Source organism: Marmota monax, unplaced genomic scaffold (genome assembly GCF_021218885.2).
Source record: "Marmota monax isolate L192 unplaced genomic scaffold, Marmota_monax_Labrador192_F-V1.1 WCK01_AAM20220418_F8-fsc00108, whole genome shotgun sequence".
NCBI classification, from domain to species: domain Eukaryota; kingdom Metazoa; phylum Chordata; class Mammalia; order Rodentia; family Sciuridae; genus Marmota; species Marmota monax.
Window position 1 is genome coordinate 918,558 of NW_026694593.1, and position 60,948 is coordinate 979,505.

The following is a 60,948-nucleotide window of genomic DNA, read 5'->3' on the forward strand; positions in this document are numbered from 1 at the left end:
AATTTCCAGAAACGACCTATTGCTTTTATTGTATAAATTTCAAATTGATGGTGGGATTTCTAAAATAGAAACATTCATTTTTTAAAATATTTCAGTAATGATTTTAGAAGTGAAGAAGACTATTTTGTTGTTTGCTTTTATTATGTTGTTCAGGCTGGGGCTTCTTGTTTGTTTTTGCAGTGCTGGGGATCAAACCCAGGGCCTTGCACATGGAAAGCGCACACACTACCACTGAACCCTTATCCCAACTCTTCTTCATTTAACAGGATATTTTCTAAGTTCTCTTTACTCTGGCATCTTATGAAGTATTTATTATTTTTTTTAGAAAAGTTTATGATGGGGGCCTGGTGTTGTGGCTTAGTGGTAGAGCTCTCGCCTAGCATGGGCAAGGCCCTGGGTTCAATCCTCAGCACCACATATAAATAAATAAATAAAATAGGAGTATTCTGTCCAACTACAACTAAAAAATAAATATTTTTTAAAAAGAGAGAGAAAAAAATATATGATGGGAGGCTGGGGATATAGCTCAGTTGGTAGAGTACTCGCCTCTCATGCACAAGGCCCTGGGTTCAATCCCTAGCACCAAAAAAAAAAAAAAAATGTATGATGGATAGCTAGGAATTAGAATAAAGCATTCAAACATTTGAGTATGTACATACTCTTTTTTTTTTTTTTGGTACTGGAGATTGAACCCAGGGGTGTTTAACCATTGAGCCACATCCCCACCCCACCCCCTTTTCTTTTTTTTAATACTTATTTTTTAGGTATACATGGACACAATACAATGCCTTTTTTATTTTTATGTGGTGCTAAGGATCGAACCCAGGTCCCACCCGTGCTAGGTAAGCGCTCTACCGCTGAGCCACAATCCCAGCCCCCCCACCCCTTTTTATTAATATATTTTGAGACAGGTTCTCACCTAGTTGCTGAGGGTGGCTTTGAACGCATGATTCTCCAGCCTCAGCCTCCCAAGCTGCTGGGATTATAGGCATGGTGTTCCATCACACCCAGCAATGCATACTCTTTGGAGTATACATGTGAACTTGAGCACATCTGTGTATATATTAAATTTATTGTCAGCAGCTATTATACAACGTTTATCAAATGCTTTTTTTTTTAATACAAATACTTAACATGCTATGTTTAAACTTTTTTAAAAGCTCGTTTTGTTTTTTTCTATATGTAGATCATTTGGTGTGTTTATTAATTAGAAGGTTTAGTTTTCTTATTTTGAGACAGTGTCTCACTAAGTTGCCTAGGGCCTTGCCAAATTTCTGAGGCTGGCCTTATTTTGCAATCCTTGTGCCTCAGCCTTCTGAGCCACTGGGATTATAGGGAAACACCATTACACTTGGCAGGATGCTTTTGTTTGTTTTGGGTTACTGGGGATTTAACTCAGGGGCACTTTACTGCTGACACCACATCCCAGCCCTTTTTATGTTATTTTGAGACAGGGTCTCACTAAGTTGCATAGGGCCTCGTGAAGTTGCTGAGGCTGGCTTTCAACTCATGATCCTCCTTCCTCAGCCTCCCGAGTTTCTGGGATTACAGGTGTGCACCACCACACCCCGCTTACACGACGTGCAAAGTTTCAAAAAGTATTAACAATCAAATGGCATTTCTTTTGGGAGACTCTGTTTTTGGAAAAAAGAAACCTTTTTAGGGGCTGGGATTGTGGCTCAGCGGTAGAGCGCTTGCCTGGCATGGACAGGACCCGGGTTCCATCCTCAGCACCACATAAAAAAAAAAATAAAGGCATTGTGTTGTGTCCATCTATACCTAAAAAATAAATATTAAAAAAAAAGAAACCTTTCTAGAAGCATAATGAAGTTGTCTTGATCCTCTGGTACTTTCTAAAACATTACTGTGGTGCTTTTGTCCTTTTTTCAGCTGGAGAAATGCTGTCTGTGGCTGAGCACTTCCTAGAGCAGCAGATGCACCCAACAGTGGTGATCAGTGCTTACCGCAAGGCGCTGGATGATATGATCAGCACTCTAAAGAAAATCAGGTATGGGAGAATGGGCCAGAAATGGGTACTAGGAAGTAGGGGAGGCCTAGAAGACTGATCTATTCTTAGATATAAAAGAAGGCCAAACCCATCTTACGTAAACACGCTGGGTGTACCCTGGTATTATTTTGTAATAAAGAGAAATGAGGGCAGCAAAAAGAAAAAGGGTAAGGGGAGTAAAAGTTTATTCAAAAAGACAAATAGAGGGCTGGGGAGTGGCTCAAGCGGTAGCGCGCTCGCCTGGCATGCGTGAACAGGCTTACTTTCCAAGTTTTTTTGTTTTGTTTTGGTTTTGGTTTGGTACTGGGGATTGAACGCAGGGGTGCTGTACCACTGAGCTAAATCTCCAGCCCCTTTTTATGTTTTATTTTGAAACAGGGTCTTGCTAAATTACTGAGAGAGCCTCACTGAGTTGCTGAGGCTATCAGCACCCTCCTGTTGCAGCCTCCAAAGTCGCTGGGATTACAGGCATGTGCCATGGTACCTGGCTGGTGTTAAAAATGTCCTACTATCATGTCTCATTGTAGCTAATTCAGTACCCAGAAAGTGCTATGAGAATGCTGCCAGAAGTTTTCCATTAAAATGCAAAGGGCCAAGACTGAAAATCCTGATTGAATCTAGTAATTGGGGAACTTGCTATTAGTTTATATTTGCTTAGTGCTAATGTGGTAATGTGGCAATAAAGGGGATATAAAAATGCATTACTTCTAACTAGGGAACTTTAGATAATTTGTGGCACAACATGGAGTCACAAAGAGCATGGTAAGAATAGAAAGATTTTTTTTTGAGAAGCACATTGTGCACACCTGTAATCCTAGCCACTCTAGAGGCTGAGATAGGAGAATCACAAAAATAAAATGGTGCTCTACTCTTCTGTATCTGGTTGAGTCATTAGGTGCTTAAGTAGTAATTTTGTGAATTTTGTGTTAAATCGTCCCTGCTGTTAAACAAAAAGTTAGCATTAATATCTGTCTAGCATACTTTCAAAGAATTAGGTGTATGCTTTAGTTATTTTTATGAGCTTTGTAATATTTTGTTGAGTATGTGGCGCCTGAATTCTTGGAAGCTTTTGTGTTGTTTTTTTGTTTAGTTTTTGATGATGTTGTGGTTTTGGGTGGTAGAGATCAAACTCAAAGCTGTTCACATGCTGCTGAGCAAATATTCTTTAACACTGAGCTGTACTCACAGCTGCAGAAACTTTTTTAATAAGCAACATCTACCCATCTAGAATACCTTACTATTAGCCAGACATGGTGGCACATGACTATAATCCTGACAACTCTGGATGCTGAACCAGAAGGATTGCCAGGTTCAAGGCTAGCTTCAGCAACTTAGCAAAACTCTTATCCTGAAAAATAAATAAAAAGGGCTGAGCATGTAGCATAATTAATAACTATTTCATAATTGCATATTGTACACCTTATACTAGCATGACGGGAATTTTAGCAGCATGTGAAAATTTGGACAAGTTTGTTATCCAGGAGCTCTTAGAGCTTTATTTTATTTTATTGTTCTAAGTAGTCTGGCCATGTACAAATTTATAATCCTGTCAAAGGAAACCAGATTAATACCTAAAAATGGTAAATACAATGTGGCATAGCATGAATTAAGGTCGTAGATAGAATATAATTCAGCATTCAAAGTTGTAAAACTGAGAGCCCCTCATCCTGCCTTTTGGCCCTCTTTTTTAGACTCTGAAGTACATGAAGAACTACTTTAAATGTCTAAGTTGCCTGGCTTTCTTTTCTCCAGTATTCCTGTTGACATCAATAACCGTGACATGATGCTGAACATCATCAACAGTTCCATTACCACCAAAGCAATTAGTCGGTGGTCCTCTTTGGCTTGCAACATTGCCCTGGATGCTGTCAAGACTGTACAGTTTGAGGAAAATGGTCGGAAGGAGATTGACATCAAGAAATATGCAAGAGTGGAAAAGGTGAACTCTTTTAGTGTGTGCTTTGAGAATAATTATTTTCTAGCATGAATAATCCCACTTCTAAAGGAAATAGTTAAATTAAAGCAAGATATCTTTAGTTAGTACTAGGAAGAACTTGAAGCCTGGAAAACAAAAACCTAATTCCTGAAGTAATTTTGTTACCTTCACTGCTATTCTTTCACAAGGTTTATAAGAATAGCAAAGAGCAAAGTTTATAAGGATACGGAAGGACTTATTGGAATCTCCATGTTTCTGCATTTGGATATGTATCAGTCACTTGGCCAGAATATAAACTTTACAAGGTCTCTATAGTATAATGTTAAGAAGCCTTAGAAAGCTTTCTACCATTTCTATTAAATTTAAGATTTTAAAAATAATATCTTATGGCCAGTAGATGGAGCTCAAGCCTAGAATTATGTGGGAATATCTTTAAAGAAGTAGAAGAGAACAGATTTGTCAAGTCACTGACATTCTGTGAATCTCAGCCAACCTTCAGATTTGAATATCATGGTTCAAAATTGGTATGCTTCCTAGAGAGGAAAAAATATGTTTGCTGCCATATTTTGTTTCTAAGCATCATGGAAGAAAGTTATGTTAGGAATTTGAAGTAGGAGCCATTTAGGAAAGAGGAATATCTGGGAATGAAGTTGAGAAATTGTCCCCTTTGGGTTGTAGATTAAAGTGGGTCGTCTTTTGCTTAGATACCTGGGGGCATCATTGAAGACTCATGTGTATTACGTGGAGTTATGATTAACAAAGATGTGACCCATCCACGAATGCGGCGTTATATCAAGAACCCTCGTATTGTGCTGCTGGATTCTTCTCTGGAATACAAGAAAGGAGAAAGTCAGGTGAGTTTTGGCCCTATTCCTTAAAGTGGAATCTGCTAATATGGATAAGGGAAATAAAAAGAGTGTTTTTTACATGACTACTCTGCCAATTACTTTCCTTTGTATGTGTTGTCATTGAGTCTTACAGCAGTCCTTAAATATCGTTGGTGTTAATAACGCCATTTTATAGATGAGATACCTGAGGTTTAGTGGGGATGCTGACCCTCCTACATATATTAAAATAGGGTCAAAACAGAGCTGGGCGTGGTGGCACATGCCTGTAATCCCAGTGGCTCAGGAGGTTGGGGCAGAAGGATCCCAGGTTGAAAGCCAGTCTCAGCAATTTAGTGAGACTTTATTCTAAATAAAATGTAGAAATGGCTGGGGATATGGCTCAGTGGTTAAGCACTAATGGTTCCTTGGTGATATATATATATATATTTGGATCACACATACGCTTAAGTAATTTGCCTTCATCCTTGCTTGACCCTAGCATCTTTTTTGGTACAGTCCTATTATTTGGCCTTTGAAACCCAATTGACTAGTTAGGTTAGTTGCCTGGGGAAGACTAGTATTGGCCAAATCAAGATTTGATCCCAGTTCTACTTAGCTTCAGTTTTTTTTTTGTTGTTGTTGTTGTTGCTTGTTGTTTTGTTTTTTGGTACTGGGGATTGAACTCAGGGGCACTTGACTGCTGAGCCACGTCCCCGGCCCTATTTTGTATTTTATTTAGAGACAGGGTCTCACTGAATTGCTTAGGGCCTCGCTGTTGCTGAGGCCGGCTTTGAACTCGCGATTCTCCTGCCTCAGCCTCCTGAGCCACTGGGATTACAGGCATGTGCCACTTGGCTTCAGTTTTATATAACCATGCCACCTTCGGTAATACATTAGAAGGATATGGAATAGGAGTTAATTTGGCTTTGAAGTGCTGAAGGAGAATTTTTCAGAGGGCAGAAAAGGCTTGCTGGGTTCTAAAAGTGTTTGAATCTTATTAAACAAAGATTGAGAGTAAGAATCAACTTACTTGGGCTGGGGATGTGGCTCAAGTGGTAGCGCGCTCGCCTGGCATGCGTGCGGCCCGGGTTCGATCCTCAGTACCACATACAAATAAAGATGTTGTGTCTGCCGAAAACTAAAAAAAATAAATAAATATTAAAAATTCTCTCTCTCTATCGCTCTCTCTCACTCTTTCTTTGGGGAAAAAAAAAGATCCTCTTCTTTTTTTTAAAAAAAAAAAAAGAATCAACCTACTAGATGGGAAGAATTAAGACTTGGAATAGCCTGGTACTGTGGCACATGCCAGTGATCCAGCAATTCAGGAGACTGAGGCAGGAGGATCATAAGTTTGAGGCCAACCTCAGCAACTTAGCAAGATCCTATATCAAAAAATAAAAAGGGTTAGGGAAGTGGCTCAGTTGTTAAGTGCCCTTGGGTTCAATTTCTGGTACCAAAAAAGACCTGGAATTCCCATGCATACTTGGAGGGAAGATAACATTGAGTTGGGTGGTCAGAGAGCTTGGAAAGACCAAAGTTAAAGGGTTAAAACTAAGTGGTAGTAACTAGAACTGAACTGGCTTACACAGAAAGGTGTGAGGTATGGCTTTTTTCAACCACACAGACTGACATTGAGATTACCCGAGAGGAAGACTTCACCCGAATCCTTCAAATGGAAGAAGAGTATATCCAGCAGCTCTGTGAGGACATTATCCAAGTGAAGCCTGATGTGGTTATCACAGAAAAAGGCATCTCAGGTAATGCTTTATTAATTTTTCCAGCCCACCTTAAAGGTTGAAGAGGTTAGGTGATTCCCTGCCCACCTCCTGCACCATGTTGGTGTAGTCATTGTAAATGTGGTGGTTGGAGTATTTTTAGGATAAAATCAGTTGAGAATCCTGGAGTCATGGCATCTAGCTTGACACCTCTACTCTTGAATTTGCAGATTTAGCTCAGCACTACCTCATGCGGGCCAATATTACAGCCATCCGCAGAGTCCGGAAGACAGATAATAATCGCATTGCTAGGTGAGTGGCCAGGTGAAGATAATATTCTTCCTTCCCATGGGTTTCCTTTTTTGTAGCTGCATAATTATCTGAAAAGATACAATACAGGATACAGTAACAGAAATAACCTGGGTGTAGCTGTCTGGGCTCTTCAGAAGTCTTATAGTATAACAATTATGCACTGCATGAATCTTCTTACCGCCCTTAAACATCAGTGAGCAGCTTGTGTGTAGACATCTGTAATTGCTACCTTGATGGATGTCCATTACATTTTGAAATAACTACTTGTCAAGGTCTTTATTGTCATCCTGACTATTCTAAATAAGCGTTTCCAGAGTAGTCTGAATATAGAATATAACAGAGCCATCTGTTTCCTTGATTGGATCCTTACCTGCTGCTAATGCATTCATAGATTGCATTCACTGTTTCTGCACTGATACTTGTACTCATACCATCCATTTTGAATATTAATGGGGGGCGGATACCAGGATTGAATGCAGGGGCAATTGGCCCCTGGGCAACATCCCCAGCCCTGTTTTGTGTTTTATTTAGAGACAGGGTCTCACCGAGTTGCTTAGTACCTCACCATTGCTGAAGCTGGCTTTGAACTCCCAATCCTCCTATCTTAGCCTCTCAAGGCACTGGGACTACAGATGTGTGCCATTGCACCCAGAGAATACTAATATATTTTTAAAAGCTAGTGAATCTACCCCACTGCAATAGTTAGGTTTTTGGTCACTATAACAAATACCTGAGATGAATGTATGAAGAGAAAAGGTTTATTTTGACTCAGATTTGGAGGTTCTAGTCCGTGATTGGTTGGCCCTATTGATTTTGGTCCTGTGTTGAGGCAGCACATGATGGCAATGCAGGGTAAAGCAGATACACTTACTTCATAGCCAGGAAACAGAGAAAGAGGAAGGGATTGGAGTCCTGCTTTCATCTTAGGCTCCAATACCTCCTATTAGCAGTGAACAAGTCTTTACCACATGGATGCTTGGGGGACACTTAAGATACACACTATGGCACCTACCATCCTTCAGTATATTACAGATCCAGGTTGAATTTCATACTTACATTTTCTCCTAAATGGCTCTCAGCATACATGTATATGCTTGGTTGTTATGCCTGTTCATGCGTCAAGGGGAAAGAGTGACAAGTAAGAAGTTAGTCATTCATTAATTAAAATTGGGTCACACATTGGTGCACTTAATTCACCTTCCTCCTTGCTTGCCTTTGACATCTTTTTAGTTGTAGATGGACACAACACGTTTATTTGGTTTATTTACTTTTATGTGGTGCTGAGAATCAAACCCAGTGCCTCACACATGCTAGGCAAACACTCTACCAACTGAGCTACAATCCCAGCCCAACATCTTCTTTGGTACAGTCTATTAATGGCCTGGAGATCTAACCAGATAGTACAACATGGATTATATCTAGAAATGACCATTAGGTAGTATTTGTTTTTTTATCAGGCAGCCAAGACCTCCTGGGTAACATTTCTAGCAATCTACTAGCCCTAATCCTCAGCCACAGGCCCTAGACTAGGGAGATTACAGGTAAAGTTTCTGAAATCATCTGTTTCTCCCCATCTCTTTACGCAACAGAGCCTGCGGGGCCCGGATAGTCAGCCGACCAGAAGAACTGAGAGAAGATGATGTTGGAACAGGTGCGGGCCTGTTGGAAATCAAGAAAATTGGAGATGAGTACTTTACGTTCATCACTGAATGCAAAGACCCGAAGGCCTGTACCATTCTCCTCAGGGGGGCCAGCAAAGAAATTCTCTCGGTGAGTCAGCCTTAGAAATGTAATTGGATGGAGGAGATCGTTCCACTTCTTGAGCTCCCAGAGAGTCTAAAATCATTTTTGTATCAGTCAGCTTTCCATTACTATAAGAAATATCTGAGGCAATCAAGTTTCAAAAAAGAAAAAGGTTTATTTTATCTCATAGTTTTAGAGTTTTCAGTCCATTATTGATTGACCTCATTGCTTTGGACCTGTGTCTGCACATCATATAACTATTTAATTTGGATTTGTAGCCACAGATATCTTTCCTGCTTCCTTTAAAATAAATAAGTAAAATTTTTCTGGCTATGACAAAGAATATAATCTGAAGTTTATCTACCATCTTAACTCTTTCTTTTTTTTTCCTGTACTTGAGCCCTGGGGTCCTCTATCAACCAAGCTACATCCCTAGCTTTTTTTTTTTTTTTTCTTTTTTTCCCCTAAGTTGTAGATGGACAAATACCTTTATCAAATACCTTTATTTTGTTTGTTTATTTTTATGTGGTGCTAAGGATTAAACCCTATGCCTCATACTTGCAAGGCAAGCAGTCTACTGCTGAGCCACAACCCCAGCCCCTTCCAGCTTTTTTTTAAATTTTGAGACATGGTCTCACTAATTTGCCCAAGACTCCTTGAGCAATCCTTTCTCAGTCTCCTGAGTTGCTAGGATTACACGCAACCCTGGGCCCATGTTAACTGTTTAAGTGCAGTTTGGTGGTGTTAAAAGTACATACAAGTGCTAGGTATGATGGCACACACGTGCAATCCCAGTGACTCGGGAGCTAAAATTGAAGGATCACAAGTTCAAGGCTACCCTTAGCAACTTAGCGAGAATTTCTCAAAAATTAAAAATTAAGCCAGGCATGGTGGTGCACACTTGTAATTCGCAGCACCTCAGGAAGGAGGCCAAGACAGGAGGATCGTGTGTTCAAAGCCAGCCTCAGCAATGGCGAGACACTAAGCAACTCAGTGAGACCCTGTCTCTAAATAAAATACAAAATAGGGCTGAGGATATGGATTAATGGTTGAGTGCCCCTGAGTTCAATCCCCAGTACCAAAATATTTATTTATTTGTTTATTTATTTAAAAAGAACTGAGGGTGTAACTTAGTGGTAAAATTCCCCCCGAGTTCAGTTCCCAGTACCAAAAAAAGGACGTTCACATTTTTGCACAAATTTTTTTTTAATTGTTTTAGTTGTAAATGAGCGTACGGTATCTTTCTTTATTTTTATGTGGTGCTGAGGATCGAACCCAGTGCCTCACCCATGTGAGGCAGGCGCTTTACCACTGAGCTATAGCCCCAGCCCAGAAATTTTTAATCCTACACAACTCAGACTATATTTGTTGAATAGGACTCCTCAGTTTCTCTTCCTTGGCAACCACGGTTTCCCCCACCATCACTTTTTTTTCCCCCTTCTTTTTTTGTGGTGCTGGGGATCAAATCCGGAATCTAGGGCTTTGCATATGCTAGGCAAGCTCTCTACCGCTGAGCTGCATCCCAGCCCTCTTTATTTTTTAAGTTGAAATTGTAAATAGTATTTTTTTTCCTCAGTGAGACTTAACTAACTTTTCCAGAGGCGCATAACTAGTAAATAGTTTATACTCCTCCCTTGGTTTTCTGAAGGGCACAACTAGAAGGAAGTCATCAGGCTGGCTTCATACTGTCTGTTTGCTTCCCCAAGGAAGTAGAGCGCAACCTCCAGGATGCCATGCAGGTGTGCCGCAATGTTCTCCTGGACCCTCAGCTGGTGCCTGGGGGTGGGGCCTCTGAGATGGCTGTGGCCCACGCCTTGACGGAAAAATCCAAGGCCATGACTGGTGTGGAGCAGTGGCCATACAGGGCTGTGGCCCAGGCTTTAGAAGTCATCCCTCGTACCTTGATCCAGAACTGTGGGGCCAGCATGATCCGTCTACTTACTTCCCTTCGGGTGAGTTCTTTTCTGTGCTGTTACCTGGGTGGGGTAAGAAAGCTGGTTTTGGGGGCTGGGGATGTGGCTCAAGCGGTAGCGTGCTTGCCTGGCATGTGTGCTGCCCGGGTTCGATCCTCAGCACCACATACAAACAAAGATGTTGTGCCCGCCGAAAACTAAAAAATAAATATTAATATTCTCTCTCTCTCTCTCACTCTCTCTCTGTCTTAAAAAAAAAAAAAAAAAGAAAGCTGGTTTTGGCCTAGGGGGATGGTTTACATATGTCTAAGTTCTCCTTATAGTTTGTTACTTAAATACAATCTTAATCTTTGACTTGTTTGCTGGCATTACCATTTTCCCATATCCATTCTATACCAGTTCTGTAATTTTTTTTATTTATTTTTTAGGTGTAGTTGGATACAATGCTTTTATTTTATTTATTTTTATGTGGTGCTGAGGATCAAACCCAGGGCCTTGCACATGCTAGGCAAGTGCTCTACTGCTCTCTGAGCCAAAACCCCAGCCCCATCCATTCAGTATTTTTGTTTAGTGTGTTACCTAAAGTTTTTCCAGTAGTTTCTCCTTTAACTTCTGTCTGCTCCAACCTCAGGCCAAACATACCCAGGAGAACTGTGAGACCTGGGGTGTAAATGGTGAGACGGGAACTTTGGTGGACATGAAAGAACTAGGCATATGGGAGCCATTGACTGTGAAACTACAAACATACAAGACAGCGGTGGAGGTGAGGCATCCTAAGATTTGTGCACATTATTTGTTTCCAAATAACCAAAAACAATGTATTTGGTCCAGTCTTAAAGGGACAGCCTGTAGAAGGCAGCGTATTCCCTAAAGCTCTCTCAAGGAATTCCATTACCCTCACTTAAATCTTTAGCTTATGCAAAAGCAAGGAAAAAGTAACAGCACAGCAGTATCTCTTGCTTAGGGATAACTGCATTTCTACATTTTGCATTTAGGACTCTAAATGCAAGGTAGATTTCAGATAAAATGGTAATCGTGTGGGAGGAGCTAGGAGATACTGTCTAAAAGAAGACTGTCCTTTCTTTCTCTGCTGACCTCTTTGGAACTGGTTTTTCTCTTAGACGGCAGTTCTGCTACTGAGGATCGATGACATCGTCTCAGGCCACAAAAAGAAGGGTGATGACCAGAGCCGGCAAGGAGGGGCTCCTGATGCTGGCCAGGAGTGAGCAGTGGGCAAGGCAACTTCAGTGCACAGAACCAGCGGTCTCCCCCTTTCCTGAGCCAGAGTGCCAGGAACACTGTGGACATCTTTGTTTGGAAGGGATCAAATTGAGGGGCAGCCTCTAGTCCCTTTCTGTCCCGGCTCAGTTTGCAGAAGGCACTGACATGTAATTCTTCTCTATTGTAAGCTTTCCATTTAGTTTGCTTCCGATGATTAAATCTAAGTCATTTGAGATAGTTGTTGTGTTTTTCAACCTTGGGTCATATCTACCTCCTGGCAAAGTGGGAGGTAGACAGAAAACCTTATTGGAGAGGAAGGGAAATGGAATAAGGTCATTAAGTCTCTTTATGCACCTTCTTAAAGGGTATTCTTCAGTCTTGGTTGGGAAAATTTGGAATTCAAAGGATGCTACTGTAAAGTTTAAGTAGTACTACTTCAAGACTGGGGGCTTAGCTGTAGCCCAGTGGTAGGGACTTAGGGACTTGCCTAGCCTGCACCAAGGCCCTGGTCTTCGTCCTCAGCCTCACTGGAAAAAAAAAAAAATTTTTTTTTTTTTTTTTTTTTTTTTTAAGAAAAAGGTGTCCCTGTGTAATCACTACCCAAAGAACCAGAGGAACCTGCCTAAACCAGGGTGTTCCCCATCTGTGGTTACAAGTAGAGCCACACCCAATAGGTGCTAGGGCTTAGGCCTTTGTCCTGAAGGACATCTAACATCTCCTTTATCAAGGGGGGAATCTGAGTGGTGTCACCCTTTGATTTTTTTTTTTTTCTTTGTCCTTCCTCTAAGCAATAGGGCTTCAGCCTTCCCTGCCCATGTACTGAGTCATATTAAGCTGAATACTTGGTGGGACAGTAGTACATACTGTTTGATAGGTTTTAGACACTGTGTGTGTTTAACTAATCCTCACAAAGGCCCTGTAAGATAGGTAATAGCCTCCATTTTGTGAGAGGGATCTAAAATATAAAGTGACTTGTCCGAGAGTCCAGAACTATTGAGTGGCAGACCTGGAATTCGGGTGTAGTCTGTGTTAACTCTAGAAGCCGTGCTTGCTGTCCTGACTGGACTGAAGTGTGGGGTCAGAAGGGCTGTGAAGAGTACCTCTGGGGGCGGGGGCTGGGGCTCAGTGACAGCACTTGCCTCGCACATACCAGGCATTGGGTGCGATCCTCAGCACCACATAAAAATAAAGTAATGATACTGTGTCCATCTATAACAAAAAAAAAGTACCCCTGAACACCCTTTGTACCCTATCCCATCCTTGAGCTTTCTGCCTAGCTTTGTCTCTCTAAAACTCTGTGCTTTTAAATGGGTCTGAAGTAATCCTACCTGCCTTTTCCTGAAATCCCTATCTGCTTGCAGTGTTCATTCACTCAGAGCCTTAAGTTCTTACAGGGATGTGGGATAAATTCTCCAATAAGTTGGCAGGTCACTTCTTAAACACTGCTCATAAGAGACTGAGGATATGGCTCACTGGTGGAATGCTCGCCTATCATGCATGAAAGCCTGGGTCCAATCCCCAGTACCTCCACAAAGGAAAAACAAACAAAAAGTATTGCTCATACTGAGGAACTACAGGGGTCCTGAGGAAGCTATATATTCCCTATGGATTTTTTCTTTCTGTTTATCCCTGATTGGCTTAGGTGCATTCTGGTTTCAGCTCTAATAGTCATCCATGGATAGTGGATAATGTAATTTTCTTTTTTTTTTTTTTTTTTTTAAGTATTTATTTTTCAGTTGTAGTTGGATACAATACCTTCATTTTATATATTTATTTTTTATGTGGTGCTGAAGATAGAACCCAGGGCCTTGCCCGTGCTAGGCAAGTGCTCTACTGCTGAGCCTCAACCCCAGCCTAATTTTCTTGATATCATTAGCAAGCACCTTTTTTTTTTTTTTCCTTCACCTACAATGTTAAATCAATCAGATTCTGGTCCAGTTTTCAGAGTCCCTCTCTGCTCTCCAGGGTTTATATTTAATATGATAATTAAGGCCTCATGAACCTTATTCACTAAACTTAGTAATATCATGAATACAATTTCATCACCTTCCTTACCACTGAGCTACATCCCCATCGATTTTTTATTTTGAGACAGGGTCTCACTAAGTTGCTTAAGTCCTTGCCTAGTTGCTAAGGCTGACTCCAACTTGGGATCCTCCTGTCTCAGTCTACTGAGTCACTGCAGTCACAGGCCAGCACCTCCTGGTGACAGTACTCTTTGGATAGTGGGGAGCCTTGATTTCCTGACTCTTACTGAAACCCCCTGTACTCAGCCAAGATTCACTTGTATTCCAGAGTAGATAGCTTAGAGGTTCTGAGTGCCTTTTTTCCTCAAGAAAAGTGAGTTTTTGAGGAAAATTTGATAGTTCTTCCTAGAGTAGCTACTTGGAAGAAAAAGATGGAATTGTTTCCTTACTTTATTATAGAAAAATTAATTCTGGGTTCCTGCAAGATTTAAATTGAAGAGAATGAAGCCATAAGAGAAAACCGTAAGAAGATGTAGAGTTTAAAATACACAGTGGGAGGAAAACGACAGTAAAAACACAGGGTGGGAGGATGTTTGTAACAACATGAGTTAATTTCCTTCAAGAATTTTTAGAACTTGGCACTTAAGAAAGAAAGCTAAGATGAGGGTGTAGTTTGATGGTAGAATGCCTACCTAGCATGTGCGAGCCCCTGGCTTTTATCCCCAGCCCTGCAGAAGCAAAACAGTGCAGGGGTGCGCACCTGTGATCTCCACTACTCAGGACAATTAGGCAGGATTGAGAGTTCAAGGCCAGCTTGGGCAATAGCAGACCGAGTCTCAAAAAGGCCTGAGGATGAGGCTCAGTGGTAGAGCATTTGCCTTGTTAGTGTAAAGCCCTGGGTTTGATCCTGTAAAAGCAAACAAAAAGATGAAATTTAAATACCTGGGGCCAGGTACAGTGGCACAAACCTATAATCCCAGCACTTCTGGAGACAGGCAGGAGGATCACAGGTTCAAAGCCAGCCTCAGCAATTTAGGCCCAAGCAACTTACACCTTGTCTCAAAAAAATAAGGTGTGTGTGTGGGGGGGGCAGGTGGTGGTGGCTAAAGCTCAGGAAATAATGCCAAGAATTAAATGGAATAGCATCAAATTAAAAATCTTCTGCACAGCAAAAGAAACAATAGGAATATGAAGAGAGAACCTACAGAATGGGAGAAAAATCTTTGCTAGCTCCCCTTCTGTGATAATAGGATTAATATCTAGAATATATAAAGAATGCAAAAAAACCACACCAAAAAAAATCAACCTAGTTAATAAATGGGCAAATGATTTAAACAGACACTTCTGAAAAGAAGAAATATATAAGTGAAGAAGTGTTCAACATCATTAACAATTAGGGAAATGCAAATCAAAACTACACGGATTTCATCTCACACCAAACAGAATGGCAGTCATCAAAAATACAAATAACATGGGCTGGGGTTGTGGCTCAGCGGTAGAGTGCTCGTCTAGCACGTGCGAGGCCCTGGGTTCGATCCTCAGCACCACATAAAAATAAATTAACAAAATAAAGGTATTGTGCACAACTAAAAAAAAATAAATATTTGAAAAAATTACAAATAATAGACCAGGCATGGTAACACACCTGTATAATTCCAGCAGCTTGGGAAACTGAGGCAGGATTGCAAGTTCAAAGTCAGCCTCAGCAATTTGGCAAAACCCTCACTAAAAATGGAAAAAAAAGTGGGGGGAGGGGATGGGGATGCAGCTCAGTGGTTGAGTGCCCCTGGGTTTGATCCCCAGTACCAAAAATAAGAATTTTTAAAAAGGGGGGCTGATGTAGCTCAGTGGGCAAACACCGCTGGGTTCAACCCCTGGTACAAAAAAATAAATATTGGAGAGGATGTGGAGAAAAAGGAACAGTCTTACATTGTTAGTGTGATTGTAAATTAGTACAACCACTATGGAAATCAGTAAGGAGATTTTTCAGAAGACTAGGCATGGAAAAAAAAAATAATAAAAAAAAATAAAAAATAAAATAAAATTTAGTGAAAAAAAAAAAAAAGAAGACTAGGCATGGAAACACCACATGACCCAGCTGTAACACTCCTCAGTATTTACCTAAATAATTAAAATCTTCGCACTACAGTGTCACATGCATACCCGTATCTGTAGTTAACAGTTCACAATAGCCAAACTGGGGCCAGCCTAAGTGTCCCATCAGTAGATGAATGGATAAGGTGTCTAGACACGATGGAGAGTATATATACACAATGGATTTTTTTTTTTATTTAAGAGAAATAAAATTATGTCATTTTCAGGAAAATTGGGTAGAACTAGACACATTAAGTGAAATAACTCAAACTTAGAAGGTCAAGGGTCTTTTGTTTTCATCTATGTGGAAGCTAGAAAGAGAAAAAAGGAAAAGAAAGGTGGGGGGGTGGGAGCCCATGAAAATCAAAGTGGAATCAGGAGAGGAACCAAGGTTGGGAGGCAGGGAGGGAGAGGAGTGCCGGGGAGTTACACCGGCCAAATTAGATTGTGTTGACTGCATCTATGACTATGTAACAAATCCCATCACTACACCCATAGAAAATGTGGAGGGCTGGATTTGTGGCTCCGTGGTAGAGTGCTTGCCTATCACGCGGGGAGGCACTTTATTTTGTTTTATTAATTTTTATGTGGTGCTGAGGACCTCAGCACCACATAAAAATTAATAAAATAACAGCACCACATAAAAATTAATAAAATAAAGGCATTGTGTCCATCTACAACTAAAATTTTTTTTAAAAATTTAAATGGGGAAAAGGGGGCATTGGGGATGTAACTCAGTAGTAAATCACCCCTGGGGTTAAATCTTCAGTGCCAATAAATAAATCAGGCTGGGGTTGTACCTCAGAAGAGAGTGCTTTCTTATTTAAGCATGCAGTAGGCTCTGCACCACAGCAAAATAGGCAAAGGGAGCAGGTGTGGTGGCGTAGTGGCACATACCTGTAATCCCAAAGGCTAGGGAGGCTGAGGCAGGAGGATTGCAAGTTCAAAGCCAGCCTCAGCAACTTGGTGAGGCCCTAAGCAACTCAGTGAGATCCTGTCTCTAAATAAAATATTAAAAAGGGCTGGGGATGTGGCTCAGTGGTTAAGCACCCCTGGGTTCAATCCCTGGTACAAAAAAAAAATGGGCAAAGGGTATAAATAGCTGGAGGGTGGGGTGAGAAATAATGACTAAAACATGAGGAGATCTGTAATGGTAATAAAAACCTGATTTGGTGAACACATGTGGAAATGGACCCTCAAGCACATGGTGTGAATGTGAATAAACTACTTACAAGGCAATTTGACCTAGCCTAGGTACTTACCTGTGCCACTGGTTATGAATGTATGAAATGTATGTATGGGAATATCTCTTCCAGCATTGTTTGCCAGAGCAAATATTACCTCAACAAGGTTCTGATTAAATATATACAGGGAATATGCCAGGCATGGTGGTGCATGTCTAATCCCAAGAACTCGGGAGATTCAGGCGGAGAATCACAAGCTTGAAACCAGCCTCAGCAACTTAGGCCCTGTCTTTCAAAAAAAAAAAAAAATAATAGGGTTGAGGCTGTAACTTAGTGGTAAAATACCCCTGGGTTTAATTCCCCCAGTACTACCAAAACTTTTTAAAAATTAAAAGTTGTGCATGTGTGTAATCGCCAAAGAAAATGAGACAATTCCAAATCATTGATATGACTAGTTCTCAAGTGGAAAATTAAAGTGTTTGGATGTCATTGTATGATGGTATTATTATTATTATTATTATTTTACAATACTAGGGATTAAACCCAGAGGTGTTTAACCACTGAGCATATCCCCAGTCCTTTTTTATATTTTATTTTGAGATAGAGTCTTGCTAAATTGCTTAGGGCCTCCCTAAATTGCTGAGACTGACCTTGAACTTATGATCCTCCTGCCTCAGCCTCCCAAGTTGCTGGGATTACAGGCATGCACCACCGAACCCAGCATGCTCAACACATATTCTTTAGTATACATAGAATAATGCATAAGAAACTGGTAATGACTGGATGTGATAGATGCCTGCAACCTCAACTATCTGAGAGGCAAAGACAGGAGGATTGCAAATTCAAGGCCAGCCCGGGAAACTTAGGGAGATTCCATCTCAAAATGTAAAAGAGCTGAGGGTGTAGCTCGGTGGTAGATCATTTGCCTAGGATAGATCATTTGCCTAGGATGTGCACAGTTCTGGATTCAATTCCAAATACTGCAGGAGTTAGGGGGAAATACTGGTGCCAGGTGGAGTGACATCTCCTGCAATCTCTGAGATGGGGGGGGTCACAAATTCAATGTCAGCCTGTGCAGTTCAGCAAGATGCCCCTATATCAAAATAAGATTTTTGGGCGGGCACCGTGGCTCTTGCCTGTAATTCATTGCAACTCACTAGGGAGGCTGAGACAGAAGGACTGCAAGTTCAAAGCCAGCCTCAGGAATGGTGTGCTGCTAAGCAGCTCAGTGAGATCGTGTCTCTAAATAAAACACAAAATAAGGCTGGGGATGTGGTTCAGTGGCTAAGCCCCCGAGTTCAATCCCCAATACCACACATACAAAAAAAGATATTTATGTTTAGTGGTACCAGGGATTAAGGCCATGGGCATTCTACCACTGAGCTACATTCCCAGCCCTTTTTATTTTGAGACAAGGTCTTGTTGAATTATCCAATCTGACCTCAAACTTGTGGTTCTCCCACCTTAGTCTCCCACATTTCTAGATTACAGAAGTGTTCCACTGCGCCCAGGTCAAAATAGAATATTAAAAGGGATGGGTATAGGCCAGATGCAGTGGCACACGCCTGTAATTCCAGCAGTTCAGAAGGCTGAGAGAGGAATATCTCGAGTTCACAGCCAGCTTCAGCAATGGCGAGGTGCTAAGCAACTCAGTGAGACCCTGTCTCTAAGTAAAATATAAAATAGGGCTGGGGATGTGGCTCAGTGGTTGAGAGCCCCTGAGTTCATCCCCAGCCCCCCACCCCCGCAAAAAAAAAAAAAAAGGAAACAAAATTGGGCTGAGGATGTGGCTCAGTGGTTGAGTGCTCCTGAGTTCAATTCCCAGTACACCCCAAAAAGTAGGGGGGGGCACTGGGTATGTACTTTAGTGGTAAAGCAGGTATCTAGCATGTACAAGTCCTTGAGATCCATCTCCTGAAGCACAGAAAGAAATCTCCAGAAACACAGAAACAAGGAGAGAGAGAGGAAGAATAAGAGGAAGGGAAGGGGGGATGGTGGGAGGGAAAGACAAACTGGGAATGGTGAGTGGTGATTGTCTCAGTAGGCTCCAGTTTACTGTACCTTTCAAATTTTGTACTATGTGCATTTATTAATCAAAATAACTCAAGGTTGCTGGGCATGGTGGCGCACACCCATAATCCAGCAGCTGGGGAGGCTGAGGCAGGAGGATGGCAAGTTTAAAGCCAGCCTCAGCAACTTAGTGAGGCCCTAAGGAATTTAGCAGGATCATGTCTCAAAATAAAATATAAAAAGGGCTTGGGATGTGGCTCAGTGGTCAAGTGCACCCATACCCATAAATGAATAAATAAATAATGATTTAAAATTAAGCAAAAACATCAAAAAGCATGCATTTGGCCAGGTGTGATTTCCCTCTTGACCAATAAATGTATTGCTTTCCTATCTTCTTTCTTCAGGTATCTTCTCAATACAATTGTGAATTTTTCCAGGATGCATACCTCAGTGTTCAATAAATATTAGGTTGAAAAAAACCCTCTGGGGTACTCCATCTCACAGAAATCTTCGAGTTCTTCTCTGGACCTTTCTACCACAGTCATTATTCAGATCCCTTTTGTATCTTGAATCCAGACATCACGCTCATTACAAATAACTGTTGAGTGGGACTGACCGGGTAGGAGAGGCTAGGAGTGCGTCTGCACACAAGAGCTGGAATGTTGTGCTTGCCGACTCCATTTGGGGATGATGTTTTCTCTGATTCTGTTCCAATGCAGCTGGAATCTGGGTTAAGGGAGGCGGTCCCTTTAAGAACTGGTGCAGCAGCCGGCCCCACCCTCTAAAGGGATCAGCTGAATCCGAGTCACATGACTTTCCAGTGTCTTCCACCAACTGAATTTGCTGCCACCTGCATGTGCGGCTGTGGGGAGCCCCACTGGGGTTGGGGTCCCCATGCCCCCAGCTCCCTGCTTCTCTTGAGTCTCCTGTGCACAGCTCCGCTTGGCCTTCTGGGAGGGGAGACCCGCCAGGTGAGGACTTGGGGACTAGAGCAATGGAGGTGTCAGGAAATGCTGCCTTTCCAGGGTGGCTGGAGTGTGGGGCACCCAAGGGGTGGAGGGTGACTGCAGAGAGAAGTGTTCTTGAGCCTGGAGGAGGTGGGGGCATCCCTGGCTCATGGGACAGGACTGTGGAGTGGGTGGAGGGGTAGGATGACTCCCTGCTCTGAGTCGGACCCGACTCAGCCCAGGTCCAGGAAGTGTGGGATTTCTGTATTCCTCGGCTGGGCCCTGCCCTCCTCCCGTCGGGTCTTGCTCAGCCTGCTCTGCCCTCTCTCCACGGTTCCCTGGGCTCACGTCCATTCCTCTCCTAGGCTCTCACTGCCCGTGATTTCCCCAGAATTGTCCTCCAAGCCCCTCTCCCCTCCCTCAAGTTTGTCTTTGCCTGAGTCTCTCCCTGATCTCTCCCCTCCTCCAATTTCCAGGTGTCTCTGGAGGTCATCCCCGGCTGGCCAGGCCTCCCCCAGAGCCTGCTTCACATCCGGGCAGTGGGCGCCAACTCCACCCTGCACTATGTGTGGAGCAGCCTCGGGCCTCCAGCAGTGGTGCTGGTGGCCACCAACACCCCCCACAGTGTCCTTAACGTCAGCTGGAGTCGCCTGCTGTCCCCTGAGCCTGATGGGGGCCTGAGGGTTCTCCCGGAGGACAGCGTCCAGTTTTCTTCTGCCCTTATCTTCACCAGGGTGAGGAGGTGGGGGAGACCGAGGCGAAGGGCACAGAGGAGGGGGCTCCTCCCAACTAGAGGGAGGGATTGAGGACTGGGGACAGGCTCTGCCGTGGGAGCTTGGGGGTGGGTATGGATCGGGACAGGTGACTTAGGAGAAAGCTAGACTGTGGCGAACCCAGCTCCACCACCCGCCCCCAGCTGCTCGAGTTCGATGGCACCAACATGTTGGATGTGGCGGCAGAGCCCCTGGGAAAACCGTATCCTCCGTACTCCTTGGCCGAGTTCTCTTGGAACAACATCACTGACTCACTGGATCCTGCCAGCCTGAGTGCCACATTCCAAGGCCACCCTGTGAACGACCCTACCGGGGCTTTTGCCAATGGCAGTCTGGCCTTCAAGGTAAGGGTGTGAGGAAAGAGAAGGAACTCGGAGGACTGGTTTATGAGGTGAGAGTTCATGATGGGGAAACCCTTAAGCACAAGTATGGGGCCATCGTCCCACCCCTCTATCCCTCCCCTTTCCTAGGTCCAGGCCTTTTCCAGCTCTGGACGACCTGCCCAACCCCCTCGCCTCCTGCACACCGCAGACACCTGCCAGCTAGAAGTGGCCCTGGTTGGGGCTTCTCCCCGAGGAAACCACTCCCTGTTTGGGCTGGAAGTAGTCACTGTGGGGCAGAGGCCCGAGTGTCCCTCAATGCGGGAGCAGCACTCCATCGACGATGAATACGCACCTGCTGTCTTCCAGGTCAGACTTCCAAGGAAGAGGCAGATGGGTGGGAACGTAGGCAGGACCCTGTTAGGACCTCAGAGTTGTTCAACTATTTATCAGTTGGCAACTTTCTCTGGAGGCTTTAAGTACTGGGCACTTTGAATCCTCCTCAGTCTCTACCCTCAAGGGGGACAGCCAAAAGGTAGTGCAGTGTGACTCAAGCTCTCCAGACGGCCTGGGGTTGCAGGGGAGGGAGCTTGGTGCCGATCTGCAGGGCCGGAACAGGACCCGGTGCTCATCCAGCCAAGTCCCCTTCAGAAGAGAGACCAGGGCTCTGGTGCAGACAGCCTGTCAGTTCTAGAACCAAGCCCAGGACTCGGGATTCTGCTGCTCTTAGCACGCTCTTTGCTAGTGACAGATGGAGACTGAGAGAGGCAGGGAGGACAAGGGTCCGTCTGGCACAGGCCTCCTCTTCACCCTGCCTTGCTTGCCCTTCTCCTCAGGTGGACCAGCTGCTGTGGGGCTCCCTCCCGTCTGGCTTCATGCAGTGGCGACCAGTGGCTTTCTCCCAGAAGCAGAGGAGCCGAGAGTCAGCCCTGCCCTGCCAGGCTTCTCCTCTTCGCCCCAGCTTGGTGTACTCCCTTCCCCAGTCACCCATTGTCCAAGCCTTCTTCGGGTCGCAGAGCAACTTCTGTTCCTTCAACCTGACATTTGGGGCTCCCACGGGCCCTGGCTACTGGGACCAACACTACCTGAGCTGGTGAGAGCCCGAACTGGGACTGCGGGGGCGGGGGTGTTGAAGTGGAGGAGGGCTGCCTCCCAGCCTGGCCTCCTCACCCACGAACTTCTCTCTCACTCTCTTGCTCTAGGTCAATGCTTCTGGGTATGGGCTCCCCTCCTGTGGATGCCCTGTCCCCGCTAATCCTAGGAATCGTGGCAGTGGCCCTGGGTGCTCCAGGGCTCTTTTTGCTGGGGGGAGGTCTCATCCTGCTGCTGCGCCACAAACAGCACTCAGAGTACCAGTCCATAAATTGAGACTCACTGTCTGGAGGGAAGGACCCTCCTGGACCTGCCTTGCTGTGCCTCCTCAGACTGCTGGCGGTTGGAGGGCCAATGTTCCAGCTGGCCCGTCCCCTCCCTTGGCACTTTTCTGCAGAACTTCAGAAACGAACCTCCACTTCCTGAGGTTGGGGTCAGGGTTATTTCTAAAAGGTCCCCTTGGTGGTGTTTACTTGTGTCATTCCTACTTCTTGGTTGTTAAACTAAGAGTGACCCTGAAGGGTACAAAATAAGACTTATCTTTTTCTACAAGGTTCCAGTCTCTCAGCATGTTGATATTGTGGGGTTCACTTGGGGCTGGTTTCAGGGAGTGGGAGGGCTAAGAGATGGGTTTGGAAGACAACTTTATTTGAGACCCCATTTCCACCAGACCTGGTTCTCTCCCTCCATGTGGAACCACAGCTTCTGCCAGCTGCGTACCAGGTGGACCCAGAAGGTTTCTGGTGCTGTCTGAATCAAATAAGGAAGGGGATACCTGGGATTGGGCAGGGGAGGGACAAACAGGAAGAAAGAGCCAATGCAGGGGTGGTAATTTATTCTCTCACTCTCTCTCACACACACATAAACAAACACTTGCACTGGGTTAACATTAACCATTGTGCCTTCCAACCACTCCCCAGCCACCACACATGTGGGTACACACACCCCTCTTGGGAGCCAGATTTCCCTGACCCCTCTTCCCATGGGAAGTGTGACATCTGGAATGTTTGGAGGTGTACATAGGTTGTAAGGGAGGAGGCAGTAGCTCTGCATGGGGGCGGCTAGAATAGTCTTGAGACTAACAAGCCTTTAAGACCAGTCCCAAACCCAGGACCCCCAAAATTTCACCAAATGTGAAAGTCCTCATTTGATCTGATGCAGCCTCTTCCTTGGGCACAGCAGTTTCTCCATTCTCCTTAAGTTCCTCTGATGGTCCAGCTGGCACAGAAAGAGTCCGGGTTTGGCTCTGGCTCTGCCTCCTGCCTCACAGAGCTGGGGAGTGGGACAGAGTCCAGCCTTAGGGAGCCCTAATGGCAGTAGGAGATTGTTCAGGAAGGAACCATGCCTCTGGACCATGTGTCCTCAGCATCCTCAAGGGACAAGGCTGTCCACCTCTTTCCCTGAAAGAAAAGTCCCTCCTTTATGGCGGTGCCAAGCCTCAGAGGTGAAGGACAACAGCAGCTAAGAGGGAGCAAGGGTCAATCCAGGCCGTGATGGAATGATATCCCTACGGGGCAGCAGGTCCCAGGGCTGGGGACAAAGCCCAGGCCCGTAGCTCGGTTCAGAAAAGCATGCGAGCCCACGGCGAGGCCCGCTCGCTCAGCCCCAGGGCCGTGGCCTGTAGTCGGAGACGGAGCGGGCGTGGTCGGGGTAGTCCAGGCGGCTCTCGGAGGCAGTGAGCATGCGCTCTGGCTCCACCACGAACATGTAGTAGAGGTTCCACACCAGCATGGCCAGCAGCGGCAGGAACGTCAGGCCGTAGCCGAAGCCTCGGAAGGAGCGGCCCACGGCGAAGGTCAGCCAGTATATCAGCCTGCAGGGGGATGGCAAGGGTCTGGCATGTCAGCCAGGTGGCAATAGCTGACATCGGAAGACTAGAGGGAGAAGGCAGGTGGGGGTTTTCTGCCAGGAACAGGGCTAATTCAAGTGCACTATTTAATTTTGATTTTCTGCATCCCTCTGAGTTGCTTTCAGTTACTTTCCAAATTTCAATAAAAATTTTTGAGTGGGCAATATACATTCACATGGTTCAAGATTCAATGAGTAACTTAGGGAGGCACCAAGCAACTCCGTGAGACCCTGTCTTTAATTAAAACACAAAAAAGGGCTGAGGATGTGGCTCCCTGGTTGAGTGCCTGTGGGTTCAATCCCCAGTACCAAAAAAAAAAAAAAAATTCAATGGTTCCCATCCTATTTTCCTCCCTGACTCCCACCCTAAGTATCCAATTAATTATGGCTTCTTGTGCACTGAGTGATTTTTATACACATACAACAGAAAGTTTGTATGTAGTGCTGGGATTCAAACTCAGAACCCTGTGTGTACTACACAAGCACTTTACAGCCCAAGTCTGAACAAAAAGTTCTCTTTTTCCTTTTTTTTTTTTTTTTTTTTTTGTAATAGGAATTGAACCCAGGGGTGCTTTACCACTGAGCTACATCCCTAGCACTTTTTATTTTCATTTTGAGATTGGGTCTTAGTTGCTTAGGCCCTCACTAAATTGCTGAGGCTGGTCTTGAGCTTGTGATCTTCTGACCTCAGCCTCCTGAGCCTCTGGGATTACAGGTGTGCGCCCACCTGTAAGGTTGCTAGTATGTTGATTTTTCTCCTTTTATATATCTTGGGGATCATTTTATATCAGTATATAAACAGTTTCCTCATTCTTTTACAGCTGCAGTGTGTTTGATTGTATTTATCCTTTTGCAGATGAAGCAACTAAGATTCCCCAGGGCTCCAAGTTAACAGCTGGGAAATAGCAAAGCTATGATCTGAACCTAAGGCTGTTTATTACTTCCTCGTCCAATGTGTTAGAGAAGCAAAACAGGACAATAAGGAAGGGCTTGAAGTCAAGAGGGATAGATCATTCACAACAAAATTTGCCCTCTTGGAATATCCACTCAAAATACACACTTTCTCAGCTGGGCATGGTGGTACATACCTGTAATCCCAGTGGCTTGGGAGGCTGAGGCAAGGAGGATTGGGAGTTCAAAGCCAGCCTCAGCAACTTAGCCAGACTCTGAGCAACTTAGTGAGACCCTGTCTCAAAATAAAATATTAAAAAAAAAAATTGCGGGGAATGTGGCTCAGTGGTTAAGCACCTCTGGATTTGATCCCCAGTACAAAAAACAAAACAAAGAACAAACAAACAAGTGAAAAAAGCACTTCCTCAATTGGGTAGGAAAGAACAACTTCCTCTTAATGTGTGAAGAATGATGTATTTCAAAATTTACACGTTCTTGTTCCTTTTAAGTAAAAAGGAAAGAAGATGATTCCCATCTACTACACTAGGAGGCAGCTGGCATTAGACTTCACATTTAGCGAGTCCTAACCAAGCTCCAGATTGTTTCAAGCTCTCTACATGAATTCATTTAATCCTCACAATCCCATTTTCTAGATGATGAAACTGAGATACAAGATGCTTAAAGAACTTTCTCATAATAGAAAAGGATGCACTCTGGATGGAAGAGGAAAAGGGCCAGGATCCTAGTCCTGCGCTGTTCTAACCAACTTGAGCAACTCTTTTCCTGCGATCTGTTTGTGATTTCCTCTCTGTAGAATGGGAAGCCTGGACCACACAATGACTTACTTTTCATTTAGTTTCCTGATGATTCTTACTGCTTAAGCCAACTTCCTTTTTTTTTCCCCTTTGGTACCAGTGATTGAACCCAGCAGGGCTTAACCCCTGAGCCACATCCCCAGCCCTATTTTGAATTTTATTTAGAGACAGGGTCTCACTGAGTGCTTAGCACCTAGCTTTTGCTGGGACTGGCTTTGAACTTGCAGTCCTTCTGCCTCAGCCTCCTGAGCTGCTGGGATTACAGGCCCTTCTTATTTTTATTTATTTATTATTATTATTATTATTTTGAGACAGGGCCTTGCTAAATTGCTGAGGCTGGCTTTGAACTTGTAATCCTCCTGCCTCAGCCTCCTGAGCTGCTGGGATAACAGGTGTGCACCACCGTGCCCAGCCTAAACCAGTTTCTGAGACCAGTATTCCCAAGGGTCAGAGATGGGAAGTTGAGTTACATGAGCGGGAATACATTTATCTTAGGGAAATCTACTGGGAGAAAATGCAAGGCTGCATGAGGGTCAGGAGGCTGGTGGGACAGCTGAACGCCAGCCGACAATCAGAAGTGGCGAGAAGGGGCTGGGGCTGGGGCTCAGTGGCGGGGCGCTTGCCTCGCACACGTGAAGCACTGGGTTCAATCCTCACCACCACACACAAAAAATAAATAAAATAAAGGTACTGTGTCCATCTACAACTGAAAAGAAGAAGAAGTGGTGAGAAGACTAATTTTAGCTCAACAGGAAGACTATTTTAGCAGTTTCAGCTACCGGGCATCCTGTCTTGAAAGCAGAAGAGATGTATCAGGAGAGGATGTCATGACTTTCATTTGGGTTCAGAAATTCAAAGGTGCCTTCTGGGTTAACAGGAGTTCACGTGGAAACATCCTCAGGACTGGGGGAGTAGCTCAGTAGTAGAGTGTTTAATCGCTAGGACAATAACAACAAAAACACCCTTAAGGATTTCAAGTGACTGCAACTCTGAATGAAATTCAGGGTAACGAGGCTGCGTGAAAGTTCACGTGGCCTCACTTTTTATGAAAAGGACAAATTGTACCTTTGACCAAGGTCCCTCCTCATTGATAAGCAGGAGAATTTCCTGCCCAGAGAGAAGGATCCAGGTCAGTGAAGGGAACAGGGTCATTCGGAGACAGTGGGAGGAATTGAGAGCTATTGTTAAATATTGGAATTTGTCCTGGACAATTTTGGAGGTCACACTCAGGGCAGAAGTTTTTGGCACAGCACTGTATAAAGAACTTTCTAACAATTAGGACCTTTAAAAATGGAAACAGATTGCTTTAAAAAGAATTGAGCATTTGGTGTTCCACTTGAGGCTAAAGATTTAAGCTGCCTGACTGGAGTGCCACAGCAGAGTCCTGGAGTGGCTGCACTGGTCTAACCAACACTCGAGGCTGGGCATGGTGGTGAGCGCCCACTGCTCAGGAGGCTGAACCAGGAGGATCATGATTTCAAGGCCAGCCTGGGCAATTTAGTAAGACCTTGTCTCAAAATAAAAAAATAAAAAATAAAAAGGGCTGGGGGTAGAGCTCAATGGTAAAGCACTTGCTTAGCATGTGGGATGCCCTGGGTTCAATCCGTACTACCACAAATAAAGAAAATTAGGCAGAGCATGGTGGCACACGCCTCTACTCCCAGAGGATCTTCCAGTGGGAGGCTAAGGCAGGAGGATCGCAAGTTCAAAGCCAGCTCCAGCAATTTATCGAGGCCCTAAGCAACTAGGGAGACCCCATCTCACAAAATATAAAAAGGACAGGAGATGTGGCTCAATGGTTAAGCACCCCTGGGTTCAATCCCCAGTACCAATAAATAATAAATTAATTAAATAATTTAATTTAATGTGTTTAAGTCCACTTAAAAAGAGAGAAAAAGTGATTCATCTCTCCAGGGTGTACATCTGGGCTGCTATAGAATCCAGGAAGCCCGTGACCCTAGCTTTCCAGACAGACATTCGGTGCCTGGCTCTTGTAGTACCCCCCCGCAAGCTCACCCCTACTCACCGGGAGATGGCAAAGAGACCAGTGAGCAGAGGGAGCAGCTTGAGGGTGTCCTGGGGCAGGTAGGTGGACAGCACGGCCAGGTTGAAGAAGTACAGGATGAAGAGCTGGACGGACTGGGCCACGTACCGCCGGTGGATCTCCACCTCTCGCCTGGGCTCTCCAAAGGGCCGGAGGGCGGAAAAGCACAACAGGCTCAGCCCGTACACCAGGAGCCCTGGGTGGGTGGGGAAGCACACGGGGCAGAGTGGGCAGGAGGAAGGAGCTAAAGGCGGAAGGCTCACAGGAGAGGGCTCAGGGGCCTGGGCTCTGCACAGCGGGAGAGGTGAAAGGAGGAGGACGTACAGAACAGCAGGTATGGAAGGCTGAGGGTGGAGCCCACCTATGGTCCCCACTACTCAGGAGGCTGAGCCAGGAGGATCGTGAGTTCAGGCTGAATGAAGGGAAACCCTCCTCCCAAGCCAGGCAGGCTCTTCCCCCTCAAGTCCACTTCCTGGATGTCCCTTGTCCCAGGGCCCCCCGACTCACCCAGCACAATGGGGAAGGTGGCAAAGACCCCGCAGCGCAGTGTGTAGACCAGGCGGGAACTCAGGGTGGGCAGCCGTGGGGCATCAAAGGGCAGGAAGGCATAGGCCCCATACAGAAGGCAGGGGAAGAGGATGAGGGCCGCTCCCACGGAGGCCACCGCCCTTATCCCCTCTCGGCCTCCACAGCTCCCGCAGCCCCCACAGGATCGGCCAGGCGGCCTCACAACGGCCTCAGCCCACTTTCGCTCAAGGGGCTCTGGATGGGTGGCCCGGGTGGGCAGGAAGGCCTGGCGCTTGCCCTCGCTCGCCTCACAGTGCACAATGAGGTCCTCCTGGGGCCGCTTCTCAATGCACTGTAAGTCGATGGGCACAAAGGCCCGGGCCGCCTTTTCAGGGAGCAGGTTGGCATCATCATCATCGTCAGGTGGCTCCTCTGGCTTGGTAAGTGGCTCTGACTCCAGAGGCTCTGGTTCGATGACCTTCCAGCCAGGGGGATCCGGGAACGGGGCACTGGGCTGGGGTTCAGTCCCCCAGGGCAAGGTGGCAGCCTCACTTACTGTACTGTCTAGACCATCTTCAGTTCCATCTCTGGCCATGGGAGAGCCAACTGCAGACTCGGCTCTGAGGGACTCAGCTCCAGGGGACTCGGTTCCGCATTCCCCTTCTGGCTGCCGGCCATTGGGGACCAAAGCCTGAGGTGGGCTCTTGGGCGTCTCAGGCCCCTTCAATTCCAGCAGGGACAGGGTCTCAGGTTCTGCCATCCTGGGGCCTCAGTTCTGGGGTCTACCACAAGATCATCCTGGAGGGAGCAGAGGAAAGCTCTGTCAGAAGGCCCTGTCCTCTAGACAGTGTCAGATCTGGAGCTTTCCTGGGCAGCTGGCCTCTCGGACTCTGGCCCCTTCTGGGACTTAGGGAAAACTCAGTGCGGAGGAAGGTGTTGAAACAAGAGGGAGGTGGAAGGGTAGTGAGCAGCTGAAATGGAGACACCCTTTCAACATCAAATGTCATCCAGCAGGACTGGATGAGTCAGGGGGCACAGGCCCTGGCAGCTGTGACCTTAGCTCCACCCACGCCTTCTACCCCCTCCACCACAATCCCTGGAGTCATGGCCACCCTAGTGCAGGAACACCAGGAAGAGGCGGAATTGCGAACTTTGCAAGAGTTTCTTTCCCACCAAGGATCTTCCCCCAAACGGAGAGGCTGCCCCTCCACCATCCCACCTCCCCTTCTCCCTGCAGATCCCTGCCCGGAACCCTCCTGATACCTGATACCAGTGACTTGCTGACAAATCTGGCCTGAGAAGTGGCAGTAGCAGGGCACTGGGTCCTTTCATCTCCAACCTAGGTGTTGGTCAATTTCCAAACTCCTTGCTAGCCCCCCTGGCTGATCCATGTGGCCTGGGTTTATCCATTCTAATGTTTAGGTCTGAACATGGCTGTGTCCCATGTTGCTTTCCTGTCTTTCTCCTTTCCCTACCGCCCACCATCTCACTGTTTCTGGATAAGGCTAAATCCCCTCCCTCACCTCCTCAGGAACCCTCTTGCCCTTGCCCATTGGATCCATAACACCCTCTTACTTTTCATCTGGGAGAGACGGAGGGTCCCCAGCATCCGGGAAAGAGCTGCCCAGCTCTCTGCTGGCTCTGCAAGTATTTCTGTCTCTCCTCCCTTTACCTGTGTCTCCAAACCTGTCTGACCAGAGCAGGTGGGGCCCAGATTAAAGGGGCAGGACACGCCCAGCTAAATCTGCCGACAGAAAAGGCATTAGCGGAAGACGTCATCCTTTCTGAAAATGGGGGTACAGCTGGGCATAGAAGTAAGTGTGTGTTCTAAACACCTGGGGCAGAGGTGTAAGAGCTCCCAGCTCAGGAAAGCAGGAGGTGTATGTGTGTGTGGGAGAATGAATTCATGAACCAAAGCATGCTTGGTGTAGGATATCTAGAAAACGATCTGCACATTTATTCATTCAACAGATGTTTATTAAGCAACTATTATTAGCTATGTACTATTCTACAGAGGAGAAGAAGATGACAGTCAAAGTCTCTGCCCTTGAGCTTATCTTCTATTGGGGTAACAGATAATAAAGAAGGCCCAGCCAGGCATTGTAGTGCATGTGTGTAATCCCAAGTGATCCCGGAGGCGAGGCAGAAGGAACGCAAGTTTGAGGCCAGCCTCACAATTAAATCAGTAAGACTATGTCTATGGGGAAAACGTCTTTGATAAAGTAACACTTGAGCTAAACCCAGTGAGAAATCAGAGTATACAATTGTTCCAGGCAGAAGAAGCACAAGTGAAAGGCCAGTAGGTGGGAGAGACTTAAGGCTGTTTCAGGAATGGAAAGCATTAGTGCCTGCAGCCAGGGGTATAACGGTAGAACAGGGATTTATATTCCCATTATAATGTGTACATAGGCCCCCAAACACCTTGCTTCTTGGCTTAGGCTTAAGGGTTAGAAAGCACTAGCCATTCAAGTTAGATAGGAGCTGATCTTTTTTTTTTTTTTTTTGTGAACTCAGGGCCTCTCATGTTAGGCAAATGCTTTTCTACTGAGGTACATATGGAGCTGAGAGTTGATCTTTCTAATGAGAGGATGGGGAGTAGGGGCAGAAATATAAGGAAATGGCTTCTAATTCTTTCTCTCTCTCTTTTTTTTTGGGGGGGGGGTATCAGGTATTGAACCCAGGGGTACTTAATCACTGAGTTACATCCCTAGCCTTTTTTTTTTTTTGTATTTTATTTAGAGACAGGGTCTTGTCTTGCTAAGTTGTTGAGGCTGGCTTTGAACTTCTGCCTCATAATCCCAAACCGTTGGGATTACAGGCGTGGGTCACTCGAGACAGGGTCTTCTAAATTGCTCAGGGCCTTAATTGCTGAGGCTGGCCTCGAATTTGCTGTACTCCTGCTTCACCTTCCTGAATCGCTGGGATTACAGGTGTGCACCACCTGGCCGGGCTGACTTCTCATGTCTATGTCATCTTATCCCTGAGGTCATTGGAGCTTTGTGAGGGCAGGGACAGGGTCTAGCTAGCTCATCTGTGTGCCCAGAACCCAGCATGCTGTTGGAAGACAGCAGGTGTTCAATGAATGTTTGCTGGGTTGGTGAGAGGATTTGCAAGCTGGGAATCTTTGGCAGGGGGCAATGAAAGGTCGAGGCCCTTCTACAATAGCCATATCTTCCAAAGCCTTAGCTCTACATGATGCTCGACCTCTCCAAGGAAACTTTCACAAACACCTAATTTTGTCCATGTCACTGGGGGAAGGGGGTTGGAATCATTGTAATCAGTAATATGAAGGAGGCTCGGTTCAAATGGGGAGGGGTTAAGAGGCACAAGGATGGATTAATGACCCCTGCTGGACACAGCAGAGTCACTCTCCCAGCTGGGAGTCCACCTCCCCAGATCCAGCTCAGCTTCAGCCGCCTCACTGGCTTCGTTGTCTCTTCTCCGGCAGCTTTGCCAATAAAGTTTTTCTCAAGGGCTGGGAGAAGCCGGAAAGAGGCCATGCTGCCCAGAGTGAGTTCTGGTAACTTCCCGGGAGGGAAAACGATTTCCGCGAGATTTGGGAGCAGCAGGCCACTGGCCCGCAGCAATAGAGCTGCTATCGCGAGATTTGGCGGGCGGAGGAGGAGCTGTCCCGGGCAGCCGCCTCACAGCGATGGCGGCCGAGCAGGGCCGGCGGCGGTGGCGGCTGCGGCTAAGGCCGGAGACGGCAGTGGTGGAGGCACTGGTGGGTGGCGGGGGCCTGTGACCGGGAGCCGCCCCCGGACCCGGGCACCATGAGCCAAGGCCCCCCTACAGGGGAAAGCAGCGAGCCCGAAGCAAAGGTCCTCCACACTAAGCGGCTTTACCGGTGAGAGGGGCCGGGGCGTGAGTGCAGCTGCCGGGGGAAGTGGGGGACGACGAGGGGCGGGGCCTCTCGCGCAGGCGGGGCCCGGTGCGGGGACCGACGCGGGCGGGGGAGGAGAGTGCAATTTTGGACCGAGTCGGGGGCGGGGTCTCCTAACCCAGGATGAAGGCGGTGGAGGAATTGGGTGGGTGGGAGTCTTGGAGGAAAGCACGTGGAGTAAGCCTTTCCGCAGTGAGCTTGGGGTGGGCAAGGAGCTTTGCAGAGTTGGGATGGCAATAAGGTGGGAATGGGGGACAGGAGGGGTTGGCTGGGTGAGGGTCGGGGTCACAGATGGAGAAAAACCCGGAAGGGGAATGGTGCTTAGAGCCCTGTAGGATTTACAGGTCAGAGACCTAGGCAGAAATCCGCAGAACCAGGTTCAGGTCCTTGCTTTGCTTTTGCTACATGACCTTGAGCCTCAGTTTCCTCTTCCTTAAAAGGAGAGATTTGGATTGGATGCACTCTGAAGTCCCATAAATCTCTAATTTGGGGGAGTCTGTATGAGAAGAAAGACTGAAAGAATAGCTGTGTTGGTTTGGAAGGGTCATGAAGGACTTTGGGTGCAGCTTGTTCTTAGGACATGGAAGCCCATTTAAGGACTCATGAATACAGTCCTTTACTAGGCAACTTCCCTTCCTGGTTTCTGATTTCCACAGTGCCTTCCCTACTACTCCTCAAGTCACACATTCAGCCCTTCAGGCCTCTGCTGGGAACCGGGCAGTATGAGGTCTTCCCAATTTGGCTGGAAGAATTTTGTTTAGGTCAACTGGAACATGGGCCCTGGAATTGGATCATAATAGGAAGAAGCATAGAAACCAAACTGAGTTTTTTTGCTTTGTAGTAGGAAGTAGGGTTTGGGATTTTCATTTGGCCCCGTCTCTGTTGAACAGAAATGTTTGCCTGAAAAGACTACCCTCAGAGCCCTGGGTCCCATCTTGGCAGTGAAAGAGTCAAGAGGATGTGTTGTCTTTTCCTCCCTGAGTAGGCATCCGGGTCTGCTCTGTCCTTGTAAGCCAGAAAGCAGAGGGGAGTATAGGCCATTCCAAAAATAGAAGAGTGATCCAATCCAGCAGCCCCTGGGCACCCACTGTGGGCTGTCCCAAGCAGTCCCCAAGCTGGTGAGGAGTTGGCTAGGGGTGGCACGTGGGCCTCATCATGCTGCTGAGTGTCACTGCTGCCTGTCAGACAGAGCGTAGGCAGTGTCTGCAAATTCCTTACTTCTCTCCAGCTTTGGGGGATGGCTCCAGCCATTCTAATTTTTCTCCCATCTAGTTCTTTCTCAAACCCTGACCTTCGCAGCACTGACTTAAACTAGTGTATTTGCGTGTGTGGCTTACATGTGTGCACATGGGTATCTGTGCCTCTAATTGTGCACTGTTGGCTTTGAGTAGGGTAAACATTTCAGGAAGCCAGTCTCTGTTTTTATATTTATTTGTTATAACAGTGGAGATTGGTGGAAGGAACTGGGAGGGAGGTCCAATTTCTCTTCCTAAATTATTTGTGTGGTTAAACTATGGACTTATTACTGGGTTTCAGTAAATTTGGGAAACTCCCACACCTAGCTGTTTACAGATAGGAAATTCTGAAGTATTTTATTATGAGTGACAGAAGAAAAAGAAGCAGAAGTGTTGCTGGAAGGGACATAAGCCCCAATTAATTTATTAGGCTAGTTAATGAGTTATTTATTTTAAAAACATATTTTCTTTTTAACACCATGCAAGGCTTGGGATTATAATAGTGAAGGAGACAACAGTAGCTGGGCGTGGGGTGCATACCTGTAATCCCTGTGACTCTGGAAATAGACGCAGGAGGATTCTAAGTTCAAGACTAACCTCAGCAACTTAGAGAGATCCTGTCTCAAAATAAAAAAGGATTGGGGATGTAGTTTAGTGGTAAAGTGCCCTGGGTTCAATCTCCAGTAACCCTCCCCCCCCCAAAAAAAAAAAAAACAAGATTATAGTTCAGTAAAAGACCTTATGATCTGATGGGGAATGGGGAAAAAGTGCTGAATCCTCTTAAATTTATACATTTGTGATAAGAATTTTCCAGAGTAGTGATTATTTTTTCTAAATTTTTTTTAATTGAACAGGAACACATCATCTTTGTTTTACTAATTTATTTACTTTATGTGGTGCTGAGGATCGAACCTGGTGCCTTATGTGTGCAAGGCAAGTGCTGTACCACCGAGCCACAACCCCAGGCCCCAGAGTAGTGATTATTAACCTTTTTTAGATTAGGATGTAAGGAGAGTTCTGGAGGCTATCTATAAAAATGCACTTGGGCTAGAGTTGTAGCTGTCTAGCTACAAGCCCCGGGTTCAGTCATCAGCACCAAAAAGAAAAATGCATACACTCCTGTTAGATCTGTCTGTGGCACTAATGTTAAAAACCCTGCGTTGCTGGGTATAGTGGCCTGCACCTGTTGCCTAGTTACTCAGGAGACTGGGGCAGGAGGGTCTTTTGAGCTGAGGCATTCAAGGCTACCCTGGGCAATATAGTGAGCACTACCTCTTAAAAAAAAAAAAAAATCCCTGCCCTGGGGACTAAGCTGGTGTCAGTAAATCACTGCTGCTGTCCCTGGCATTGAGGGCCAGGCTGGCTAGAAGGGCCTGACTCTCATCTCTTGATAGCCCAGAAGGTGTTTGGAGAAATGCTGAGCTCTCAAGATTGCCTGTAAGAAGGCCTCATTGCTGTCCCACCCACTCAGCTGGGTGCTGGCAGTCACTTGGCCCTGTACAGAGCAGCTTTTATTGGTTGGTGTACCACCTAAGCCACCTGCTTGCCCTGAGCTGGGAACACATTTCAGTTTGTTCTGGGAATCATCACCCTTTGTTTTTTGGTTGCTCTGTTTTTCTGGTCCACAGCTGTGTCTGATTCACCTGTTCTCACAGCTGCTACCTGCTGTCCTCTGGGTTTTACCCTTCCAGAGTTGACACCTACCTCTGGGACTTCTTGGCCATTCATTGTAGTTTCTGTGGCTTTTTTTTCTGTAATGACAGAGTTAATGTCTTGACTCTTCCCCTCATCCTTATACAACAAGAAGATTAGAAGCTAACTCTATGTTTGCTATGTACCGGGCACTGTCATAAGTGTTTTGTATATTAGCTAATTTAATCTTCATAAGGTCAGTGATCATATTCTCATTTTATAGTGGGGTGAACTGAGACATAAGGAATTTGGATATTTTGCTCAGGCCCAGAAAACTTGTAAGAAATGGAGTCAGGATTTGAACCCAGGCCGTCTGGTTTTCAAGCTTACACTCAACCACTATGCAAAATAGTCTTTCAGTAGAATCCAGGAAACCTTATGATTAAGCAGCCAGGAGTCCCCTTTACCTTCCCATACCCTGCAATTCCAAAGCAGACTTTTACATCAGAGGTTTTATGTCAGGGATAATAAACCCTTGAATAATAATAAAGATCCATTCATCCTACTATTCTTTATTGAATGCTTACCATGTAACAAAACTACAGATAAATTATTGCCATTTAATCCTTACAACAGTCCTCCGAGTAGCTGCTATCATTATGTCTATTTTGATATTGTAACCTTTAAACGTTTAGATACTTTGCCCAAAGACATGGCCAGGGTTCAAACTCGCAAGCTTTTCTGCCTGGCATCACAGCCTGCGTTCTTTCCATCCAGAGAGTCTATCTTCCCACGTCACAGTTTCTGTACCTTGACACTGTTGACATTTTGGACAGGAAAATTCTCTATTGTGGCGGGCTATCCTGTCAGCACCCACTAAATGCTAGTAGCACACACATCCCCGCACCCCTTGTGACAACTTAGAATGCCTTCATCATGGACGGTTTCCAGATGCCCCTTGGTTGGGGGCGCTGCTGTATCAGATGGAGGAAGTGTTCATCTTGTTTTGTGTGGACCTTAGCTGCAGTCATGTTATTTTTCCCTCCCCTCTAGAGTCAGCATCTGAGGGGAACCATGCATGCACGTGACTTGGGCTCTTTTCCTCCATTTCCCTACAGGGCTGTGGTGGAGGCTGTGCATCGACTTGACCTCATCCTTTGCAACAAAACTGCTTATCAAGAAGTGTTCAAACCAGAGAACATTAGCCTGAGGAACAAGTAAGTTGGAGACCACCAATCCTGAACGCTTCCCTGTCTGTCTCCACTGGAATGGCAGTTGAGCTAGGAGTGGTGGTGCATGTCTGTAATCCCAGTGACTTGGGAGGCTGAGCCAGGAGGATTGCATATTCCAGACCAGCCTGACCAGTTTAGTGAGACCCTGTCTCAAAAACGAAGAAGGGATGGGATGTAGTTTGATGGTAGGGTGCCTACCTCTGAGTTAAATTCCAAATTAACTCCTGCCCCACAAAAGAAAAAAAAAAAGCATTTGAAGGAGTTGGCCATGGAGGCAAAGAGAGAAAGAGGGGCAAGAAGGCAGAGAAAAGCTGGGTGTGGAGGCACGTGCCTGTAATCCCAGTGGCTCAGGAGGCTGGGACAGGAGGATCACAAGTTCAAAGCCAGCCTCAGCAACTTAGTGAGGGCCTAAACATCTTAATGAGACCCTGTCTCTAAATAAAATACAAAATAGGACTGGGGATGTGGCTCAGTGGTCAAGTGCCCCAAGTTCAGTCCCTGATAACCTCCTCTTCTCTCCCCCCCCCCCAAAAAAAAAGAAGGCCCAGAAAGAGGTAAGAGGTGCAGGGGGGGAAATGAAGACTGTTGAAATCCTTGTTGCTTCCTGTGTCTGTTTTTCGGGGCTCCTGCACTACTTTCTTGACAGCTGCTGTTCTGGATCACATTGACTCTGATTATCTCTTGTCAAGCATGTAGATTTGTCGGTGAGGGTATATGGCACATGGCTCCCTGCCCTCAGTTCTGTGTCCCTCACCAAGGGATGGGCCATCTCCTTCATGTACCCTTACCACTCCCAGGCTGCGTGAGCTTTGCGTCAAGCTTATGTTCCTGCATCCAGTGGACTATGGAAGGAAGGCTGAGGAGCTGCTGTGGAGAAAGGTGTACTATGAAGTTATCCAGCTTATCAAGACTAACAAAAAGGTAAGGGGGGGCCCTAGAACTTGGGAAGAAACTCAACAGAGGAGGGGAACTAAGGAAGAAACACCTGGGAACCTGGGCCCAGAGCATGGTTGGAGGCAGGGAAGCCACGGGGAAGATGGCAGAAAGGAGGGAGGGAGTCGAGACATAACTGAAGTTCAAGAAGGAAGGGAGCCTGTCCCAGATGGGGTGACCAGAGAAGTAGATCTGAAGACATAGGGGCTACTCATGAGTGAGAAGAGAGTGGGGTGGATGAGGTTCCAGAGTCAAGGAGATAAGTTTGTGGCTGGTGCAGTGGTACATGCCTATAACCTCCTAACAACTCAGAAGACTGAGGTAGGAGGATGGCAAGTTGGAGAGTAACTTCAGTACTGTAAGAAGAACCGATCTCAAAAAATAAAAATAAATAAATAAAGGTATTTATCGTGTCCAACTACAAAAACAAAAAAATTTTTTTTAAATAAATCGGGGCTGGGGTTGTAGCTCAGTGGTAGAGCACTTGCCTAGCATGTGTGAGGCCTTGGGTTTGATCCTCAGTACCACATAAAGAAAAATAAAATAGTTATTAAAAAATAAATAAATTAGTAAATAAATAAACATAAAAATAAAAAAAATTTAAAAGGGGGGCTGAGGTTATGGCTCAGTGGCAGAGCGCTTGCCTAGCATGTGTGAGGCACTGGGTTCGATGCTCGGCACCACATAAAAATAAGGTATTGTGTCTGTCTACAACTAAAAAATAAAAAAAAAATAAAAAAAGGGGCTGGGATGCAGCTCAGTGATAAGAGCGCCCCTGGGTTCAATTAAAAAGAAAAATTGATTTCCTCAGTGGGATAAGCAGGTTGGGGGAGTGGAGGAATGGGGGAGTGGGGGAATGGTACTCTGAGCTTATTGTTTAGCCAGCCCCTTCCCTTTCCCAATCTCTAGCACATCCACAGCCGGAGCACCTTGGAATGTGCCTACAGGACACACCTGGTGGCTGGTATTGGCTTCTACCAGCATCTCCTTCTCTATATCCAGTCCCACTACCAGCTTGAACTACAGTGCTGCATTGACTGGACCCACGTCACCGACCCTCTTATAGGTCAGTGCAGCCGTAAGGTGGACTTGAGGGGAAGGTTCCTGGGCCTCACTTTTTGCTGCCTTGTCCCTCGGAGTTTGTATAGCTTGTGACCCAGCCAGGCTTCATGAAGCCTGGGTTTAACCAGTCTTACGAGGTAGGGTAAAGATGTTAAGGAAGGGGAGAGCTTGGAATTGTGGGCCAGTATGAGGAGGAACCAGAAACATTTAGAATGGGTCTGGAAGAGGATAGTAATAATATTTCTTTTCTTCTCCCAGGTAAATCTTGCCAGCACTGTTTCTTTGACTTTAGAGATTGTTTCCCAAAGCTTGGGGAAAGCAGTGAAGTCTTTAGAAATGTTGGGCAGATTGTGGGCCGTCTTTCAGGACAGTGCAGATCCCTTTTCTGCAGTTGAGGTGCTGGCAGCTGCAGTTGCTTTACCTTTTCTAGTTGGCAGTTTTCTTTTCAGTTCAGCTACCCTGTAGAGCTCCTTCCTTTGATTGTCCTTATTGTGTCCCCTTTCCTCCCCTGAACCACGTCCCCACCCCACCTTGCCACCACATAATAGCATTCTCTGGTCAGAAGTAGAGCATCTGTGTTTTGTGCATTTAAAAACATTTTTGGACAGTGGGGGTATAGCTCAGTGCTGCAGTGCTGTGTAGCTGCCCGAGCCCTGGGTTCTGTCCTCAGGGCTGTAAAATAACAAAGTTATTCCAAGATGAAGTCCATAGGTTTTACCAGATAGCCGCATGGACTTTTGGGTTCACATCTTCAAAAGTTTTTTCAAAGAGTTAGTTTCCCCAAACCATTTTAGTTTTCTTCTTCATTGATGTTTTCTTCATTCAGCCAACTAAGAGATTTCTACAGAAAACATTTGGAAGGGCTTTTCAGAATAGGAGCTCCAAAGCCCTTAGAGCGGCTGTCAGTTGGGATGGCTTCAGAGAGGATGGTCTCTGAACCCAGACTGTGTTTTGAGTCCTGGCTGTGTCACTCCCCAGCTGTGTGACTGATTTCCTCCACTGTGAAACAGGAGTATTAACTGCTTCATGGAGTCGCATGGGGATTAAGTTAATGTTGTAGACATTTAAACCTGTACCTGGCATGTAGGGAAATTGCCACCCAAAGAGCCCAAGCTCTCTGAACCAAAATTACAAGGCTGCTTAGCTAAAGCGAGAGGGGACAGCCAAGCACTTTTCGCCGTGACCATCGCTAGTCCTCAGACAGGGCAAGCGCACTTGTCTACTCTCTGGGAAGATGCTCCGTGCTGCCTTTCCTCTCTGGGCTCTCATCAGGCAGAAAGGAGCATTTGCTTGGGCCTCACTCACATGCCATTCTTCTGGGCAAGTTTCCCATCTCCACCCAGCCTTTTATCTTAATGTAGATAGCTCCATAAAAGGCACCCTTCCTGATTCTTCTTTTTTTTTTTTTTTTTAATTTATTTTTTTTATTGGTTGTTCAAAACATTATAAAGCTATTGACATATCATATTTCATACAATAGATTCAAGTTGGTTATGAACTCCCAATTTTACCCCAAATACAGATTGCAGAATCACATCGGTTACACATCCACATTTTTACATAATGCCCTGTTAGTAACTGTTGTATTCTGCTACCTTTACTATCCTCTACTATCCCCCCTCCCTCCCCTCCCATCTTCTCTCTCTACCCCATCCACTGTAATTCATTTCTCTCCTTGTTTATTTTCCCATTCCCCTCACAACCTCCTTCCTGATTCTTGAGCCTCATCTCTTCCTCCTTTCTGGAAGGGGCATCCCCAGGGTACTGTCCTGAGTTCAGGACCTAGTCTTCCTCTTTCAGTTCCTTCCTGTCCTGTGGGTGAATCCTGCCTGTGAACCTCTGTATCTATCTGCATCTTAGATTAATGTCTTCTCTGCCCAGAAGACATGGTTCCAAGGCCGGTCCTCGAGTTTCCTCCTTTATCCACTTTAGAAGAATGTTTCTGCTTAAGTGGGGACAGAGGTATGGACTCAGAAATCAACCTTTCTGTCTTTCAGGATGCAAGAAGCCAGTGTCAGCCTCAGTGAAGGAGATGGATTGGGCACAGATGGCATGCCACCGATGTCTGGTATACCTGGGAGACTTGTGTAAGAACCTGCACCTTTTATTTATTTCCTCTCTTTGGGGCCGTGGGAAAGGCCCAGGCTGCTTCAGTTTTGGTACCACCTTTTACATGAGTAAAGAGCAGAAGAAATGCTTTGGCCTCTGATAACTTCTCCCCTCCAGTCTGTTGATAGTGATCCCTCCTGGGAGTCAGAGAGGACCAATGAATATAGGACACAAGGAAGGGCCTTTGAGCTCTGAGAATGTCAAGGTGCTCAGTAGTGGGTTAGGAAGATTTTTAACTTGTTATCTTTCTCCCTTGATGCTCTTGTTCATCTTCGTTGGCTTCTAGACTAGTAGGAATTTAATTAAGCAGGACCTCAGGGAGCATTCTCTGCCTGACACATATTTCTGAGAATGGAAAAGCGCTCTCTTGTTTTAAGGGCTGTGGGTCTCTAGACTTCATAGACAGGTATGCCTCATTAGGCTGCTGGTGTGTAGCTGTTGAGCACAGTATCTTTTATTGATGAAGGTTCCTTCTGTCCCTTCCTGCAACCCACTCCTGAGGTCATGGGCATTGTGTGCAGAGAGTCAACTCTTTCATATTAGGCAGACCAGTGTGTCATTAGCAATGTCTTACCTGTAGAATCTGGCAGTTGCATTCTAGGACCAAATATGAGAGGTCTTTGCAAACAAATGCAGCGGCTCCCTTTCATTGGGAAGAGAAAATCAAGAAGATCCTGTTTAGCTGGGTGCAGTGGTGTATGCCTGTAATTCAGCAACTCAGAGGCTGAGGCAGGAGGATCTCAAGTTCAAGGCCAGTATGGGCCTTAGCAAGACCCTGTCTTAAAATAAAAAGGGTTGGCTGGGCGTGGTGGTGCATACCTGAATCCCAGCAGCTCTGGAGGCTGAGACAGGAGGATTGCGAGTTCAAAGCCAGCTTCAGCAATGGCAAGGCGCTAAGCAGCTCAGTGAGACCCTGTCTCTAAATAAAATACAAAATAGTGCTGGGGATGTGGCTTAATGGTTGAGTGCCCCTGAGCTTAATCCCCGGTACCAAAATAAATAAAAATAAGAAGGGTAGGGTTGAAGGAAGACAGAATTGAGCCCCTTGCCCATGGTCATGCAGGTCAGGATTGTGTCCGAGACCCACAACCTGTTAAACAGCTTCGGTCCCTCTGTACCAGGTTCTCGTTATGGCTTTTCAGAATGGGCCTTTGATGGGGGGGAGAGTTTTTTCTGAATCATCTCTTTCCCCTTCTTTCTCTCTTTCCTACAGCACGCTATCAGAATGAACTAGCAGGTGTAGACACTGAGCTGCTAGCTGAGAGATTTTACTACCAAGCCCTGTCAGTAGCTCCCCAGATTGGTAAGTGAACCTCCTAGTTGGGCCTCCAAAGCAGTATCATTTTTCAAAAGGAAGACAGTACCATTGAGATAGTGGGCATACTCATTTCTTCCAGGTTTTCGCCCCCCTCAGCTCTCTCATACTTCACCTTGGATGTGTATTCTTCACCTTATAACACACGCTCAGAAGGTGGTAGAGAGAGAGGAGAAATGGAAATGTTAGCTAAGGAGGGAGGCAGGAAAGAAGAAGGGGACAATGACTTCCCTATTTATGAGGTCTCTGTAGAAAGAGGAAATCATACTTCCACTGTCCCCACAGGAGATGCAGTGGGAGAAAGGGTAGGATTCCATTGTAGGTAGAGATGGGGATTTGCATGTGGGACATAGGAAGGGGCTCAGAGCTAAGACACTGAGCTAGGGGAGAGAACCGGGCTCCATGGAGTTCCATCAGCCCCAGAAGAGCTGCAAGTGGCTGGTGAAGAAGTACGCCTCGGTAGTGCAGGTGACCCCTGGCCAGCCAGGGGAAGCAGGTTGCTAGGAAGTGAGAAGAGACCAGTAGTCGACCGGAGGAACAAAGTTAAGTTGCCAATCAACTGAGACACCAGAGTTGTTGCAGACCCACCTGTTTTCCCCATAAGCCCAGCATTGGTTGGGCCTGGCAGCATTGGCTGAATACTGTGGCCTTCAACTGCATGAATTCTCTTTCTTTCCAGGAATGCCCTTCAACCAGCTGGGCACCCTTGCAGGCAGCAAGTACTATAATGTGGAAGCTATGTATTGCTACTTGCGCTGGTGAGTATTTGCCCGCTCTGCTTTCCTGTCTGCATCCCCCTGCTTTGTCTTCTTTCCTTCTTTCTGCAGCTCCTGGCTCAGAGGGATGGGGGGATGATAGATTAAGGGCAGGCCTAGTAGACCTAGTAGACACTAGGACAGCTGAAATAACTACACGATATCTTATGCAGAGTACAGGGTTGCTGTCTTCCTGAAGAAGGAAGTAAACTTGCTAGAGTTGATAAAATGTTACCCACGTGGCCTCTGACAAGAACCTCAGGATTCTTGGTCTTCAGTATCTTAATGCAATGCTGTAACATGGAAGGACCAGCTTAGCAGCAGGATGGGTCAGTGCTTCCTTGGGTCTGAGCCTCAGCTTTTAAAATTAAGAAAAAAAGTTTCAGGGCACCCAAAATTGTTTAGTCTTGAGGTACTGAGTCCTCATAACTGAGTGCCCTGAGGCTGATAGGTAGCCCCGAATGCTGTTGGTTAAATTGGTTGTTACAGTATGGAATAAATTGCCTGGAAAACTCCCTGTTGTCACTTAATCAGGTCTAAAGCCAAATGGTTCTTAGGAGAGGTTATGAAGTGAGTTGGGCTTTAAACAAAGGGGATAACATGGTTTTCTTAGCTTAAATGATCAAACATTCAAGTGTAATACAGTAAATGACCTAATTCTGCCTTCTGATTCCATGTGCTGAAATCATTGGTTCACAAGGTCAAGGAAATCCGTTGCCTGTATCAGCCACGGGTTAGCTCTGGGGTGTGCCTCTCCAGCTCAGGGCAGCCTGGCACCCCCACTGTGCTACTGCAGCCGTTCCTTCCTCAGTGTGATTACCCGGTTTATGACGTTCCATGTGTCTTTCCTGTTTCTTGAGTGCTTTCAGAGAATCCCTCCCTTACTCGTTTTTGGCCCCCATCACACTCATAAGTTTGCTTTAGGGTAAGTCACTTCAAAATAGAGCCAAGCACGTCTGGGAGGTCCCACTGAGAGCCTACTCTCCTGGGCTAAAACAATTGTATTTCATGCTTTATGAGTTAAGGCATTTGGGCAGGGCTTAGTGGGCAACCCTTGAATTCTTTGAAATTCACCTGATCTAGAGGTCTGAGAAGTCTGGAAGATTGGCTCATCTGGACCCCATTCTCCATTTAGTCTCAGGGGCTCTCCATGTGGTCTCCTCCTCAAGGTAGATAGACGTCTCACATAATGCCTTACGTTCCAATAGTGAACCATGTATGCCCTGAGAGACTTAGAAGTAGGGTCTGTCAGTTTTTCTTTTATTCTGATTCTATTTCTTTTCTTTCTTTTTTTTTTTTTTTTTAATGTAGATGGACACAATATCTTTATTTATTTTTATGGGGTGCCAAGGATCTAACCCAGTGCCTCATGCGTGCGAGGCATGTGCTCTACCACTGAGTTACAACCCCAGCCCTATTATTATTAATAATAATAATTTTTTGGTACTGGGGATTGAACCCAGGGGCACTTTACCACTGAGCTATGTCTCCACCCCAGCTCTTTTATATATATATATAATTTTTTCTTTTTTTTTAAATTTTTAAATGTTGATGAACCTTTGTTTTGTTCACTTCTTTATATGCAGTTCTGAGACTCAAGCCCAGTGCCTTACATATGCCAGGCAAGCGCCCCACCTCTGAGCCACAACCCTAGCCCCCCAGCTCTTTTTTTGTTTTTTTTTTTATTGAGACAGGGTCTTGCTAAATTGCCCATGTTGGCCTTCAACTTCAGATCCTCCTGCCTCAGCCTCCCAAGTTGCTGGAATTACAGTCATGTGTCACAATACCTACAGTATCTGCCAATTTCTTTTCTTCTCCTTTTTCTTTCTTTCTTTCTTTTCTTTTTTTTTAAAGAATTTATCATTCCTTCTATTTTGGGTGCTGTTTCAGCTGAATGTGGATGCTACATAGTGGAGATTCAAGATTCTTTGCTAAGTAGTTTTTTTTTTTTTTTTTTTGTACCAAGGATATTAATCTTAGGGGGCACCCGGCCACTGAGCCACATCCCCAGCCTATTTTGTATTTTATTTAGAGACATGGTCTCACTGAGTTGCTTAGTGTCTTGCTTTTTGCTGAGGCTGGTTTTGATCCTTCTGCCTCTGCCTTCTGAGCCGCTGGGATTACAGGCGTGGGCCAGAGCAGCTGGCTGTGCTAGTTTCTTAATGCTTGACTTCAGAGACCTCTAGCCACTTCTGCCCTTTTCTGCTGGTCAGAGCTTTTGCAGAGCCCTTCCTGCTGTAAAACTGAAGGGGAAGAGAGGAACCGTATTTCTCAGCAGGAGGAGTATCAAAGAATTTATGACTGTCTTTAATTTACCACCAATGTATATTCTTTTTACACCTTGCTTTTTATAACTAAAAAGTTGTTTTATCTTAAGTTTTAAAATACAATATATATATATATTTTTTTTTTTTTTGCAGTGCTGGGGGTAGAACCCAGGGCCTCCTGCATGCTAGGCATAGACTCTCCTGAAAGTGATCTGGCTTTTTGATTAGACTGTGCGTACTTGGCATGTGCTCTACCACAGATCTATACTTCCAATCCTAAAAGTTGTTTTTAATTTTTTGTAGTTTTAGATGGACAGAATGCCTTTATTTTATTTGTATATAGTGCTAAAGATTGAACCCAGTACCTGTTACATACTAGGCAAGTGCTCTGCCACTGAGCTACAGCCCCAGCCCCTAAAAGTTGTTTTTTTAAAATAAGACAAAAAAACAAAGCTTGTGAAGTAGTGCCAAGGTTATTGGTTTTGTAGTGAGATGGGCTCGGAGCCTCAGCTCTGCCATGAGTCAGCTGTGTGACCTTGGGCAATGTCCTTGTTCTCACAGGCTCCCTTTTCTCTCTCTCTCTTTTTAAAAATATTTTTTTTAGTTGTCAATGGATCTTTTATTTATTTATCTGGGGTGCTGAGGATCGAAGCCAGGGTCTAACACACGCCAGGCAAGCACTCTACCACTGAGCCACAACTCCAGCCCCCTTTCCTCTCTTTTAACAGTGGACAGTGCTAGGGTACTCTATGTACCTGACACAAGGGATGCTTAGTAGTGTTTGTGTTTGAAAGAGTGTTGGAAGGATTAACTGCAACAATGTGGGTAGATACATTTGCTCGTAGTAAATGCTCGTTAAATGCTGCCTGTTGTAGTTAGGATAATGTATTTCAGTGATTAAACTAAGTTAAGGTCATAATGTAGAATAGGATTATTGTCTATTTTCCGGATATTGAGGAGAGTAAGATATCAGTTACTCAGATTCATCTGGAAGAAGTTGAGCTGGGCACAGTGGCTCTTGGGAGCAACTTGGGGAGCTGAGGCAGGAGAATTGAAAGTTCAAGCTTAGCCTGAGCAACTTAGTGAGATCCTGTTGCAAAATACAAAATAAAAAGTGCTGGGGGTGTAGCTCAGTGGTGGCGCACTACGTTCCAGTACATCAAAAGCAACAGCAAGTGCCGGGGCTGGGGCTCTGTGGGAGAGCGCCTGCCTAGCACGCGTGAGGCACTGGGTGCGATCTCCAGCACTGCATCAAAATAAGTAAAAATAAAGGTATTGTATCCATCTACAACTAAAAAACATATTTAAAACATCAGCAACAAATTCGGAAGTTGTGTGGGTGTACTTTATTGGGTAGCTTAGGAGTCTTTTACCCTGAATATATATATATAAGGTGAGGTGGGGGACAGCCTATATATACTAGTGACATTGTTCCCTAAAGCCCCGGTAGAGTGACATGCCCTTCTCCACCTCTCCCCTGCCAAGACTCAATAGTTACCCCTCGTATCTCCTTCAGCATCCAGTCAGAAGTGTCCTTTGAGGGGGCCTATGGGAACCTCAAGCGGCTGTATGACAAGGCAGCCAAAATGTACCACCAGCTGAAGAAGTGTGAGGCGCGGAAGCTTTCTCCCAGCAAAAAGAGGTGGGTGGGGTCTGAGTAAGACAGGACCTTCCTGTCAGTGCAGCGGGGACTTTGGGGCCACTTAACATTTACCTGGGGTCCTCTTGTTTCAGATGTAAGGATATTAAGAGACTGTTGGTGAACTTTATGTACCTGCAAAGCCTCCTGCAGCCCAAAAGCAGGTGAGTGGAGAAAAACAGAAGCAAAAGTCACATTGTGAGAGCCCCAGTGAGGACTCTTCCATCCTTGGCACCCCTTGCTCTTTGTCCATTCTCCTAGCAGCTCACCCTCTGTGACAAAGTAGGTCCTAAGTGTGGAAGACAGAACTGGCACCCACACCCCATCTCATTTTGTTTAGTCTGCTCTGTGTTTTTTGTTTGTTTGTGGTGCTGGGATGAAGCCCAGGGCCTTTTGTGGGGGGCAAGTGCTTTTCCACAGAGCCACGCCCATTTTGTCTGCTTTGGAGACAGCCCGGCACTGTCTCCTCCCCTGGTCTCACCTGTAAGACCCCATAGTCTTGCTGAGTCTTCATTTTCAATTCCCTTGGGCCCAGCACTGACCTGCCTTGTTACTCCTGCCCTTCCACAGTTCTGTGGACTCCGAGCTGACCTCCCTTTGCCAGTCGGTCCTGGAGGACTTCAACCTCTGTCTCTTCTACCTGCCCTCCTCGCCCAACCTCAGCCTGGCCAGTGAGGAGGAGGAGGAGTATGAGAGTGGATATGCGTTTCTCCCAGATCTGCTCCTCTTTCAGATGGTCATCATCTGCCTTATGGGTGTGCACAGCTTGAAGAGAGCAGGTAACCTTCCTCGTGACCCGCTTTCCCCTCTGACCGGACCTCACGCCCTGTTTTGCAGCTCGTTACATGTAAACTTCCTTCCACAAACAGCCCCTTCACTGTTTCACTGCTTGGATGTGGGAGAAATGGGGGCCAAAGAACCTCACCTATGTGGCCTCCTGTGAATGAGCAAAGGCAACAGTGTGTCCCCCATACCCCCCCCCACACACACACACAGATATGTACACACTTGGTCAGAGAAGGGCCAAATATGTAGCTGATGACACCAACACAGTTCCCACCCAGGCACCTGGGGAAGCCTTTCTGGCAGAGGTGTTTGTAGAGCAAGATTTGAAGGGAGGAGGGGAGGGGCAGGGCCGGACGCAAAGTTCTTGGGTAATTGGGAAGAATCTTGAAGCCTGAGCTAGGACAAAAGGTGTGCTTCCATGAGGGGGCACAGGGTGAGCTGGTGCGTTCTAGACTGTCAGAAGGACGATGGTCCAGAGACTTGGGAAATCTTTTTTTACCTTAGCAGAAGCTTTGAAGTGTAGTCAGATCCTTGGATGAGTTGAGAACAGGTAAGATGGGGCTGGAGCTGGAGGTGCCTGTTCCTTATCAGGCCTGGGTCCTCACGCCTGGCTTCCCTGGCTTCAGGATCCAAGCAGTACAGTGCAGCCATTGCCTTCACCTTGGCCCTCTTCTCCCACCTCGTCAACCATGTCAACATACGGCTGCAGGCTGAGCTCGAGGAGGGCGAAAACCCTGTCCCGGCCTTCCAGAGCGATGGCACAGGTGGGAGAATGGGGGAGGTGGTGACTGTGGAGAGACTGGTGTGGGGACGGGGATGTGAAAGGGAACAGGTTGGAGTGCAGCGGAGCGGACTTGGAACCCCAGCTCCTCAGGAGCTGAGGCAAGAGGATTGGAGTTGGAGGCCAGCCTGAGCAGCTTAGTAGGACCCTTGCTAAAAATAAAAATGGCTGGGATGTAGTTTAATGGTGGAGCCCTTCCTAGCACTCGTGAGGCCCTGGGTTCCGTGGCGTAAAAGCGGGGGCGGGTGGGGGATACTCAGCCGGGAGTGGAGGTGTGGATAGAATGTTCCAGGTCTCAGGCTGTAATTTTTCCCTAGGCTCTATTTGACCTTCCTTTTCCCACAGATGAACCCGAGTCCAAGGAGCCACTGGAGAAAGAGGAGCCAGATCCTGAGCCTCCTCCCCCCACAGCACCCCAAGCTGTCGAGGGTAGAAAGAGCCGAAAGTTCTCCCGCCTCTCCTGCCTCCGCCGCCGCCGGCATCCGCCCAAAGCTGGTGATGACAGCGATCTGAGTGAAGGATTTGAGTCTGACTCAAGCCATGACTCAGCCCGGGCCAGCGAGGGCTCTGACAGTGGCTCAGACAAGAGTCTGGAAGGTGGGGGCACAGCTTTTGATGCCGAGACAGACTCGGAGATGAACAGCCAGGAGTCCCGGTCAGACCTGGAAGATATGGAGGATGAGGAGGGGACACGATCCCCAGCACTGGAGCCCCTTCAGGCCAGATCCGAGGCCCCTGATTCCCTCAATGGCCCTCTGGGCCCCAGTGAGGCTAGCATTGCCAGCAACCTCCAAGCTATGTCAACTCAGATGTTCCAGACCAAGCGCTGCTTCCGACTGGCCCCCACCTTCAGCAACCTGCTCCTCCAGCCCACCGCCGACCCTCATGCCGTGACCAGCCGCCAGCCCTGTGTCAATGGGGATGTGGACAGGCCCTCAGAGCCAGGTATGGGGTCACCCTCACCATCCTGCCATGGCCCACACCTCTGTGCCCTGGGAAGTCACTTGAGGGAAGCCACTCTTCCCCTCTGTGAACCACTTCTTCCTACCTTCGTTGCCTTACCTTTGACTCTTCCAACAGGGCAGCCCAGGAGGGTCTTCCTGAGGACTTTTCCTCTTGCTCACTTCCTTACCCATTCCTGGTCTCACTCGTGTCCCATTCCCTCCCACTTGACACTGCCCGGAAGTTTTTGGGCTCTCTTCTCACACAGGTGCAACTGCAGCTTTCTCCCCAGGTGCCACCAAGGTCCCTCTGGGCCTCTGGAAGCTAGGAAACCTGTCCCCATCAGGGTAGGTGGGGTGGAGGGACTTCTCTGAGGATCTTGCCTGCAGAGAGAGTGCCCTTCAGCAGCACAAGCGTTTGTTGACCTGCTCTGCGTGAGGCATTAGGCTAGATGGTTCCAGGGTGTTGTTTGACTTTGAATTTTTGGAGCAGTCGTGAAAGTTCTCATCCCTACCCTGAGTGCTGTTGTCTTTTCTGTTTTCGTGCTGAGGATCGAAGCCAAGGCATTGCCACGCAGCGCTGTACACTGAGCTCTGTCTCCAGGGCTGCCTTTTACCCCCAACCTTTTTTTTTCTTGGTGCTATGTTGAGGTTTGAACCCAGGGGTGCTCTACCACTGAGCGACATCCCCATTCATTTTGAGTGAATGAAAGACATGCAGAGGCTGTTGTTCGGAGAGGTGAAATGCCCTGTTCTGTATTCTATTCTACAAAGTAGAGGATTGAGAGTTGAGGGTAATTGTTTGGCACCTGTGCCTGTGCCCCCTGTTTTTCTCCCTCCTTGAGAGCTCCCTTCTGACTGTCTGCCCTGTCTTCCAGGGCAGAGTAAGCACTTCATAAACATTGGTTGAGCAAATAGCTCTAGACCAGTGTTACAAATTAGCTTGAGTCTGAAAGAATCGTACTGGAAGGCAGCAAGCCCTTGGTTTAGAAGCTCCAGTTAGGGGCCTTAAAGAATTGGGCAGAGGGCTGGGGATGTGGCTCAAGCGGTAGCGCGCTCGCCTGGCATGCGTGCGGCCCGGGTTCGATCCTCAGCACCACATACAAACAAAGATGTTGTGTCCGCCAAGAACTAAAAAATATAAATAAATATTAAAATTTAAAAAAAAAAAAGAATTCCTTAGAAGAATCTAGGTGGCCTGTCCCCCAACAGAACTGAAGCCTGTTGCAAAGTGCCATTCACTGTTGATCCCAGTTCTGTTTCCTCCAACCCCAGCGTCTGAGGAGGGCTCTGAGTCGGAAGGGAGCGAGTCCAGTGGGCGCTCCTGTCGCAACGAGCGTAGCCTGCAGGAGAAGCTGCAGGTGCTGACGGCCGAGGGCCTGCTTCCTGCTGTGAAGGTCTTCCTGGACTGGCTGCGGACCAACCCCGACCTCATCATCGTGTGTGCTCAGGTGCTCCTTGTCCCCGGTGTCAGGTCCCAGGATGGTGGCAGAGGGACCTGTTGTCTGGGCTCCAGGGAAGGAGCAGGCCTGATGTCTGCCTCAAAGAGCCCATGGTCAGGGAACAGCAAGAAGGCTGCCTGCTTTGCTCTCTGTGCCCTGTGCTGAGCGTAATGCCTGCCATGAGTGGCCTGATGAGTGTGTGTGTGTGAGGCCAGACTCAGCACGCATAGACCAGAGAAGGGAGAGGTGGAGTGCAGGATGGCGACAGGAGGCAGGAACTTGGGACAGGGTTGAGCGGGTGTCCAAAGAAGGTGCACTGGCTCCGGGTGTGTCACTTTGTACCATGGGCCTGGGTGGGTCATGGCTGTTTCTCCTCCTCTCATTTGTATCAGAGTTTTTTTTGTGTGGGGGCTGGGGGGTACCAGGGGTTGAACTCAGGCACTTGACCACTGAGCCACGTCCCCAGCCCTGTTTTGTATTTTATTAGAGACAGGGTCTCGCTGAGTTGCTTAGTGCCTCGCTGAATTGCCGAGGCTGGTGTTGAACTCGCGATCCTCTTGCCTCAGCCTCCCGAGCCGCTGGGATTACAGGCGTGGGCCACGGCACCCAGCCTGTATCAGAGTTTTATTTTCCCCAGGAGTCCACCTGCCCTGCTATGCAAGATTCTTCCCAGTGGCTCTCCCCCTTCCCTAGACGAGAGCTTTAAGCCAGGTCCAGGCACACCCCGGGGTGTGTGCCCACGTGTGAGGACAGGTGCCCAGTCGTTGGTCGTCAAGGAGGTGTAGGGTAGTCACGGTGGACGAACTAGGTCAGATCCCTGGAGAGGTGTCCCAGAATGGGCACATGAAGAGAGGGCCGAAAGAAAAGCTTCTGCTGGCTGTGGAGAAGTCACCTCTTCCACATTGAACTTCTCCCACTGTCTAGATCCAGGAAGTCCTTCTTGTCCCCTACTGCCCTCTTTTCATGAAGTTTGCTGGTGAAGAAGTTGAACCCGCCCCATGTCCCGTGGGAATAGTTGGGTTGCCCCCGCCACCCCCTCCGTTTTCTAGGTCCTCTGCTAGCCCCCTGGCCTCTGTGGTTAATTTTCCTGTCAGATCCCACCAGGCCCCAACATGAGCCCAGTCCCCACGGCGTGGCGCCCTGGCCGGCTGCTCTCCTCCAGCACCGAAGTCCCTGGCTCAAGCCCTCCTCTCCCTCCCCAGAGCTCCCAGAGTCTGTGGAACCGCCTGTCTGTGTTGCTGAACCTGCTGCCAGCTGCTGGCGAGCTCCAGGAGTCCGGTGAGCGAGTCGCCGACACTGTCCTTCATCCCTTTCCCTCCAGACCCCACTGAGCCCCTCCCGCTGCCGTAGCCCAGCCCCTGGGGTAAGGAGGTCAGTGGGACTCACTACAGGGCCTCCCTAGCACACAGCAGTCATTGTCTGGTCCGGCCTCTTGGGTGTCCAGCCTAGCACCACTCACTGGGCAGGTAGCCTGGGCGTGGAGGGCCGTGTTCCCTGGGGAAGGCACCCAGGGAGGAGCCAGGCGCTGTGGCTGCTGTTGCTCGGATGCCTGTGGCATTGGGAGTTGACGGGCCTCCCTCCTGCCGCTAGAACGGTCGCCTGCTCTCCCCTTGCAGCCGCTCCTGGCTCCAGAGCCCCTCTCCCAGCTGCACCCCAGTGTGTGCCTTCCGTCGGGGAGCCTTTATGGACTGAGCGTCCTCCTTCTCCTGCGCCCAGATTTGCTCCTCTGACCCTTTAAGCTCTTGTGTCCTGCCTGGGTGTCCTCCTGTGGCTCTTTTTCCTCCCCTCTGTCCTTGTGGTGTGTCCTGCCTTGCCAGCCCCGTAATTCCCACGGGTGAGGGCTTGTCCCCCTGACCGGGAGTTCCAGGGCAGATGGTCTGATGTGGCCTCCTTCTGCCCAGGCCTGGCCTTATGTCCTGAGGTGCAGGATCTTCTGGAAAGTTGTGAATTGCCTGACCTCCCCTCAAGCCCCCTGCTCCCGGAGGACATGGCGCTCCGCAACCTGCCTCCCCTCCGGGCTGCTCACCGCCGCTTTAACTTTGACACGGACCGGCCCCTACTCAGCGCCTTGGAGGAGGTGAGCATTTCCTTCTCCTGCCAGAGGGTGTTGTGTGCCCGTCATGCAGGGCCGCAGTGCTGGGGTAGGGACTGGGGTGGGGCCGCCAGACGCCTGCTCCCGGGAGCTGGAGCCTCCTCTTCAGCTAGAGCCCGGCTTCTGCGCTGGGAGGCTGTGCTGCCCACTGTCCCGCTGCCTTCAGCCTTGAGTCTGCGTCACCTCCTGGGCTGTCGGGGCGCCTCCCAGTGCCCCGGCCCTCCCCTGGCTGCCTGCCTCTCACTGGAGCCGCTTGGCTGTGCTGGGCTTTGTATTTGAGGGCTCCAGAGAGGGTTTGCATTGGAGGGGGAAGAAGATTTTACTGACGAAAGAAAGTGGGGAAATACCCATCTGTTTCAATCCTCATTTTACATCAAGAAGCTGAGACCTGTGGAGGCGGGTGACCCTAAACACAGCTCTCCTGGGGTCCCCTCCGTGCCCTTTGCTCTTCCAGACCAAGACCTGGTTCTCCCATCTTTTAGGCTCTCCTTGCCCTGCTTGCTTCCTGCTTTTCTGGCAGGTAGAGGCCTTGGGCCTCACTGCTCTTCCCTCCCACTGTAGACCCCCAGGGCCAAGGTAGCGGGGCCGGTGGGGGGCGGGAGGGACGGGAGCCTCCTGGTGGCAGGCTGGCCAGAGGCCCTGCTCCTGTGCTTCCCTGCAGTCGGTGGTGCGCATCTGCTGCATCCGCAGTTTCGGTCACTTTGTCGCCCGCCTGCAAGGCAGCATCCTGCAGTTCAACCCCGAGGTCGGCATCTTTGTCAGCACGGCCCAGTCTGAACAGGAGAGCCTGCTGCAGCAGGCCCAGGCCCAGTTCCGCATGGTGAGTCGGGCCTCCCTGAGGGGCCGGGCGGGGGCTTGGCCACACTGCCGGTCTTCCTGAAGAACCTGGTGAGTGGGAAGGCCAGCTGGCCTTCCTGAAGGGGGACCGGGAGGGACTAAGGGATGGGGCCTGGACACAGAGTGAGAGGGGTCTTGAGCAGAGGCAGCATGGCCTAGGACTGTCCCTGGACTGACGTGGCCATCTCTGTTCCCTCCTGCTTTGAATTAAGAAACTCCCTGAACCTTGCAAAGCCAGTTTCCTCATTTTTTATGTGGGAATAAATGGAATCGACTTTGGGGTTTTCGGGAAGAGGGGAGAAGGGTGCGTAGAGTGTGCCCTGTCCATTGTCTTGTGGGGCAGGTCGTGCTCAGCAGCATTCCTGTCCCTGAAAGAGGCATCAAGACGGAGGAGTAGAGAGCTGGCGTGTGGCGCACACCTGTAATCCCAGCTACTTGGGGCTGAGGCAGGAGGATGGCAAGTTTGAGGCCAACCTCAGCAACTAAGCAAGGCCCTAAGCAACTTAGTGAGATCCTCTCTCAAAACAAAAAAATAAAAAGGGCTGAGGATGTGCTCAGTGGTAAAGCACCCCTGGGTTCAGTCCTTGGTAAAACAATGACAACAGAAGACAGGAAAGGAAGGGGTGGAGACCCTTGGGACCCGGCACCATGCAGGGACCTCTTCTGCTCAAGCTCCCCTCCACGGGGGCCCCAAAGAGTCAGCAGTGGCCTCCGTTACCTCTCTTCCATTTAGTGCTTCATTCTGCAGATACCCATTGAGAGTCTGCTCGGTGCTAGGCGTGTGGGTGCCCGAGACGCTGGGGTTACAGCCACCAACAGGGCAGTCCTTTCTTTTGTGGGGCTGATACTTTCTGAGCAACAGTCTGTTTCTTTCCATGGGCCCTGGGCATGTTGTCCTCTCTGGTGCATTTGGGGTATTGGTGTCTGGCACGGGAAGTACAGGCCGGTGTCTCAGCAGCCTCTGGTTTGCTTCTTCATCCCAAGCTAGTCTCCGCCCCAGCCAGCTTCCTCCCCCAGCCCCAGCCCCAGGCCAGCACTTCCCTCCTAGCTCTGAGCCCCTTTCCTGCGGACGTTCTGCTGAGCTGAAGGGACCCTGCTCCCCAGAAACTCCCTTCCTTGCCGTCTTATAAACAAGCATATTTTGTTAAAAACAAACCTTTTGTATTCAGGGTTTATTGCTGTTCCATAGGAAAAGATGGAGTTACAAAAATAACTGTGGGGAAGTTACACAGCTTCAAAACACGTTGGCGTTTCCTTCAGCCAAAAGTTTCTGAAGGCTCCGAGGGTAGGCAGTGGGCGCGGGCAGCACTTGCAAGGCCACCTCATGTGGAACTGGACATCAGAGGCCACACTGCCTCTGCTCTGCCCAGGTCACAGGCTTCCCCACCACGGGGCCCAGCCCCCAGGAGCAGGAGGGTTATGAAGGTCACATTGCCAATCTCCTGTCATTCGTTAAAACCTTTCTGGGTGCAAAGACTGGTTCGTATGTGACATTCATTTAACCTTGAAGCAGCCCTGGGAAGTAAGAGCTTGTTTCATATATGAAAAAGAACCCAAGGGAGCCTTCCCAAGGTCAGCAGGTGTCATCAGAGTGGAGCCAGGGCTCTGGAGTTGGACAGACCCGAGTTCTTGTTGCAGTTTGTGTGTGTGGCTGGAGCCTGAACCCAGGGCCTCTGGCATGCTGGGCAAGTGCTGTGCAGTGAGTGACCCCGAACCCCAAACCTGAGTTCTTCTCCTGGCTCTTCTGTGCCACTCTAGGGACTGGACTTCTGTGTAGGTCGAGTGGGCACTTACTCCACAGGACCGCGGCAGTGTGCGCCTGGGGTGGGGTCCCCTCTTCTGATGGGCTATCTGAAGAGCACCAGGTTTGTCCGCGCTGTTGGGTGACTTCAGGGCCCTTAGCTCAGTGTAGCCCTCCTCACCCCTGGCCCGTGGGTCCCTGGCCTGCACCGATTCTCTGGGGCAGGAATCATACAAGTACCCCCGCTCCCTCTTTTGAACGTGGGGTTCCACAAAGAGAGTTTTAGCATAAAAGTGAGACTCATGGGCCCCATTTCTGGAGGGAAGTGCTTTTGGGTTTAGCCTGCCGACAGGCCTGTGGGGAAGTGCCTCCCCAGGCTCTGGCCTTCCGCCTCACCGCGCTTCCTGTGTAGGTGCTTCCCGGCGATCACTACTGGCACTTGGGCAGGGCTTTTTCATATGGTGCCTCACGGGGGTAGTGCAGGTGCGCCACCCCTGCGCTGTCACCTGCCCTTATCACTTTTTTTTTTTTTTTTTTTTTTTTTTTGAGACAGGCTCTCTAAGTTGCTTAAGCTGGCCTTAAATTTTTGAACCCTCTGCCTCAACCTCCAGAGCTGAGGTCACAGGGGTGCGCCACCACACACAGCCGGGACAGTTCTTATTGTGTGGGACTCTGCACAGTTCTGTACTGGCCACGATACAGTTAGAAAAGCAGGGATTTGGGTTGGGGCGGTGCTGCTAGCTGCAGGTGTGTCATAGTCCACCGGTTCCCACTGACGTCTCTCTCCTCCTAGCCCAGTGCAGGGTCCCACATATTTGGTTGTTGTCTCTTTAGTCTCCTCCAGTATGATACAGCGCCTCAGTTTCCCCAACCTTGATCTTTTGAAGACTTGCAGCTGGTTGTTTCAGTTCCCTTCAGTGCGGCTGGTCTGGTGAGGTCTCACCTTGACTGCTTGGCTCCTCCAGGAGTCTCCAGCGGCTCTCCGTATTGCACAGGACAGAGGCCCCATCCTTGTCCCCTGCTTTTAGACCATATTGCAGTATTTGGACTTTATCCAAAAAGCCAAAGAAAACATCAAAGAACTTTTAGACGGGGCCAAACAGGCATCAGATGGTTTAAGCGATCGCTGTGGTTGCAGGTAGAGAGACGGGCGGGGTTCGACCAGGGAAGAGCTCCAGCTGACGACACTGACCCAGAGATGCTGGCTGGGACTGGGGTGGCCCATGCAGGTGGAGAGTCCCTGTGCTGGTCAGGGGGTGCAGTCGGCAGGTCTGGAAAGCTGGTAACTTCTGGGCTGAGAGGAGGAAGAGTCAAAGCCAGCTGCAGGCTTTTTGACTGAGGCAGATGGAGGGTTCCCTCAGAAACAAGGGACAGGCTGGTCAGGTCCCGGCGGAGTCTGTGGATTTGGAGGGCACTGTCGAGCAGCTAGTGGGAGGAGGCCAAGGATGTAGGTCCGGGTCCTCTAGGGGGTACCCATCTGAGGAGAGCAAGAAGAGCAGATATCAGCCAGGCCCCGAGGCACAGCCAGGTGGCGTCCTGCGTCACGACAGCCCCTGCGGGCGGTCCAGTGTGGCCTGGTCATGGGAGTTGCTGGGTGCGCAGAAGAGGGTTTCCTCTTCCATTCCTCCCTCCCCTACTGCAGCAGGCATGAGCTTGTCTCAGGCCCCAGGGGAGCTTGCTGGTGGTCATGGTCTCTGGAGGGCAGTGCCCTCCTCTGACCTCACAGCTTCTGTCTTCTGTAGGCGCAGGAGGAGGCTCGGCGGAACAGGTTAATGAGAGACATGGCTCAGCTCCGGCTTCAGGTAGGAAGTGGGGCCAGGTGCTCCTCCTGCTCTTGGCCCGGCTTTTGCTTGAACCTCATTGGTGGATCTCACTCTAGTTGCAGACCCCTGCTCTGTGCCACTGTGTCCCTCAGCTTCACCTGGATCACCTTTCTTGCCTTCCAGATGGGTCTCCTCGTTGCTCAGGGCCTCGCTAAGTTGTTGAGGCTGGCTTTGAACTTGGTGATCCTTCTGCCTGAGCCTCCCAAGCCCTGGGATTATAGGCCCTGGGTGCACATCACTGCCCTTGGTGTTAACTTACCCTTTCTTCCTGTCCACTTTCCACTGAGGTCACTGGTATAGACTTTGCTGTCCCTTTTAGCAAGAGAAGGAGCCACTTATTGTTGCTGCCTGGGTTCTCTTGCTGCTACTCAGCCCAGGCTGCGGGGCCTGGCAGCTCTTCTCACTCTGTCTCCTCTAACTAGCTCGAGGTCTCTCAGCTGGAGGGCAGCCTGCAGCAGCCCAAGGCCCAGTCGGCCATGTCTCCCTACCTCGTCCCCGACACCCAAGCCCTCTGCCACCATCTCCCTATCATCCGCCAGCTGGCCACCAGTGGCCGCTTCATCGTCATCATCCCAAGGACAGGTAAGCATTTTGGGAGGTAGGAGGAAAGGTACATGTGTGCCTAAGACAGACTGAGGATGCCTGGTTTGGGGTGACTGGCCTCGGGGGCTGGAGGAGAACCTGCAGTTTATATAGTGCCCTTGGTCGAGTGCCGCCACAGCTCTGAACCTAGTCACTTCGTCTGCGAGATGGCCTTAATACTCTCCATTAAATGCTGTCTCACAAGATGCTGGAATATCCACTGAGAAAAATCTAAATGCAAGCTCTTGGTAAATTGCTGGCAGAAGGTCATGTTTTCAAAGAACTTTAGGAGCCTCGTGGGGCACCACGGGCCCTTGTCCCCTGCAGTCGGTGCCAGTGTATGTGCAGATGCTTCCCACAGAGCCCAGGTCAGCAGTTTGAGCTCCTCTGTTTGTCTGTGCCTACCCCGACCCTGTGCCCCAGTGATCGATGGCCTGGACTTGCTGAAGAAGGAACACCCCGGAGCCCGAGATGGGATCCGGTACCTGGAGGCAGAATTTAAAAAAGGAAACAGGTGAGAACATCTTGGCAAGAGTGGGGTGGGCCCTGGCCCACGGTGGACACAGCACGTGCTTACAAGCGGCTGGTGTCATGGTCTGCATGCTGCCTAGAGAGTCCAGGAAGAGATCATTGGAAGTCCAGGTCACAGCTGCTGAAACAGAGGATGACTCAGGGGTCAAGAGGCCCAGGGGGAGCACTGAGCTGCTGTCCTTTCACCTCTGGGCAAGTCTGTGGTCAACAGCACAGGGGAGAAGGGAGCCGTCACCACCCCAGCTCCAGGCTGTGGGCTCCTTCGTGTGGAACTCTCCTGCTGGGAACCAGGGACCACCCGGGGCCTCCCAGCTCCCCACTGAGCCGAGGCTGGAGGCGAGGCGGGAGACCGCCAGTCAGCGAGGAGCATGGCAGCACATGCAGGTTCCCCATCCAGTCCAGCTGCCCTCTGGCCTTTGGGGCTGGAGAACTAGGAGGGGGGTGCCGCCCTCCCCTGCATCTGCTTCCCGTGGCCAGGAGCTGCATGGTGCCTAGTTGTGTGGACCTCGTCTCCAGAAGCCCTGACTTGAAAGCATCTGCTGCTCCCGGCTCCTCCCCGGGAGGAACCAGAGAATGATGTTATCAGAGGAAAGCAGCCGGGCCTGGCGACCAGGAAGCCACTTTGAAACAAGTCTAAAAGATCCTGGTGGGAGCAGTGCCACCAGCCAGCCCAGCCCTCCCCCTCTGGCAAAATCACGACCCTGGGGTTACAATGGTTTTCTTTGTATAAAGTGCCCTTCCTGTCCCCTGACCCTGTCTCGCTCCATCTCTTGCAGGTACATTCGCTGCCAGAAGGAGGTGGGGAAGAGCTTCGAGCGGCATAAGTTGAAGAGGCAGGATGCAGATGCCTGGTAAAATTTTAGCCCTTACTGCTAGAGCCTCCTCCAGGAACCGGCCTCGCTCCTCCGTGGGAAGTCCTGGGCTCCACACCCCCCTGCCAGGGGGCCTCCTGCAGCTCTGGACTTGCCCAGCCCCGGGGCCCTCCTCCCTCTGGATGGGCTCAGCCTCAAGCCCGAGAAGCTTGGGCCTGGTGCTGTGCTCGGGCACATCTCTGCTGTCTTCTAGCACATCCCCCAGAGCCAGGTTCAGGGCCCCTGCCCCTGGCTGCCTGGCTTCTCTTGCCATTTCCTGGTGTCCTCCCATTCTTAGCTTCCCCTGGCCCCTGGGGACCCTCGTGTTTAGGCTCTGCTGGGTCTCAGCCCGTCTTTTGCTCTTCCCACTAGGACTCTCTATAAGATCCTGGACAGCTGCAAACAACTGACTCTAGCCCAGGGGACAGGGGAAGAGGACCCAAGTGGCATGGTGACCATTGTCACAGGCCTTCCCCTGGATAACCCCAGCGCGCTCTCAGGGCCCATGCAGGTGGGTCACCAGTGAGGTGGGGACAGGGTGGACTGTGGGGAAGCAGACCTGAATGGCATCTGTCCTCAATCTCCCAGGCAGATGTCCCTTCCCCTGCCACACCCCTTCCCCAGATCTCAGCAGCTGTCCCGCAGTTCAGGAGGCCAGGCCTCTTCCACCTTTCCTTCCCTCATTCTGCAGGCAGCCCTGCAGGCCGCTGCCCATGCCAGCGTGGACATCAAGAATGTTCTGGACTTCTACAAGCAGTGGAAGGAGATTGGTTGAGGCTGACCTGAGGCCCTGCAGAGGGGCTGACACCAGATCGCTCCTGCTCTCCCCGGCAGCCGGGACCACCACCTGCAGCCACCCCACCAAACACAGGAAGGAAGCCCAGCTGTGCGGAGCTGAGGGAGGGCCCAGGAGCCAGCTGGGAGGGGGGGTCCCTTGTTGCCAAGATGATGTCAGGAAAGTGAGGAAAGTTCTTGGAGCAGGAGAGGCCTGGGCTGGGCTCCCCGCCAGCCTTCCTATCTTGACCCTCCTGCTGTCCCCTGGGCGGGTGACAGGCGGCAGGCATAGGTGTCTGCGTTTCATTGGAGTTGTTCCTGGACCTCTTGAGGGGAAGGGACAGCAGAAGGGGCCCTTCGTTCTACCCGAGGTGCAGGTGGAAGGGGCCAGGCGGTGGACCCTCTGGGCCCCGGGGAGAGTTGAGTACTACAGGCGTCGGTGGCTCTTTGCAGACCCTTTCCCTCCTCAGGGACCACCCCATCTTCCTTTCATCTCCCTTGGGGGGCAGGACTGCTCTGGAGCCAGCTGTGGGGCTCTGTGAAAGCAGGGCCTGGAGCAGCCCATGCTGTGTGGCAGGGGTGGGGTCTGTGTCCCCCCTGCTGCGGGAGCCACACTCCCAGTTGCCCCTCTTCTGCTCCCCGTCTGCCTGTCTGGCTTCCAGGGCAGGGGCAGCCCTACGTGGGGCTCAGGCAGGCTGGCCTGTACCAGCGGTGGTTCTGTGCCACCAGCCCACTGCTGTGCTCTGTGCCCTTGGCTGTTGCGCTGGGGCAGGGTGGAGTGCAGGCTGAGGCCACCCCTACTGTCCCAGGGAGGCCAAAGACAAGCGGCCAGCATTCAGTGGGCCGTAGAAAGGGGAGGCCTGCGGAAGCCGCCAGCCAGGATCACCGTCCTGATGGGCTTCCCTCCCCCAGGATTAAAGGTCTGGTGGGCTGAGCATGAGCCGGCTTTTGGAGTGTCCAGGTGACCATGTGGGAGCAGAGATCATGAATAGCTCAGGGCAGTGAATGTCGCACCTAGGAGTGGGGGGCGCTGGCCAGGACGCCTCGGCCCTCCCCCCAGGCTGCAGTAGAGCAGGGCTGGGGGCTGGGGAGGAGGGTCTCAGTTCTGCCCTCAACCCAGCCAGCGCTGGCCTAGCTTCCTGGACTGCTGAGAGGAGAGCTGGCTTCTGGCGGCCACCTCTGAGTGTGTGTCTGGGAACCTGGGGGAACAGTCATCCCCACCCCGGTTCCTGGCAGAGACTGAGACTAAAGCATCACTTAATAAAGACCCCCGAGCCTGAGCCTGTCTGCCAGAGTCTCACTGGGGAGCTGGGGTATTGGGGATGCTTCTCGAGTGCACCTCAGGAACGAAGTCCCTGGAGATGGCTCTGTGATTGTCGCTCTTTGACCTCATGGCCCCATGGTTTCCTCACAAGGACAGGCCCAAACAATAATTTTGCCTCCGCAGTGCTTCCTGGGTTGGGGGGGGGGGCAGGGGGAGCCCTGAAACCAGCCTCAGTGCCTGTCCCGAGGGTCAGCACCCACATGACCCTTGTGTT

At 48.6% G+C, this 60,948-nt stretch overlaps 4 protein-coding genes across 6 annotated transcripts in view; 3 read left to right on the plus strand and 1 right to left on the minus strand.

Annotated features, from left to right (window-relative positions):
• Positions 1 to 11,908, plus strand: part of Cct3 (chaperonin containing TCP1 subunit 3) — a 16,518-nt gene extending 4,610 nt beyond the window's left edge. The window contains exons 6-14 of the mRNA XM_046421830.2: positions 1,891 to 2,008; positions 3,761 to 3,947; positions 4,649 to 4,798; positions 6,396 to 6,528; positions 6,717 to 6,798; positions 8,388 to 8,568; positions 10,248 to 10,493; positions 11,086 to 11,217; positions 11,576 to 11,908. Coding sequence (XP_046277786.1) covers positions 1,891 to 2,008; positions 3,761 to 3,947; positions 4,649 to 4,798; positions 6,396 to 6,528; positions 6,717 to 6,798; positions 8,388 to 8,568; positions 10,248 to 10,493; positions 11,086 to 11,217; positions 11,576 to 11,680 — 1,334 coding nt within the window. The 3' untranslated portion in view covers positions 11,681 to 11,908. The remainder of the gene's footprint in view (positions 1 to 1,890; positions 2,009 to 3,760; positions 3,948 to 4,648; positions 4,799 to 6,395; positions 6,529 to 6,716; positions 6,799 to 8,387; positions 8,569 to 10,247; positions 10,494 to 11,085; positions 11,218 to 11,575) is intronic.
• Positions 11,909 to 19,724: 7,816 nt separating this feature from the next.
• On the plus strand, positions 19,725 to 22,616 carry Glmp (glycosylated lysosomal membrane protein). 2 transcript variants are annotated; one of them, XM_046421976.1, is made up of 6 exons: positions 19,725 to 19,901; positions 20,354 to 20,611; positions 20,794 to 20,994; positions 21,121 to 21,339; positions 21,807 to 22,063; positions 22,173 to 22,616. In XM_046421976.1, the coding sequence occupies exons 1-6, from the start codon at positions 19,740 to 19,742 to the stop codon at positions 22,336 to 22,338; spliced, it is 1,263 nt and encodes a 420-aa protein (XP_046277932.1). In that variant the 5' UTR covers positions 19,725 to 19,739; the 3' UTR covers positions 22,339 to 22,616. The 2 variants fall into 2 exon arrangements, with proteins under 2 accessions (XP_046277932.1, XP_046277933.1); XM_046421977.1 differs by lacking the exon at positions 21,807 to 22,063.
• A 264-nt stretch (positions 22,617 to 22,880) lies between these two features.
• Tmem79 (transmembrane protein 79) lies at positions 22,881 to 29,848 on the minus strand. Of its 2 annotated transcripts, none has more exons than XM_046421978.2 (4): positions 29,743 to 29,848; positions 28,168 to 28,965; positions 27,643 to 27,856; positions 22,881 to 23,875 (listed from the first exon to the last, which is right to left on the minus strand). In XM_046421978.2, exons 2-4 carry the CDS (start codon positions 28,925 to 28,927, stop codon positions 23,662 to 23,664), a joined length of 1,188 nt encoding a protein of 395 aa, XP_046277934.1. In that variant the 5' UTR covers positions 28,928 to 28,965; positions 29,743 to 29,848; the 3' UTR covers positions 22,881 to 23,661. The 2 variants fall into 2 exon arrangements, with proteins under 2 accessions (XP_046277934.1, XP_058427880.1); XM_058571897.1 differs by lacking the exon at positions 22,881 to 23,875 and adding an exon at positions 24,542 to 25,096.
• Positions 29,849 to 31,782: 1,934 nt separating this feature from the next.
• Smg5 (SMG5 nonsense mediated mRNA decay factor) lies at positions 31,783 to 60,690 on the plus strand. Its single transcript, XM_046421780.2, has 22 exons — positions 31,783 to 32,014; positions 36,036 to 36,134; positions 36,947 to 37,070; positions 37,992 to 38,148; positions 40,142 to 40,231; positions 41,467 to 41,556; positions 42,248 to 42,326; positions 46,107 to 46,232; positions 46,325 to 46,393; positions 46,800 to 47,008; positions 47,642 to 47,779; positions 48,142 to 48,741; positions 50,013 to 50,188; positions 51,382 to 51,457; positions 52,081 to 52,256; positions 52,933 to 53,091; positions 56,592 to 56,651; positions 57,095 to 57,254; positions 57,678 to 57,768; positions 58,562 to 58,636; positions 59,009 to 59,147; positions 59,328 to 60,690. The coding sequence occupies exons 1-22, from the start codon at positions 31,941 to 31,943 to the stop codon at positions 59,409 to 59,411; spliced, it is 3,051 nt and encodes a 1,016-aa protein (XP_046277736.1). The 5' UTR covers positions 31,783 to 31,940; the 3' UTR covers positions 59,412 to 60,690.
• Positions 60,691 to 60,948: the final 258 nt, after the last annotated feature.

What these genes read in the sequence shown, in the direction of transcription:
- Tmem79 (XM_046421978.2), bottom strand. Translation starts at nt 28,927, where the DNA reads ATGGCAGAACCTGAGACCCTGTCCCTGCTGGAATTGAAGGGGCCTGAG. An exon ending in CACCTTCCCCATTGTGCTGG is followed by an intron (nt 27,857 to 28,167) that starts GTGAGTCGGGGG and finishes CCACCCACCCAG; the next exon opens with GGCTCCTGGTGTACGGGCTG. An exon ending in GGTCTCTTTGCCATCTCCCG is followed by an intron (nt 23,876 to 27,642) that starts GTGAGTAGGGGT and finishes ATCCCCCTGCAG; the next exon opens with GCTGATATACTGGCTGACCT.
- Smg5 (XM_046421780.2), top strand. Translation starts at nt 31,941, where the DNA reads ATGAGCCAAGGCCCCCCTACAGGGGAAAGCAGCGAGCCCGAAGCAAAG. An exon ending in CTTTCTCCCAGCAAAAAGAG is followed by an intron (nt 46,233 to 46,324) that starts GTGGGTGGGGTC and finishes CTCTTGTTTCAG; the next exon opens with ATGTAAGGATATTAAGAGAC. An exon ending in CTCCTGCAGCCCAAAAGCAG is followed by an intron (nt 46,394 to 46,799) that starts GTGAGTGGAGAA and finishes GCCCTTCCACAG; the next exon opens with TTCTGTGGACTCCGAGCTGA.
- Glmp (XM_046421976.1), top strand. Translation starts at nt 19,740, where the DNA reads ATGACTTTCCAGTGTCTTCCACCAACTGAATTTGCTGCCACCTGCATG. An exon ending in CTGCCCTTATCTTCACCAGG is followed by an intron (nt 20,612 to 20,793) that starts GTGAGGAGGTGG and finishes ACCCGCCCCCAG; the next exon opens with CTGCTCGAGTTCGATGGCAC. An exon ending in ATGGCAGTCTGGCCTTCAAG is followed by an intron (nt 20,995 to 21,120) that starts GTAAGGGTGTGA and finishes CCCCTTTCCTAG; the next exon opens with GTCCAGGCCTTTTCCAGCTC.